This window comes from Apaloderma vittatum, unplaced genomic scaffold (genome assembly GCF_000703405.1).
Source record: "Apaloderma vittatum isolate BGI_N311 unplaced genomic scaffold, ASM70340v1 scaffold7791, whole genome shotgun sequence".
NCBI lineage: Eukaryota > Metazoa > Chordata > Aves > Trogoniformes > Trogonidae > Apaloderma > Apaloderma vittatum.
The window spans coordinates 614-62,891 of NW_009699535.1; the positions used below are offsets into that span (position 1 = coordinate 614).

The 62,278-nt window shown below is 38.2% G+C and overlaps 1 protein-coding gene across 1 annotated transcript; it reads right to left on the reverse strand.

The window, feature by feature from the left end:
* Window positions 1-6,283: 6,283 nt before the first annotated feature.
* Window positions 6,284-60,697, reverse strand: ATG10 (autophagy related 10; the record flags this gene model as incomplete). The annotated part of the gene is made up of 3 exons (XM_009878413.1): window positions 60,584-60,697; window positions 55,632-55,751; window positions 6,284-6,410 (listed from the first exon to the last, which is right to left on the reverse strand). Coding segments are annotated over exons 1-3 (361 nt in total), but the record flags the coding sequence as incomplete, so codon positions are not given.
* Between the last annotated feature and the right edge of the window lie 1,581 nt (window positions 60,698-62,278).

The following is a 62,278-nucleotide window of genomic DNA, read 5'->3' on the forward strand; positions in this document are numbered from 1 at the left end:
AGGAGTGGAATCACAGATAGTAAAACAATTCAACAGTTAATACAGAGTAATTGTAATGTTTCAAATAGGAATAAAAATGATCTGGACATTCTGATTATGCACTTAAATATTGAAATATGTTTAGATTTAAATTTCCCTCCATTTAAAATTTTCTGCACTATTTTAATATCTTTCACTTAGCTTTAAGCGAGCCCATGTCTTTTTAAAATGAGTAAGCTTTCAGACATGCTCCCAAGTATTGTGTTCCTGTAAATCCTTATTTAACTGACCAGTTCAGTTTTCTAGAAGATGGAAGGCCAAATGCATCGGGAAAGAATAAGTTATCAATATTTAACACAGATGTGAGGTTCAGCTACATAGCTGCGAACTGCAAGACCCTTGCAAAAGGAAATGAGGTGGATGGGCAGTTTCCCCTTAACCTTCTGTGAGATGAAGACCTGAAAGTCTATGTTTTTTTCTCTCAACAAACAAAAAAAAATCAACAAAATCCCACCAAACTACATTAAGATCGTAAAATGACTGACAGAAGGAATCATCTGGGGAAGAAGAAGAAGAGTCTGGAGTTTTAGCAGTATATTTTGGTTTTGCTCGCATTTCAGTGTCAGAAGTGTGGTTGACAAGACTCAGTTCAGGTAATCGGGCTGGAGGTGTGCTTCGTATTTTAAAACTCCTCTGTTTGTGCCAATGCGGTGACCTCCTGAGGACAATATATGTGAATCCATTTTACTCGCAAGCTCGCACAAAACACACATCTGTATTCTTCGGGCATTTTTAGACCCTTTTTTCACAGGCTGCCAGCATTCACGTTTAGCAGCCCTGTTAGACATTCTTGCAACCCACTGAGACCTCAAATATCCAGCTGGGCTGACAGAGCAGTCTGTAATTGTTGCTGCTAGCAACAAGGGGCCACAGTGGCACCTGCTGAGCCAAGAAGCCTCTCTGTTTCTTGCCTCATTCTTTCACATGATGGAACTGAACTCAAAAAGTTCAGCTAGAAAATGAAGGCAAGAGCAGTATCAAGCCAAGAGAAGTGGCAGGAGAGGAAGGTAGAGGCTTCAGATGTACCCAGCAATACATTTATTCATCATCCACCCACGATGACACAGCTGCTGAGGTGCTCGTCCCAAGTCTTATCCCACATCTAGCTGGGAGTGGGTGTGCAGACAGAAGTGCAAATTTGTGGTTATATGTACATTTTGTATAATTCAACTCATTAAATAATTACAGAGAGCGAAAGGAAACGCACACCACACAGCAATAGCTGCTTGTGGGTATTGTTGACTTACTGCACCGTTGTCTGAAGCTTCATGCTCGTAGTGACAAAAATCTGGCAGGCGGCACATCATCAACTCATCAGTACTAACCCAGGTCCTGTGAAATGCACTCTCTGATACAATAAATTTGGTATGTTCACAGCAGGGGAGCCTGGGAATTAACCAGCTAAGATTTTTTTTAGGAAAAAGGAAGTAAAGGATAGGAGTCAAGAAGTCCTAAGTATGGGTTCTGTCTCTGCCATTAATTAATTATGGGCTCAAATCAACCAGTTCACCTGCCTTAACAGTCACGCAAGAAAAACTACAGCTTTTCTATCATAAACTCCAATTTTTATTATTTAAAATGTCTAGATTGTAACAAACTTTTCTGAGAAGAGCTTTGTGATGGTTCACTAGGGGTTAATTTGATTATATCACCACAAATAAGAAATAGTTAAAAAGCAGATGGTTGAGTGTCCCCTCAGAGCAGCAACGTGTGGCATGAAGACTACATATGAGCTGCAGCTCCCTGCTGACTTGCCACCTTAATTTCTGCAGATATTCTTTACACATACAAATTTCATATACCTTTTTAGAGAAAATTTTCAGGCTTTCCAAATTGCTGTATTCTGTTTTCTTTATGTTTAGTGAGAGATTTTAAGAATTTATTTTATTTCCAATTAAAGGTTATTTAACGCTTTCAGTGAAATGGTGCACAAATTGTTTTGAGGCTTCGTTCTGGCATACTAACTACAGAAATACTCTTAAGAAACCACTTCCACAAAAGCAAACATCCTTACAGCTTAGGATAGTATCTGATTATACAATTTTTTTTAATTTTATGTCCAAAGCCACAATAGAATCATTTCATTTGGGACATGGTATTAAGAGGAGCTATCTCTGTTTTCTGAGAAAGGACAGTGGTTACATGCTTTTGAGTTCACTAAGTCTGTATTCTGGAAAATACATCCATCAGGCACAATATAGTTATGAATGCAGAAAGTCATGCCTCCAGGGTCAGAAGAAGTTACATTATCTTACAAGCTTCCTCTCTCTAACCACTGATTAGCATGTTTTTTATCGGCAGAGGTGTATCTATATGTCAGAGAGCGAGACCTATTTTGATCAGGTCAACTTGAAAATCACGTTCCTTTTCCTTCTCTCTTTGCTAGAGGAGCTAGGCTGCAGTCCTTACAGACTCCTATTAATTTAGCTCTTTCTTTTCAGTGCTTAGCCAGAACTTATATTCTTCCTCTACCTTTGTAGGAAAAAAAAAATGAGAAAAGTGTGAGATGAGGCATTATTTTCTTAACATGCAGGGTGATTCCTGAATGATGCCTGCACCCACCTCTGATGGTATTGCTGCTACCTCACTGCTGGTGCATGAGGTTTTTGAGGGCATGGCTTCAGATGATGATAGTTCAGGAAACGATTGGTTTCTTGACATCTTAAAGACTAAGAAAAAGGGGAAAAGACTCTGCTGATTAAAGAAAGCTTACTGGACCTAGCCCAGCCCATCTGGCTCATGCCAGCATTGAAGGGGAAGGCTAATTGCCTATACCATCTGTCTCTAAGAGGGCTAATTGCTGACATCAGATATCAGCAGGGGTTCATGCATTTCTTCAACTACCTATAAGCTCAGAAGCCAGGAAAAAAAAAAAAAAAAGAAAAAAAAGAAGGGCTCCCACTTCTGAAAGGTATGCCATGCATAAGATGATTTTGGAGAAATGACACCTAGTTTTCTGAGGTATTGAAGACCTTGAGCTTCTGACACAGGCTGCGTCTTCCGTAGGTCTGAATTCAGGAATATAGGCCACATGGGAAGGATCATGAGGTAGTGAGAAATATTTCATTATTATACATATATATATATACATACAGCCTTCTTGTATCCCATAATGTTTCCAAAGACCTTTCCAGAATCATCACACGTAATCATTATTTTCAGCTGAAGTATTTGTCCTTGCACAGAACAAGTGTAAATCCATCCCCAGAGACTACCAAAAAGTTTACATGTCTCTCAAAATGTTTTAGTTCCATTGTAATTTAAATTTCAAACGCTTATCTTGTGCTAACTTACATATCCAACTTCATCTCACAAAAAAAAGGGGTCTAAAGATGAATTACAGAATGTATGTTATTTTATCCAATGTAGACAGCAGCAAGTATAAGGATACAATGCAACTTTTGCAGTTCTACAGGAAAAACTGATCTATAACGTTTGAGCAGAGATGCTAGGAGAGGAGTGAAAACTGGGTGTCGTCACTAACACAAGCTTGTGAAGATGCTGACCATGCCGAAGATGACAGGAAAATCTCCCCAGCAACTCTTCTTCCTAGGAGGGGCTGCAAGAGACTAAGTCAGTGAAAACTGGACTCGCGCACAATGAGAGAAAGGCAGGATTTAATTGTTCTAAAAAAGCTTTTAAAGAGTCTGGAAGAGTGCAGATTTGGACAAGCTAGCACCAGTTGCTACTGTAACAAATAAAGTGGAGAACTGAACATTGCAAAACAAGCAAAACTACTTAGTCAGGTCTAACAGAATTATTAGTTCCTAGGCAGGCCTCAAGGTGTAATGCCACTTAACATACTGCCAGAAAGGCAGCAGAGTTTCAAATTCAAATTCTATGCCCTGCTGCTGAGGAAGGCAAGACCGGACAGGGCTGTGGAAACACTGGAAGGATTATAGCTCACCTTCACCTCCTGCAACAAGCTCTAATTAACATGAAGATCAGCATGGGCAGGATTCAAGGGAAATCATGAACATTTCACAAGAGACTTGTGAGAAACTGATTCTGTTACTTAATCTACAAATAATGGTAGGAATTTAGACTGGGAAATTGATGTAAATCTCAGAAGATTTTTCCCTGATTATTTCAGATGAGAAATGCAGTGAATATTTCTAGCTGTCTGAGAAACAAGGTGAGGAGCCTATCACATCAAGACTAATTATTACCTCAAAGGAAAAAACTCTCAAGGTATTAGCTAGAGTTTTCCTCATACCAGGTTCATAACAAGACAAAAGATATTTTGCTCAGATATCTCAAGTTACTGTAACTGACTGCACATACCTGAAAGCCTCATGTTGGGACCTTCAGACAGAGTGGCACAGGCAAGCAAATAATGTGCAGGGATGACAGAATTTTTCATTTTCAGAAGTAAGCTATCCGTAAGTTGAGAATACTAACTGAAAACATTATAGAAGTACTTATTCCCAGCATTTCTCTCTTCAAGAGCTGGGGAAAATTAAATGTCAAAAGAGAATATTCAACACTAAAGAGAACCCAGGTGACTTCAGGAATTACTTAAAAATAGTCCTTGTTTTCCATTGCTAAAGGTTCCCGTGTTTTAAAACACAATTGTACTTGTAGGAACAATTACAGTTTTGTACTGCAAGGGGAGCTGTTGGCACGTAATACTATGATTGTGCATTAGATCATCCACTGGCTTCTGTAATATCCACTTCCAGCTATAAGGAGTCATGTTTCAACACCTCCGATTCCCTGATGCTGACAAGCTAAACAACTTGTTTTGTCTCTGGGAGCTCTTCTCTGGTGATTAACTGCTTATGGTGAATACTAATTACATGGAAGTACAGTACAGTAGAAATAGTGTCCTATTTCCTCTACCTGCAGTGTCTCCATCCTCTTCTGTAGAGACAGTGCACTATTAATTCCGCTAAACCGAAGAAGATGACATTTTTCAGGACTACAAATAGGTTAATCTGTCTCTTACAGAAAACTTTATATGGCTGTCTGCACAGTAAGTTTAAAGGCAAAACACTGCACATTTGTAAATGCCTGTAATAATTCTGGAAATAAATTTGCAGCAGGATGTGTGCAAATGAGTTCTGTTAGTGGCAAAGGCAGAGCAATGTCCCCAATTCCCCATGTCCCAGTTTGAAAATTTTCCCCAAATTATCCATTCCTGAAACTGCACCTCAGACTAAGATCTTTCCACCAGGGAGTCTATGAGAATTTGTTCTTCAATTTTAAATCTAAAGTGCCTTTTAAAACGCTAACACTGCAAAATTAGAAACCATTAAACAATATAAGGCAGAGAGTGATTAAATCTACCAAACACATTTAAAGCAGCTTAAGCCACTTTTTAATTAAAAAGGAAAAGATATCACTGGCAATATTCAGACATCTTTATCTAGATAAAGTTAAGAGATTATTCAAAACACAAAAAGATGCTGATGCTACCATGCACGAGACTGAATGAAAAGAACTTGAAGATTTCAATCCCTCCGCCTTAGGTACACAGTCTTCGGGTAGAGAGGAACAGAGCACAGGCAGTGCTGCAGCCTGATCACTCTGTGGTTGCTGATTAAATAAGTGACACTAACAGCGGCCTTGGAGGGAGGCTCTGTGTTCCTCCTTCCTTCCGAACAGGATGGCAAGTGAAATCACAGTGGCTATAGCAATTGAGTAATCAGTAACAAGATGTACATATCAGGGAGGAAAGAAGACCGGTTAGTGTTTCAAGAGCCAGTTTTAATAGATAGAAAAAGGCAACACCTGACTGGCATGCCGTGGGGGTTTTTAAGCAGCAAATTTAAATGGAAAGCAGCATACACTTTTAAAGGCATATTCAGACTCCTAGCCCTGTGGCTCAAATTCAGGCTCCAAAGAAACAGACACAGTTCCACGGAAGCACTGTAATTATGTTCAGTTATTCTGTAATCAAATTCAAACCTGCAACTTTAAGGGGTTTTTGTTGTTTTTTTTTTCATTTAAAGAAAAGAACAAGAAAAATTACCAGCAGTTATAGTCAAACACAGGCAAGATGCCAGGAGCCAAAGATCAGCCTTCTTCAGGCTGAGATGATATCATCTACTCCAAGGTCCAGAAACTCTGTGTCGGGAGTGTTACAAAATTTACTGATGAAGAGCCTCGTCTCTTACTTTCTTATTACATACGATCATTACTCAGATCATTACTCAGCTTAATACAGAATCTGTGTTTTTAACATCTATTGCATCCAACATATTTTTCTTCTTCCCTTTGTGTGACAGAACACTGATCTTACCTAAAAAGCACGCCCTAAAATAAAGCACAGGTGCTTGGTAGCTGCTGGAGTACAAGACGTGATATTCATAGCGGATCACTTCTTCTGTTGCACAAACTCCAGCTACTTGAGAATCATCCAAAGGCTCCTAAAACAAACATAGCACAGTAATACATCAACTTCTGTATTTGTATCAGAGGAAGAGTAATTACTACTACTGTAATAAATTCAATAAATACACAAAACAGAAATAAAGGCAAACACCTCCTTCATGGCACTACCCATTTAAATTTCTGAAGGATTTTTTCAACTACCAAGAAAAACACAGAAGCGCCAAACCAACAAAGACATCTTACAGACTTACTTCCACAAACTGTGAACTATGTGTAAGCATTTGAGAAGTGAGGTCTTTCCAAGTGCAGGCTGCTTTTGTAAGCAAAAGACAAAAGCTCTTTAAAATCCTTACAGCACAATAACTGGTGCAACAAGGTGACTACGGCTGCATCTCTCCTCATTACCATTGGTACAGACCATTTTAAAAGTGTATCCTTATATAATTTGGTTTTTCTTGCCAAAAGACCAATCAAATGTATCCACCAAAAATTCTCTCTTCTACTTTCTTTAAAGGATTACTGCCAGAGGTTGCTTTTGTTAGTAGTACTTCTAAATCTGAGACAATTTTTTCCTGCTTACCTGTATTTCATGTGTGAAGTACGTAAAGTTTACTAAAGATTTGAAATAAATCAGAACGAACATACTGCACTGAGGTACATTCCAGTCGCAGCATAAATTTTCTAATATTTCAAACTAATATTGAAGCAATGCAAAGCACCCAGTTGACTTTTCTAAAAATTGTCAATACTCAACATCTCTGAAAATGGAACCACTAAATTAATGCCATTAAGATTAAAAGAACAAACTTTCCAAGAAGACACTATGGGTGTGGACTTGTTCTGTTTTCAAACCTCCAAATTTACATGCATGAACTAAGCAACCGTAATGCCCCACAGGTTGGGTGTAATTTCACAGCTTGACTACTGCCAAGCAACTGAATATTAGCTTACTCTCTCTATCCAAGGAAAATAATTAAAAATAAACATAGAGAAAAGAAGAGCCAGCCTCCTTTGAGCATTATGCTGGTTTACAACAAATTTTAAGCTACTTTGCATTTTCATCTCGCATATCTGACCCAGCAATGAATCAATCTATGAGGAGATATAAGAATCATAGAATCATAGAACGGTTAAGGTTGGAAGGGACCTTGAAGATCATATAGTTCCAACCCCCCTGCCATGGGCAGGGACACCTCTCTCCCACTAGCTCAGGCTGCTCAAAGCCTCATCCAACCTGGCCTTGAACACTTCCAGGGATGGAGCATCCAGAATTTACTTGGGCAACCTGCTCCAGTGCTTCCCCACTCTTATGGTGAAGAATTTCTTCCTAATATCTAAATCTATCCTCTTCCAGTTCCAGGTCATTGCCCCTTGTCCTATCACTACAGGCCCTTGTAAAAAGCCCTTCTCCAGCTTTCCTGTAGGCCCCCTTCAGATATTGAAAGGCCGCTAGTAGGTCACGCTGAACTGATAAACCTAACAGTAACGACATATAAAATACTTTCATTTTTTTCTTGACAGCCCACATAGAAGTGGTTTCCCCCAAACATACTGGATTAGACAGCCAGATGCTGCTGAGGCATATGGATAGAAGATCACAAATGGAAAGCCCAGACCTTGGGAAATTAAAGATCAAGTATGGTAAAATCATGTTTGGATGTTAAATGAGAAAATCATAGATGCACACAGAACAGAAGGTTTCTGAGAAATTCTGTACAGCTGCAGGAATGGTTGATTTCAGCTTATCAGGAAACAGTTACTTAAAACACTGAAAGGGAACAATACAGAAAGTGCTCCCTGTTAACCTAGTTTTAAAAAGAGTATGTTAAGGGATACTAAGGACAACATGCCAGAAGGGACAACAATGGTTACAGTACCTGACTTCACAGGCCAGGGAAAGTCAGGTATTCTGTGTCCTGTTCCCACGTCAATCTGTAACAGACTAAAAAGGCAAGTTCTTTTTCTCCATACACGTTGCACCCTCTGACCAGGTGTGAAATAGAAACTAATGAAAATCTGTCAAGGAACATGGAAATTTCTTCTCTATAGTAAGCTGAACTTTTTTCAAAATACTTTAGCTTTAGTAAAAGAAAGCCTGTGGGAAAAGAAAACAAGAAGCAACTACAGACTGGCTTTCAAGTCCATACAGGAGAGAAAGAGAAAGGGTCCATTTCAGAACTGAACCTGTATTAAAAAACATTTCAGATCAATCTCCTGGAATCCAAATGACACTGTTTACAGACGTTAATGTTTCATCAGATACTGGCCTTTCGTATTGCTTTGTCACTAGCTTATCTGACCCTAAAAATATACTTCTCCTGGAAATGGCAAGACTATCTGTTCATATATTAAATACTATTGTTTTAGAAAAAAGCTCACCGTACATACATACTTCTCTCTCCTGCTTTCTGCATATAAATATTATTGTACACCCTAACATAAATATTGATATTTAATTTGTGACTCTTTTAGACTAAATTATAAAAAAAAGCCATCTACTTTATTATTTCCAAATACTTAAGGAAAAAAAAAACCCAAGTTAATACTCACTCAAAAATTAAATACCCAAACTTGTATACCCTTAGGAAAAACACACTTTATGAAAATGCTTACTATCTCAGAAAGTCATAAATTAAGCTAGGAGCAACTTCATCATTAAGAATTCAGCTTCCTGGGTTAGCATAGATTTCAGCTGCTAACTTCTGTCTTCATTTGTGAGATTAGGAAAAGGAAAACAAAGAAGAGACTTTCTAACTTCATTGTTCCTTGAAATGGCCACTGAGAAATCTATAAGAATCCCTGACATTGCCAGATGAAAATTAGACAGCGAGGTACTTCCCAGAATATCCTGTAATTCCAGAGAAAGGTGATTTTATCCCGAAGTGGCCTTCCCAGAAGACGTATGGTCTGATGGCAGGAGAGGCAGCAGAGAAGGGAAGAAGGCAGCTTTACTGCTTTACTCTTTTGGAGAGTGGAATATGTGTGGACACATTTATTTTCCATTATCCTGTATTTTTTTACAGACAGTTTAGGTAGTTTCTCAAACCGAGCATTCCTTTCAGCACTTAAAGGGAACTTGTAAGGAAGATGGGGCAATCATTTCAGCAAGGCCTGCTGTAAGAGGACAAGGGGCAGTGATTTTAAACTAAGAGAGGGTAAATTTAGACGGGATATTAGGAAGAAGTTCTTTGCAATGAGAGTGGTGAGACAGTGGCACAGGTTGCCCAGAGAGGTGGTGGAGGCCCCATCCCTGGAGACATTCAAGGCCAGGCTGGATGGGGCTCTGAGCAACCTGATGTAGTTAAAGATGTCCCTGCTCATGGCAGGGGGTTGGGCTAGATGACATTTAAATGTCTCTTCCAATCCAATGCATTCTGTTATTCTACGCCTCTATGATTCTGCGATCCAGCTGAATTCAAAGCTAAAACAAGCTTTTAAGCTTTTTTTTTTAAGACCACTACTCCTCTGGTCTGTAAAACAACAGACTTCAGTGTACTACAAAGTTTCTAAACTTACTTAAAATAAGTTTCTCAGATCTCTTTTTCTGCTGTTTCTAGTGGGCACACTGTACTTGTGATCTGCATGCAAAGGCCGATTACTGAATCCTTCTTAGGGCTACCTCTAATCCCTTTACTTCCAACAAACAGTTTCAAGATTTCTTACATAAAAAGACATAGTGTTGATGTGTAATCCTGCACTTTACAGTCTCTCTAAGTATGACACACAGTATTTATGCAGACGAAGTACATTTTTGAGCCTGAGAGTTTTCATGGTATCTCTCTAGCTGATGACATGAACTTTGCTGATGAGATACATAAAAGAAATACGGTCATTTCAGGCAGTCTTTGGAAATCTAAATATCTACGCTCAACTGCATAAAGTCATGGAGCCTCAGTTTTATGTCAGCCTAAAAGAAGAGAATTATTTTTCACTCTTTAACCAAATACTGAAAAAGCCATAAATAAAAAATGTAGGTGTAACATAAAAAAAAAATAAGAAAAACATCGAGAATTTTATTTTTATATACATCATATAATAGCCTATTCCTCTTTTTTCTTCAGGTAATTGTTCTACTTTCCTTTTTTACATACGCTGTTGTTCTACCTCTTTTTGAGCTAATGTTTTAGTCACTGTAATAGACAATCTTGAAATCAATTTTAACTTCCAGAAGATCTTGTCACTGCTGCAAAACATTCATATACATACACACATTACAAAACAAATTCATAATTTCACTTAGTTATTGTAAAGATAAAACGAACATATCCGCATTCAAAAAACTTATATACTAACAAAAAAAGGGGGTGTGACCAAATTGCAGTCATTAAAAATGCTATGAAATAAACTGATTTCTCCATTTTTTTGTTTCTGCTTTACAAATTTCTTTGCACGCTTGCCATGCTTCAGGTTAATGTGAATCCAGGACTCACTGGCTGTTTCCTAAACAAATTGGGAAGCTGTCATCAGGAAGCATCTGCTCCTCTATTGCTCTCACGTAAAATCATTCACATGCTATCATAATGGACTATTGAGTAGATGTTTAAAAACAAAGTATGTATTAGAAAAAAGATAAGTAGCAACTACCTAATTAATCCTAATTACATCAGTTCCATCATAAAGGAATTATCACTAATTTTAATTGATATAAAATTGTTCTCAGCCTTTAAATATCCTCTAAACAAATTAAGTCAATTTGATCCTTTAGATTATTTAATCAATAGATAAGAATTGATGCCACGTGTAATTCTGAAGGTAAAACGACATTTGTACTACTTTCATTTCTCCTGATTAAGAGGGCAAATTTAAACCCTCTGGTAACAAGTTAATTTAACAGCAGGAGAGAGTTAATAGTGTGTTTTGATACTATCCAGTAGTAAGCATGCTCTGCAAACTGAGGAGTAACAGGAAGGTAAGGGTTAAGGCAGGTGACCTTTGGAGGGAGAGCTCCAAAGGAAAGGGAAGGGCCAGGGAAGTGACAGACAGGGTAAACTGGGAAGCAACAGAGTTACCTCAGAAACTGCGAAGCAAAAGAATTACCACCTCACCCGCAGAGCCTTCCTTGCTCAGCCCAGATTCCCTTTGAAATGCAGAAGCAGGCCCAAAATGCCATTTTGGAGGAAAAAGCTAAGAGAAGTAGTTTAAAGAACAGCAGGCACACTTATCCTGCATCTCAAGTCACTGCTGCCTTTCTCCCAATTTCCATGTTCCTCATCTCTTTCCTTGCTGTCTTGACCTCTATTTCCTCCTGCTGTAGGCCAGCCTCCTGGGAAATTCTCCAGCAGGACCACGGCAGGACTGGGCTGCAAGCAGGAAAGGGAGGAAGAGGTGACGCAGGCACGGTTACTGGTACTGCTAGTTTCATTGTGAGGGGCCATGAAAAAAGGACATGCAATCTTGATTAGCAAGCAAATCTGATTTCATTGCTTGGAATACATTTACACTTAATTTCATTTTAGCCTCTAAAGTTTAAAACAAATGTATTGCTGTTTCTCCAGTGTGCTACCGTGTGAAGCAGAAGAGCTTTCAAGGGAGCAGCTCCCCTCCCCATTCAACACTTTCCCTTTGGCAAGTAGGGAGATCTGAACACAAAAACTGAATGGTAGGAGAGCGTTCATCAGATTGAATTAAAACAGAGCTTAACGTGGAGGGTGCGGCAGTGTGGTGAGATTCTATCTGCACTCTTTATTCTTCCTCTTGGGTGTTCTCCATATTTATTAGGACCGTGTCTCACTTTTTTGCCTGCAGCCCCCACGGGTCTAGTCTCTGCAGGTCATTTTGCTGCCGGTTTTTGTCCCTCCTTCACTGCAGAGTCTCAAGTCACCCCCACCCTTACACAGATGTCGAATCTTTGGATCTAATCCTCCCTTTCCCTTCCACGTTGAAAACGCACCGTGGAGTCGCAGTAGTCAGCAAGGTAACCCTGGTCAAGGAAGAGTAAAGTCGGGCTTCTAGGCAGCAGGCTACCACGTGCCCTCGCGACCAGCTGGGATTGTCCGTGTAAACTGGAGGACTGCAGGAGACAGGAGCTTGGGTGTATGAGTGAAGGGTGAGCTGATAGTGTGCCCGGTGGTTTAAGTCTCAAAATTGAGTATTACTTCAAAATTGCAAGGAGGCCCAGAAAATGAAAAAAAAAAATCTTGCAAAACTAAACATGATGAGAAAAAAGAAAAAAAAAAAAGAAAACAAAACTTGCAAGCATCTCAGAACTGTCCTGGCACATTTCTTTTTAATTTTAATATCGTAGGAGAATTTCAGTTTTCATTAAGTGATTGTCAGTATTTCTGTTCACTATTAAATATTCATGTTATGCTAAAATTTATAGGCTTGAATCAAACTTCGCCCACTACATCATGGCCTGTAAAAATGCATAAAAATGTGGACATCTTCTTGAATAATTTAAGTCTAAGAAGAATGGTGTACAAATGCCTTTGCCACCAGTTGCAGTATTTTTATATACATTAATAAATTGCTCTTTTATGTGAATTATATATGGGGAAACCAACAATCTCTATGTGTTTTTCAGCACACCATCATTAATGACAGACAAGGCAATATGAGGATAACAAAAGAGTTCTAAAGAATAATAAAGCTACCTTACAGACTTGTTTTCTGTATGCAGCTACAAAATCCTCCCTGCTACCCTGAATTTCTTTAAGTTCAGTTACCAGCTGAAGAGCCTGCTTAAATACTGTCCCTCAACCAAGAAAGCAAGCAGCCCTTAAATTAGTCAATGTTAGTAAATGCTGTGTCCAAAGTGCCTTTTTCCTACCAGCACACGGATCCCTGGAATACTTCATATCCAAAAGGAAAATCTGACTGCAGGTCAGCACCCTGACACTCTTCAGATGTCCAGCCATTTTTAGAATGACAGATTTAATAGAATCATAGAATGTGTTGGGTTGGAAGGGTCTTTTAGAGGTTATCTTGTCCAACTCCCCGGTAGTGAGCAGGGGCATCTTTACCTACATCAGGTTGCTCAGAGCCCCATCCAGCCTGCCCTCAAAATCCCTCCAGGGATGGAGCCTCCACCACCTCTCTGGGTAACCTGTGCCACGGTTTCACCACTCACACTGTAAAGAACTTCTTTGTGATATCCAGTCTAAATCTCCCCACTCTTAGTTTAAAATCATTACTCTTTGTCCTCTTACAGCAGGCCTTGCTGAAATGATTGCCCCCATCCTCCTTATAGGTTCTCTTTAAGTACGGAAACACTGCAATAAGGTCTCCCTTGAGCCTTCTCTTCTCCAGGCTGAACAACCCCAACTCTCTCAGTTTGTCCTCGTAGCAGACGTGCTCCAGCCTTTTGATCATCTTTGTGGCCTTCTCTGGCCCTGCTCCAAAAGGTCCACATTATTCGTGTGCTGAGGGCTCCAGAACCAGACACAGACCTCACACTCCAGGTGAGGTCTCAGCAGAGCAGAGCAGAGAGGCAGAATCACCTCCCTTTGATCTGCCCATGATGCTGCTTTTGACACAGCCCAGGATGTGACTGGCCTTTTGGGCTGTGAGCACACATCGGTGGCTGATGTCCAGCTTTTCATCCACCAATACTCCCAATTTCTCCAGCTTATCCACCCCTCTGGCGTATCGACTTCAAAATACAGGTTACTAAGAAAAAAACCCCAGAGCCTTTTGTTATTCAAGGCATATCAAAAGGCTAAAACCAAGACTTCCACCCCAGAAAGACACAGCTCATAAAACTGCACAAGCCCCTCATGCATTAACAATTGCTTCTAATGGCTGGAAATTAGATTTGTCTTAAAATTGCTATCACAAGTGAAAGCAAAACGTATCCAAGCAAAAGAAGCAATGGACCATGAAAACAGAACAGTTGTGAATTTTTTCTTCACATAAAAGTGGGGAATTATTTCAAAATCATTCTTCACCCGTCCCAGGTTGTCATATATAAAATGCAGAATTTGGTGGCTCCTCTCCACCCCTAGAAGAAACTTCTCCCTTTTTATGTAGCAAGTACGAGAGACTCCATTCTGAACAGGTATGAAGCACTAAGACACAGCACATTAGGAAACCTCTTCCAGTGGAAACCACAATTAACATCCAGAGAAGCCAGGACATGTGGCAAAGTAATTAAAGGGAGAGACAGGCCCCACGTGCTTAGGAATGATGGACTAAACCTAGAGTATCTGAAATTGTTAAAAGAAGGATGCACACAAAGCTACAGACACACACCTCGCAGACAAACAGGGCAACTTCACCTGTAACCTGTAGAGATGCTCTTATTTCCACTACCTCCAACCAGTACTCTTTGACAATATTATTCCTCGGAATAAGGCATTTACAGCAGTCCTTCTTTCTAAGCATGGTGATACAAAAAGCAATTAGAGATCGTGGTGCCCATACTTCCTCTTTTTTGCCTTTAGCCTTTCTGTAAGAAGAGTCATGTAGAACAGGTAAGGTGCATAGACCATCCTGCACATGTTCCTCTGCAGGGACAGAAACTTCAGCCTCGTCTTCCTTCCTCTGTCTCACCCAACTTACACTTGATTATTCCATAAGACGGCAACAGCTTCCACAAACCTTAACATCCTGTGTGTCGGCTTCCAGCCTCTCTGCCAAAGGGGACAATGAAATCAATATCACCTGTAAGATCCCTCATACCACAGGGCAACCATCATCTCCTCTGACATCATTTGCATGGCACGTTTTGGCAACTGTGTTCTCAGAAGCCTTGCCACATCTGGTCCTAAGGGCGAGATGGGCCATGGACGTTCACAGCGCGACCAACCTGGGACTGATTCCCAGGGTCCTCAGGTACATCCCATGTTAAGGGATAGGTGAGATAGCTTTTTTCTGGATAACATTTTGGCCAGAGCTGCCAAGTGCATCCACATCCTTTACTAGACGTAACCGCTAGTGACTTAGATTTGTGAATTTTCCTGCTCTAGGATTACAACAAGAAAATTACACTAAATTGAAAGTTTTGGAATTTCACTCACAAGCCATCACTAAAAATTCCTGTAAAACATGCCAGTCTACTATAGTGCTACTGTATGGAACAAGCTGCACACATACTCAGGAGTGCACAGAGTTTCCAAAACTCAAGAAAGGTATAAATACACATTCTTGTAGTTAGCTTGCAACCACTAATAGAGAAAAGAAATTAAAATTCCCACATAAGCTTTTTATTATTGAGTTTTATCCAGATAAACATAAACCAAATTGAAGCATTTTTCCATTATTTTTGCCATTATCTTGCATTTGTACAAATTGGGAACAGTTACTACCTCAAGGTTAAGTACTACTTCACATGATTATTGTTTTTGTGAACCGAAGTTCTTCCAGGATTGGACTCTAGGCTTCATAATAACATGCTCTATACTAGGCAAAAAGAAAAAAAAATTGCTACACCAGAAGACAGAGGTAGCACTTCAGCTGTATTTTAGGTCAGTTGTTTTTTTTTAGAACAACGATTATTATTTCTGCTTTGAGAATCTCAGCAGCAAACCAGTTTTGGCCACGCTTAATTCAATGAGGAGACTGACAGCAAATGCCTACAAACCTTTACTTTATAGAAGACAAACTCAAACCCTCATTAATTTCTCAGATGGGAAACTGTATGAAAACGGTGCCAAGACTGACAGACAGTGTTTAGCAGTAATTCAAGTGAGAAAGTTACAGACAGAAACGCTCAAATTGTCACAAAAATCTGGCATCGTGAAAACAAGAAATGCGATGCTAAAGGTTAGCAATAAAAGCAGCTGAAGGGGAAGCAGGGATGCTGAGGTTCTGGGGTCCCTTGCTCTTCTGCAGGGTTTGGCCAACACAGTGGGGCCGGGCAAGTGCTTCAGGGAGGCTCCCCTGACCATATCCCACTCAGGACACTCTAAGAGAAAGGCCGTGTCACCGGGACAGTGACAAACTGCAGTACGCACACAAGTTGCATGCTACCTAGCTGAAAAAGGAAGTAGGAACTGATTAAGTCAGTATCTGTCAAAAAGATACACTTAGAAGTCACCGGAGATGCTAATCGATGCTCGGCTATAGCCCATGTTATATAAGCACAACAATTAGAAATAATGATCATAAACAACGTAGACGGATTACAACTGGCTTATTTGAATATGAGAGATCTCATTAAATTAACTATAAGTTAAGGCTAAAGCATATATATTATTCTCTTATTAAGGTAACAGGAAGAGAAAATTAAAAAATAATGATCTGTTTCAAATTCAAAATAATCTTAATTCAAAGATTTTAACTATCAGTCAAAATAATTACGTATTTCCTTGTAAATTCCAGAAAAATAAAAAATTATCTGCATTTTTTGCTACACTTATATAAAACTAGTAGCTTATTAGGATTCAATACTGTTTTCTTTTTGGAAACATATACATATAATAAATGTATTTTTTCTGCAAAAGGGCCAGAACCTACCAAGTCGAACAAATTCAGTTTTTGCTTCCTCTGAAAATTTGTTTCTTTAATTAATATATGATGTAATACAGATGTAATTGATTTCTGGTCTCTAATCACTGCTACATAGGAAATGCAAAGCTCTGAATTCAGATTTGGGCAGGTCAAAAACCCTACAGTTCATTTTCAAACAAAATATCCTGTAAAAATATTCTAAGTATTAATAAATATAATGTTATCAATTGTCACTGATCACAATCAGCCCAAATGTATTTTGGGGACATTCATAGTGGCTGAAAAGAAAATACTTACTAAATTACTTATTTTATTAATGTGATCTTGAAAACTGCCATGCTGTATTACACAATACTATTAATTTCCAGGAATACAGTACATAATAGACCTCCATGTAAATTTAACTACTAGCAAGCTTCACAAAAAAGTAATTGTAGTTTGACAAAATACAGCTAAAATTCACCAAATTCAAACGAGAAGACATAATGCAATACAGTCTTGAAATTAAAAATCGCTTGTTAAGGCATTATCTAACAATAAAGACAGTTATACTCTACTCCTATGGCTGAATAATATGGTTGGGAGGCTTCTATGGAAAAATAAAGAAAACACACAAGTGTAGAAAAGGATCTCAGCTATAGTAGGACACCACCAAGAGTTCTGTATGACTCAATACAAGCACACCTTGAAGCCATGTACACGTTAAAACTAAGAATTTGAAATTTGCTTTACAGTTCTTTAAAGACAATTTATATAAATAATTTCCAATGTGTCTGTCTGGACTGAATCTTCTAACAGCCTTCATGCAAAATCTGTTTTGTTTGACACAAAAGCCTGGTACAGAATTAAGAATACTCAAATATATCCACTGCAGTAGGTGGTGGAAAATACCTGTAATGGTCAGCAAGACTACACAAATACAATCACCAGACAACACTACTGTAGTAGAAGGTTTATGAAAATCAAGAAATGATGCACTGTATGTAGCTACACTTGGCCAAGCTCACATGTAGCAAGCACTACTACAGCAATTTTACACAGATGCAGTATCCACATAATGGGTGAGCTGTTGAATACATTAATTTATGTCATTTCAGGGAATTCTTGTAGTTGAATTGCTCAGTACTAGGTGGAAGGATCTGAAGACATTTTTCCGTATGCAACTGTTCAATAAGCATTTCTAAATCTTCCCTCAAACTTTATAAATAAGCTATATAAAATATTTGGAACTATTAGCAAATTGATCTGAAAAAAAAAAAGTTTCCTCTTTTCTGTTTTGGGAGCAGCAGAAAACTTGAGAAGGAAAAGGAGAGTTGGAGTCTTTGCCTCCTCCCCCTCAATCCTGCATTCAACTCGTTTTCCTCCTTCTGTGTGGGGAAACGAGGGACATTTCCCCTCCCTCAGAAAAGCACTTCAGACACCGAGCCAGAAGGCACTTGAGGTGACGGCTCTCCTGGCACACTTTGTGTGAGCCACTGAACGTCCGCTGGAGCGGGGAACAGAGCCCAGGTACCGCAGGGCCCCAGTTAACGATGCCTTGCCCTACCAGCCTCTGCAGAGATTTCTGTGTTCTGAGAGAGCAAAGTGTGAGAGTCTCCACAGCTTCAACTTCCCTGAGCATAGCAGAAAGTGATTTGGTCAGTACTCCACAGGATCCGAAATGCAGGATACAAGAAGCAATGCAGGAGCTACTAACTGTACACATGAGCAGAGAAAGAGCCAGAACGTTTCTCTGACTGTTGCTATGTTTCATCTGCTCTCGTTTCCCTCAAAAGCTACTCTAGGGCTACTGGAGTTAATTTATTCCTTCAATTTGATTGAGGTATCACAGGGATTCTTTCAAACACTTGTGTCCCTATTTACAACTAACTGAAATCATAGCTAAGACGATGAAGTATTTAATTGGTTAAATTGCTCTTGCTTTTCAAAACTGAGATATTCCAAGTGTCCCGAAGGCATTTAATTCCAAAACAGGAAGCTGAAGAGGAGAGCACTCAGTAATTCTAATCGTGTGCACATCTCTTGGAAATTATTTTCCTAAACATTTGCTGAAAGAACCCTTTATCATACTGCATGCTGCTGCATGTACCCCATATAGGGTCCCACAGAAATGGCAAGATATTTACTACTAAAATTATTTCTGGTTATGTAAAGGAATTAATCTAAAATCACCTAAGAGCATGCTTTCCTAAATATTAAACTCCAGTCATGTGCTGAAACAAAGGAAGTAGGGGAAGAAGAAGCAACTAAAAATACATTGAACGTGTTTTTTACATCCTATACAATAACTTTGCTCATAAGGCAGAGGCTACGGATGGCAGTGCTGCACCAATATCAAAGACACAACTTAATTGATTTTTTCTTAACTTCTGTTTATAGGTCTCTGCAACTCAACTGCAATCCCTGAAGGAATAATTTTAGAAAAGAGGCCTGGTGCCCATACAATATTTCAAACAGTAGTGCTGAGGTCCCTGTTCTGTAATGTTTCAGGTAAAAGAGGACTTCTGTAGTTCTGACTTGCTGAGTCTGGAAGTAATATGTGAGCAGATCCAGAATTTATGGCTGTAGGAATCAGTTCCCCAGTACTTCTTTCATATGCTGAATTTTACAGGACTGCATGCAGTTTAGAGAAAAAAGGCAGATTTTGGCCTTTTATATCAATGCGTAGGTCCACAAGTGCTAGTATACCTATGCACAACCTGAGTGTAAATATGTGGAGTTTGTTTTTTATACCAGACAGTTATTCTTTCCCAAAAGACTCCCCACCTCGTTCAGCACACAGGACAGAGAGTCAGCAGCAGTACCACACTTTTTTTTTTGTCACTCAATATGTCACTTCCAAGCCCGAAATGGAGACGAATCATGGGAAACTCCACTGCGTGTCCCTCATACTGACACAAACCATAAATAAGCATTTCTACATAAATGACTCACAGACCACTATACCAGGCAGAGGAAAACGTTCCAAGAAATGAAGGTTCCTTGGAACTTCTCATGGAAATTTTGTGATCCGCTGGGATTTGCCTTTTCAAGGGAAGGAAGACAGAGACATAAGATCATAGTGTTGATCAACAGACAACTCAGTGATTAACTTGGTAACGCTAGGGAATGTTTCATTGTTGGTATGCATTTACCCAAAATTGACTTCTCTCAACAAAAAGGCATCATTTCAGCATGTTTTACAGCCATCTCCAGTACAGTTAGTGTTTTAAACAGAAAACTGGGGTAAAAGCACTGTGAAAGACTTGTCTGTCATCCAAACAGAGTAAACTGTAAGTCAAAAAATAGTAAAATATAAATAAAAAAATAAAAAACAAAGGCAAAGTGCTGGAAACATCATTAGCAGACAGGAATTACGATCCCCGAAACTGGTGGTCAGAGCTGGTGAAAGGGCTGTATTTGAGTTACATAGCAGAGAGGAAGAGGTCAAAAGGAAGCACCGACAGTGTCAGAATACTGATTCAAGAACTGTGGCAACAAGGGAAGAGCCAGAGATGTCTAGTGGATGGCTGGTGCGAGATATCACATTAGGATCTCCCTTTCAGAGAAAGTGCTTTCATATATTGCAGCTGTGAATGTAGCAGTGAAATATCAGCAATGTGGATGAAGACACCAGCTCGGGTCAAAAATCATCTGTGAGAAGAATTATAAAAAAAGGACATATAAGAGTACAAATAGGACTGACAGGATTTGACTTGGTTAGAAATCTCTCAGATACTGTTAGAGAGATTAGTCCAACCAGGAACTGAGGGAGAAAATGTTTCTAATACTGACAACAGTCGCTTTTTCTTAGATGCAATTTTTGAATTATTTCTTCACCAAAAAAATATATGAATTAACAAAAAAGAATGACTTTTCCATTCCATCTATTCATGTCATCACCATGCTCACACAAGGCATCTTGTGATATGTTTCATTCGTCTTTAGCTGGTCTTCTCCTGAGGGCATCAACACAGCTCCATTCAGGCCTAATCTCCCTCCTGGAAATTTATCAAACAGTTGTTTGATAAACCAGGACAATATGGATTAACAAAGTTTTGAGATGACTGCAGGATGGCTGCTTATGTAGAATAAACCTGACTAAACAGATTTCAGCTACATTTAAGTACAATTACAGAAAGACCGCTGTGTACATGATACTAAGCTAGTTGACTGTCGTGCCTTGCTCAAACTCTCAAAATCAACCAATTGCAAAACTGTAAATCAGGTGCAAATCTCTCCACTGTCAGACTAGCAGAGATCACTTAAATTTTAATGCCTTGGACAGAAGATCAGAGCATGATCAGCTTTCTAGGATCAGTTAGGAATTTTACAAATTAAAGAAGCGGCTGTTGGTATTTTACAACAGATCTCCACTCCGTATAATGAATTAAGAAATGTGGTTTGGCCTGAAATATGCAGATGATGACAGAACAGGTATTTTACGGTTCCTCGTGTACTGAGTATCTGTTGAAATACACTGCCCATGAAAAGCTCTTCTAAATCTGTAAAGTATTTTAAAATATTTGTGAATTAAGGGAGATAATGAGTTAAAGCGGCCAATTTAAAAAGGTGAAGGACTGAAAGTTGGAAAAGGCTTAGATTTATTTAAAACAGAGATAAAGTGCCTAAAATTTACACCCTGAACAGCTGAAAAATACCCACATAAAGCTGCAGGCTTAACTGATTGAATAATCACCTCAGAAAGGATAACAAGAAGATACAGAAAGACCCTACAGATAGTAGAAAAGAAGAATGGTAAGCAAAAAAAGCTTAAATTAAATTTTGGCAGTTCTTAATTTCTTGAAGTCTCAGTTAGAAGAAGAAATTAAGAACTGTCAAAATTCAAGCTGCATTTACACTTACAAACAGCAAAACACTCAATAGACATCAGTAGAGGAAAAACAAGGAAGAAACTGGTGCATAAATGTAGTAAGACTGAGGCTTAAATTAAAAATAACAAAGGAAGAGTCCCACAACTAATTTCAGATTTTGTTTCAGCACCCAGCATGCACATCCAGAGCACTATGGTAGAAGACAGGAGCACGATACAGTGGTTAATGAAGGTACATTTATACTATGACAGATAGCCAACACATACCTTGGTCGATGGAATGAGAATAAAGGAGGGGGTCGGGAATGAGCCCCAGTCTAAAAGTCTAAAAGAATGGACACATGAAGGTACAGATCCAGCAGCAACTTTTTTTTATTACTAGGTCATGCTGGAGTGCTAATATCTGAACGAAAAATAACAATTGACATATTTGCATTTCAGAAAGGGGAAAAAAAAACCTACTTAGGCAACCATTGTCTGATTTCAGCGCATACAGGAGTTAGAAGCACTTTTGAAGGAAAAAGTAATTAAACATACAGAGTTATATAGAAACAGCACTGGTTCACCAAAGAAAGAGCTTGCCAAGCTGATGTGATAACTTCCTCTGATAAGATGACTAAATTAGCGGACAAGGAAATACAGGAGATTCAGTCTGTATGGATTCAGCAAAACATTTGATACTGTGCCAAGTGGGAAACAAGTATTTAAACTGGAGAATATGGGGATTATGTTAAAAATTTAATACACAAGAAAATGAAAAAAAAAGGGGAGATAATAATGGGATATGCTAAATGAAGAATTATTGACCAGGAGACAGTCAACTAACTGCTGAAAATGGTCTGTGAAGTAACCTTAGTTAAAATATTCCTTAATAATCTGAGCACAAAAGCAAGAACTTGTTGACAAATTTTGCTGATGATACAAAGCTGGAAGCACAGACAATAGAGCAGGAGAGAGAAACTGTTACAGGAAATAGAGTTTATAACACAAGTGTTACCACATCAAGATTACCCACAAGCTGATCTCAGCTCCACTTACCCTCTTTTGTCAAAAAAGTATTGACAGTATCAACAAATCAAAGGACAAATGCCTCTCATTCTCCTATTACCACTATGGATGCCCTACACACTTCACAGATCTCATTTGTTCAACCATGTTTTACACAAACAAAATAGAACTCAAAATACTGAGTTCTGACCAAATACCACAATTTCCATTCCACAGGAAATTTCATCGTTTTAACATGTTTCTTCTTTAATTGACACAAAAGTTAACACAAACATTTTTTCATGTGACAAAAACTTTAGAGATGGTAAATATTAAAAAAGAGAATGTAGTATTCCCAAATTACAGTCTGACATACGGATCTGCTGAATCAATTCACTTAGAATCAGCTGGATATTCAGTCTGATTATCCTGGCAGTCTGTATTACCTAATGCACATCCAATTCTTACCCATAAAACAAGAGTTTCTAGCCAGCCTATCTCTGCTTTGAGGCATTCAAAGGCACTTCAATACTCCACTGCCCATAAAGACCAAAAGCAGTATAATGCCATTTTCTTCAACAGTGCATGCAAGGAAAGATCTAAAAAAACAAACAACAAAAAAGCTGTGCTGGGCAACGCAGCATATATACACAACTGTTGCTAGAAAAAAAAATCAGAAAAGTTTTATACAGGTTCACACAGTATGGTTAAACTGCTCCTATGTAAGCTTCTTCATTTCCATTTGTCTAATTAGAAAAAATAATTCCTGAAAAAAAATTGAGTTTCTAGAAAATTAATTTTCCATTAAAAAAATCTCTAACACCTTCACGTCTGCCACAGTATCTCTACAGCACTAAGGAAGACAGAACTGCATGCTTATAAACCTGATTTCAATTATAACTTACTAGTCAAAGAAAATTCATTTATTTCATATTGATACTGAGGACACTGCAAAACCTTTTATTAGGCTTTTACTACGCAAACATACCGAGCACACTGGGAAAGTACTTCAAGAGCCAAAGTATGCATTTACATGACAGAATGTAAAACCAAAATCAAATTACTGCCACTCACCACACAGAAGGCAATGGCTACATCAGTTTTATTCTTTGCCTCTGAAAATAACTGACAATACACAAATCTAAATTAAAATAAAATCAAAGGACTAACTTCAAAACAGACCAGTCCCCAAGATCTAGAGTCCAAGCATCTACCGTCTCTACAGATCTGCCTCATGTATCACCTAAAACATCTAAGCTGCTCAGTAACATGAAGAACTGAGATAGCAGCAGCCTCGAATACAGTGCAGGAGGTGCAATCAATACAGACCTATCAGCGGTTTTATCAGCCAAGCTTGACTCATTTGGGGCCGGGGATGCTCTGGCAGTGGAAACCGTTAATGGTGGCTATGCCCACACCAGCAGCACTTTGCTGGTCTGGCCTGATGGTAGAGAATGCTTGGTGTAGACTTGCCATATCACTGAGACACTTCCAAAAGTTTCTTATATTTTTCTCATAGAGCTTTTTCAAATGTCTGTATTTCAATGGAATTAGAAACAATCTTCTGGGTTTTCCCTTTGAGTATAAACATTTATGCAACCTGTTCCCCTCTTCTAAGGACTTAGAACACACCCAGCAAGAAAAAAAACATCATATTTTCTGCCCACTCTCCCTAGAGATGCAGACCTCCAAAAGGAAGTTGTATTTCAAACTAAATTTGGGGTTGGAGAGGGTTAAGCTAGTCCTCTAGTCCTTCTCTAATGTCACTTCTTTTTTCTTCATTTTAAATTGGTCTCCAACAGTTCAGAGATATGGGTCACCAGAGAAATGTGTAACTATGTACAATACAGTATGTTAGTATTCCAATAGAAAACATAGTTGCTACTCAAGCCGAATAAACAACCTGCAGCAGGGGAATCCATAATGATAAACATGCTCCCATTACTACAGAACACACGGTAAGGATTCCTCACATCATACAACGTGTTTCATTTGGGCAACATAATGTTTCCCCCTCTCCTCCAGTCAGGGAAAACTGTAAAATTAAAATTGGATGACAATAAAAACCAAGAAAAATGGGGTCGAATTTATCCCTTTTTTAATGCTACATGTTCTAATCTGTCACACAGAAGAATGTAGACCACCGCACTAACACTGGATATATACAGTTCTACTGTGAAACACAGTTTGCTATAACTTCAAAGTATAGGTTGATTATCCATAACATAAATATCAAATAGCTCACTCTTGAGATTTTTATCCTCACAGTCTTTACCTATATGATTATTTTCTTACGTTGAAACATATTTGCTTGTTCCACAGCTCCAACTTTTTTTCAAAATAGGCAAAAATTTTCAGTAATAAGCCAACATATAGCAGGAAAGGGCAAGATCCTAAATATATCTATTCTTGTTTAAGATAGGAATAGCTGAAAGGAAAGGAAACATTAAAATGCAATGATGGATTAATTCGAGGTAAAGCTCTTGCTTCAATAGTTTTATTGAATACTATAAGGTGGTTTTCAATACAAAGTAGCACTATAAAGTTCACTGCATATTCTGTATCAAGACTACTCTTTTACCAAGTTACTTTGTTTTCTTAACTTCTACTGCCTCCAAACACAAGCTACTCTGCGAAATCTGAGATAAAAAGGTGAAGTGCTTTGATCGAGCTTACGCGGTAAATTCGTAACAGAACTGAGAGTTTAATTTAATTATTCTGATTCCTAGTGCCAAAATGCTGTGTACTTCCAAACACTCAGACAATAATTAGCTACTTTACAACTCACTATTTTAGCAAAATAACTTCAAAACCAGTTCTGAAGTTTCTGTAGGCAAACTGTTTACAAACATCAGCAATCCTTAGAACAGTAAAATACGCAAGACATATTAATGATGTTTTCACTTTCAAAAGCAAACATTCCAAAATGAAAATCCAAGTGTTATCAAGCTGTAATCATCCAACAGTAAAATATGAACATGTTTAGCAAGTCCTTTTCATAACAATTTAATATTAAAATTGAAATCAGTACAAACTCTGCTTAACGGTTTATCAAAGGTAAGCGCCACCTTTAATCACAGAACAACATTAACACAACCATGTTTCAGGTGACTGTACAACACAGCCTAGGACCTTCACAGCTTTCACCACTGTCAAAACTGTGCTTTGAAACAATCTAACAAATAATTTAAAGGAGAATAATAAGACTCTGTACTAAATACCTAAGCTTAAGAATAAAAATGCTGACAAATCGTTCTGTGAACTATTAGACAATGTGCTTTTGAAAGCTGGATGCCGCCATGTCAGCAAAACCAAAATTTAGTTTTCAGCAACCTTGCAGAACAAAATGCAATAATACTTGAACCTGGTAACACCAAGATTTATTAATTTCCTCAGCTCATGCAAGACTATGATTAGATATAACCAAGGAAAACCCTATGACTATGCCTGTAAGACTAGTATTAACATGCTAGTAAGTAACTTCCAGTGCAAACCAAAGCACAAAACTTGATGCCAGAGAAACAAGAGTAGGTGAAATATGTGTTTATATCTTTAGCTCAGAAGTAAAATTTAAATGCTGAGGCCATTAACTCACAAATTTGCCTTCAACTAAGAATTAATCTCAGAAATAGGTGCTGAAAGCATACTTAAAACAGAGTTTAACATATTCTGACTAAAAATTCTCTTCCCGTGTTTTCCTTTGTTACTACTCCTGTTAGCTGTTCAATCATACAGGTTCTCACAGTAAAGTATCTTATTTTTTTACATGAAATAGTAGTAGAAAATCTCAATTCTTAGCATACTCTTTGGAGGAAAAATGAAAATGGGAAAGAAAAAAGAAACATTAATTTTATAACACTAAACATACTTGTATTTCCTTACAATTATGAAGGATGATGTGTGTGTAAAATAGAGCTGGTTATCAGCTTTCCAAAGTAGACTGACCAGCCACAGTGTATCTACTTACTTCCATTTTGCCATGGCTCATGGTGGTTGTCCACGAGTAACCACCTTGATATATGACAAAGTTTTATATAATTCCATTTGATGTGAAATAAAAAGAAAAAAATGTACCAATAAATACAGAACACCTGCATCATGTTAGCCTGGCAGCTTGTATAATGGGAGTTATTGACATTTAGGTTTCCCAAAACGCACAAATATTATGCAAAACTCCTGTCCAAACATTAACTGAAATACCACTAAGGCTCCCTGCCCCATTCCTCCTCCTGACAGTCTTGAAATTTCCTAGTGAGAAACAATCTAACTTTCAACAGGATTTCTGTAGCCTTCCTCCCTTTGATATCTAGTGCTCTCAAAACAACTAACTTTCTCTGGCTCATCTCCGAATCACACTGGTATTGAAGGAACTGTTGATGTTGCAGATATTAAGTAACAGACACATAACAGAACCAAAAGATACAAATCATTTGGAACACACAAAAGAATAATCAGAGGCTAGGAAGAAATACATAACTTTGCTAACTAAAAATAGAAAAAAAATAGTGATATTTAACGCCTTACAAAGATAAGACTGCAGAAAACAAGAAAAATCATATTCCATGTTGGGAAGGTAAAAAAATTATTAGAGATTTTATTTTGGATTTAAGATTAGACATTGCTAAGAAATAGCAGGTACGCAAGTTTCATTACTGGCATAAACTCTAAAATCCTTGTTTCTCTTCCTAAAAGACCATGTATGTATGCACCTAACATTGTTTTACTTTCACATTAACAAGCATCTCTGAGAGGCCACGGAGAAGTTCCACTCTGTTTCAAATTTCTTAAAAGGTATTTAAAAATATCTGCCATTAGGTACTGCTGCAAATGTTTAGCATAACTTTTTAATTGCCTATTCTGTTTTATATTTACATCTCCCTATTTTTACACAAGTCTTTGTCTCAGGTACTATACACCTGAATTTCTTCAGCCCCCATGAACTCATTCTTTAGAAAAAAGCACAGCAATCATGTCTCTATCTGTGCAGAAAAGCAAACAATTATACTGTCTGCTCTGGGGCTTGTCATTTTGATGAAGAAACATGACTTAGTGCTCATATTATTGCTATTGATTGCCAATCACAATTGGGAACTGTCTGAGTCACTCAGACTAAATTAACCTAAAAAGAACACATTAATATTAGATTTTCTCATATAAAACTATAATTCTATAACAAAAGTTAGCTTGCTTTGTTGCCTTTTGAGTTCTTTTTGTAGTACCAACCTCTACTAAGACATTGACTATACAGATGGTCAATCCTCTTTTCTGCTTGTGACTGCATGGACACACATGAACAGGCACACCTCACCAATGGATAAGCTTCCATAAGCTCGTATGGGACATATACAAACCTCATATGTGCCACAGCTTTGTCTCTTTGGGATCCTCCCAAAGCTTCGAGGCACATTATGGGGAGAACACCAATATGGGCCAAAAGAATAGTGCCCACACAAACCCAGAACAACCAGCTTTAGTCCTAACAGGGAGATAAAGGCTGCTGAGCAGTTGGGTATAAAAAAATGTAACACAAGCGAAGACAACATTTCGGGCGGGGGGGAAGAAAGAAAAAAAAAAAAAAGCAGAATGGTCTTGTGCACTAAGGAAAAGGAAATGAAAATTCAACACTTCTGTAGATGACTTACACACAGTCTTCATTTTATCGTCATCAAAAAAGTATTCACCTCAAACTCTTTACTATGTATTGGCTCATTTTTCTAACATGAAAGTAAAATAATAAGCTTGAACCAAGCTCATGGAGATGTGTAGGGTTGAGAACAAGGGCAAGGGAAGTTAAGAACTAAGTTAATATTCAAAACTCATCGATTTCACTAGGGCAAGCTTTCAGCACAGATATGTAAAATGGCACTTTCAAAAACATTTGTTCTTTTTCCAAACGACTGCACTTTGAACCACTAGAAGGTAAGTAATATGGACCATTTAACAGCACATATGCTTCAACTCATAGCATGGTTGCCGAATACTAGTCATTTGTAAAGATTGGATAAAAAGTGCTTTTCTGAAGCTGGAAGCATGTAACAATCTGGGGGCTTGCCCAGGGCTCTGCCTTGCTCCACCTGTACCTTGCCTTCCAGGACATTTTCCTACCAGTCGGCAGCTGGTACCAGGTGCATATGGACCCCTTCAGTCGACAGGACTCACGCACAACTCCAGAAAATCCCAGCCTTCCCTCAGGTTGTAGATCCCTGCTGCTTGGCAGCTTTGTATGCTGCTGTCTTCTTAGGATACATCTTCTCGGAAGAAGCCTGTCAAGTCTGTTCATTTTTAACACCAGATGACTTACAAATTAAAACAAATTTCACCTAGGAAAGCAAAAGATTATGTTCATGGTAACAAAGCTGGAAACAAAATTACCAAAACACAGGTCAAAATGTAAAGCTATGGAAAATCTAAAATTGTGTTTCATTACAAATAGCAGTTCTAACCAACAGTGTTTCTCTGCTTCAAGGCAAAGCTCAGCTCCAAAGGTGAAATAAATCACTAACCTTGCAGCATCCTCCCTCTTTAATCCATCAGAGCTCAACTCTACAGATAAGTTGCAAGAGCAGGGACCAAGTTTTCACCCTCTGAGACTTCTCAGAGCTGTGCTCTCTCCACCCTGTTTCTCTGCTTTGTGTTCAAGATAGGACCTCTCACTCCCTCTGTTCCCTGGCTTAATAATCACTTCCTGCTTCTTTTTATTGGAATGTAGGTTTTAGACTGATACACTATACATCGCTACAGCAACTCCTATTTCCAGTCCCAAGAGATAAAGAAATCAAAAGTAACCAAAGGGATTTAATCATTTGGTGGTCTCATTGCATCACAATTCCTAAATGTCTAATGTTGAAAAAGTGGACACAAGCTACCTGAAGCCCATGGGCACTGCTTGGCTTTCCTCATAATAATACTTCCTAGCAGGATCAGGTCTGAAACACAGAAGCACAGAAGTTCCCCATTCAGCCTCCAGGGAAAAAAAAAATGCAACACGTAACATTGTTAAGCAAGTTCTAGCAAGGAACAACCTTAGTCTGTATCAATGGTTGTCTGCTTATTCCAGATTTTCTCTGTTTTCTTCTTTGCAGTCCAACGACAGCAAACACCTTTGCCCTCTTTCTCACACATATGAAGAGTGACCACACGTGCAACTTCATTTGCAAATTCTAAGCAGACGTGCTCTAACCAAACCAAATTATTTTCTCATTTTCTTTTGAAAGCTTATCCTAAAACAGGCATTCCCCATTGTACACTGGAGTCCCAGTGATGAAGCAGGACTCCAAACAATAATGGGAAAATCATAATATCACAGAATCACAGAGTGGTTTGGGCTGGAAGGGACCTTAAAGCTCATCTAGTTCCGGCCCCTGTGCCATGGGCAGGGACACCTCCCACCACACCAGGTTGCTCAGAGCCCTGTCCAGCCTGGCCTTGAGCACTGCCAGGGAGGGGACATCTACAGCCTCTCTGGGCAGCCTGTTCCAGTGCCTCTCCACCCTCACTGTAAGAATTTCCTCCTAATATCTAATCGAAATGCTAGTTAGCACTGTGATTTGTTAGCCTAACTCTTGATAAACTTCCTGTATTGTCTTCTTGGTGTTTCCTCTGCTGTGAAGGTAAGGTATCTCTGATGTTTTTCGGGAAGGATGTAAAAGAAGGATAAATTCGCAGCTAAACTTCATGTGAAAACAAAATTTGAGAGACAGGTTTTGAAGGAATAAAATCTGAGGGATTTTGAGGATCACGTTTTCTCAAAATCTGATTCCAAGCTTTTAGGACCCTTTATCTAGGGCAAAAACACCTCTTTCACACAGATAATGTAAAGATGGGAGCCCTGTTTTACAAGAGAAGATACAAATTCTTGAGCAATCTCTGCTCTAACTTTCCAACCTTTCAAGCAGCCTAGCAAAATCTGAGATACATAGATATATACATATATATCAACAATGGCATTAATTTTAATTTCCCCTTTCTCACCACAGTCACAGACAACACAAAATTAATAATTATGTATGGAACAGGAGGGGAAGGAGCCTTCTTGGTCATGAAGTTCAGTAACTCATTATCACAGGTATCAAACATCATATAATGCCTTTTACTAAATTTATATAGTTTTATATGAAAACTAACTGGCTTCAGGATAATGTAATTTCTTTCGGAAAACCATTTCAGCACCTCACTTCCCCTCTGGTTCTAGTGCAAGTTTATCTGAGTTCAGTTTATAACTCTTAATTCCTGTGCCAGCATTTTAGTTTAGTTTAAATAGCTTTTTCATTTTCTGGCATTTCAAACCTTTTTTCCTCATGTATTAACAGAGATAAATTATGTTTCCTTTCAGGCTTTCGTTTTTTCCTAGGCTAAACAACATGAATTCTTCTGGTCTCTTCTCATAAGATAGGCTTTTCCCAATCACCATAACAATTCTACTATTTTTTTTTAATTCCCTTTTTTTTCTGAGTGGGCGTACCTGAAACTAAACACACAGCATGACAGATGAGTCCTCAAAAACCTTGTATAATACCAACTTCAGCTGAGAGCACCACTCAGATAGAACCTAAAATTGCCTTTATTTCATTCATGACCATTAACAGTTCACAGTAATCCAATGACCAACTAAAACATCCATGTGTTTCTCCTCCTCAATCATTTCCAACTAATGAGCCACAAGCTTCTGAAACAAAATTATTTCATCCTTACTCCCCAAGTAAATGATCCTGTATTTTGCATCACTAAATTTAATCCTGTTTCTGTTATGCCATTCCTCAAGGTCCTCTGGTTATCAGCACAAGAATTTTTTGTGTACTCCTGTACTGACAATGCCTCCAGATATTTCACCATGGGCAAATATAATTAACCTTCTCCTACTTCCTGTACTACAATTACTACTTATATGATCTGTCCAAGCATGAATTTCTGTGGTATTATCACTCAGCATTGTTTTCCTGTGTGCTATTAATAAGAAAACTCCTACTAATAAAATTGTAAATGGATTAGAAGCACTGAATTTTCTTTCTCAAAAACCCAATTATTCTCCCAAATAACAGACAGTGGTTCAACATATCCACTGTCTTTCATAACCCCATCTTGCATTTCATCCTGTTTCCATTTTTATCTTTTACTTATTTCTTTTATGTATTACTTTTAAGAATTTATTAAAAAACTTGAATATCACTAACTCTAGGCTAATAAGCCTATAGCTTTTTGTCCTTTTAACAGGAAAAAAACAGATTTCTTTCTTTGCATTCCAACACTATCATCAACATAATGGAGATCTGACAGGAACTCTACGATAGAAGTTATCTCTAACCTAATTCATGATGTCCTCTAAAATTTTGCTCCCCCCTTGATCGAAGTAATTTCTGTCTACATACACTCCATTCTCATCAGCCACTCTGCCTTTTCTGAAATTGTCTTTACTGAAAATTATCTTTTTCCTGGCGGAGAGAAGAAAATACAAATTTGGCTCAAATTTTTTTGCCTGGGCTTGCTTCTCTTCCTTTAATCTTTCTATGTGCAGGATTAAAGAACCTTTCAACATTTCTCTTAGCATCTTTTCAGACCTATTTTCAAGATATAATGCACATTCTCTTTTGGGGAACTCTTATTTTATATCTAAAATGTCTAAGCTACACCTCCGCTCCATCCCTTAAGGTTGCTTTGTTTTCCTGATGACCTTCTACAATAGTTAAGTTTAAGTCTATTCTGCACTTTCAGTTGAAAATACGTCAAAGCATACTTCAGCCAAAATCATTAAATGTCTTTAAGAAATTACAATTTATCATTTGGAAATTAAGAAACTTAAGTACTTAAATTGTCCACCTATTTATACTAATCAGAATCAATTCATGATGCATCCATTCAAGCTTTTTTCCTAAGGCCTGCTATTCTTTAATTCTTACACTAAATCTGAAAAAGTATCAGGTTATGCTCATTAAGAAACTCAACTCTTGAAAAAAAGCCACCAGCTTCCTATATAGAGAAGGCTCTTACCATATTTAGAAATAATACCAGAATAGTAATTAAATTTATAATGTCATAGTTATCAAAAAACCACCTGCAATATAGCCTAGTAGGGAAAAAAAATTCTACAGGTTTGCCTTCAAATGCTGTTACTGATATGGTAAAAAATTTTTGGCTCAGCTGTTCATTGAACCTAAACAGTTGTAAATCCTCCAGAACTGATTTCTAGTTCCATAGTAATTTTTTTTTTTCTAACCTATTTTTGGAGAGATCTGTTGAGGAAGCTTTCTGTATTCTTCCAAATACAACGGATGTGATCGCTATTTATGTACCATTACTAAATATACTCAAGAAAAACACTATAAAGTTCAGCAAAAGGCAAGACGGAAAAGAAGAGGAGAAAGGATTACACGTATTCCTGTTATTCCTGTTTACATTACAGTAAGGTTCAGGGAATACACTACTGAACACAAATATGGAAGGTATGGACAGATGGAAACTATTCAGTGTATGCAGTTATTTAATCACATTGTTTGGTTTCCTGATGTTATTAGAATTAACTATTCGTTTCACCAAAGGCATGTTCACAAATTCTGAAGAGATGACTCAGGTACCAGAAAGGATGTGGCCACATTAGTGTGATACTCCACTTGGGTTAATGTAACATCTTACTTCTTTACGAGGTTAATTATGCCTAACAAGGCAATGCATGAATAATAACTACTCTGCCTCCAGAAGTAAGCACTTAAAACTCCTTCAAAAAGAGAATAAATAGAGGGTCCCTGAAACACAGGTTACAACCTGTTATTTCCTTGTTATAGTCATGTTTGAAACATCTGACAAAAAATGGTTTTTTATCTCGTCTGCTATTTCCAACATACAAGACATAAGTGCAACCTGTGTGAGTGTAGCGGGGGAACCCATTTGCAAGGGTTCTCCGCACTCTAAGTGGCATCCGCTATTTGCTAATTCAATACATTTCATAAAATTTAATCAAGGTTTTGAATTTTTAGCATTTTACTAAACTACTATTCAACAAAAGCCATCCTCTTTCAGAAATAGCTGAATACAACTGTTTATTCTACAGTTAGAGATATGTTCAAGCACCTGGTTTTTGATATGGCTAGGGGAAAATTAAAGAGATCAAAAGATGGGGAAAAAAAAAAAAGGATTAAATTCTGCCCTCCTGATCCTGAAAATGAAATTATTTGTAATCTAACTTCTGGCATTCTGTAAGTGCTCTAAAAGTAGTCTCTAGCTGACTAGAATAGGCTTATCTCTTTAAAAAAAATTCCCTACCCAAGTATTTAATTACCTACTTTCCTCCTGGAAGTGAAGATCAGGTTTGTGACCACCTTAGGAACCTGAACATACATAAGACTATGGGACCTCATGAGATGCATCCCAGAGTCCTGAGAGAATGGGCTGATGGAGTTGCCAAGCCACTCTCCATGATATTTGGAAAGTGCTGACTGGTGATGTTCCTGGTAGCTGGACAAATGGAAACACTGCACTCATTTTTAAAGAGGAGGAGCCTGGGAACTACTGATCTGTCAGCCTCACCTCTGTGCCTGGGAAGATCATGGAACAGATCCTCCCAGAAGCTCTGCTAAGGCACAGGGAGGTGATTCAAGACAGCCAACATGGCTTCACGAAAGGCAAGTCCTGTCTGACCAATGTAGTGACTTTCTGTGATGGAGGGACTGCATCAGTGGACACGGGAAAAGCTATAGATGTCATCTGTCTGGACTTCTGCACGGCCTTTGACATAGTCCCCCACATCCTTCTCTCTGAGTTAAGAGATGTATGGATTTGATGGGTGGGCTCTTTGGTGGATAAGGAATTGGATGGTCGCAGCCAGAGGGTGGTGGTCAATGGCTCGATGTCCCGATGGACAAGTGATGTCCCTCAGGGTACGTGTTGTGACCAGTGCTCTTCAGTATCAATGACACAGGCAGTGGGATCAAGTGCTCACTCAATGAGTTTGCAGATGACACCAGGCTGAGTGGTGCAGCCAGCATGCTAGAGGGAAGGGATGTCCTTCAGAAGGATGGAGAAGTGGGCCTGTGTGAACCTCATGGGGTTCAATAAGGCCAAGCGCAAGGTCCTGCACCTGGGTTGGAGCAATCCCTGTTATCAATACAGGCTGGGGATGATGTGCTGGAGAGCAGCCCAGTGCAAAAAGACTTGGGGGTGTTCATGGACATGAGCTGGACATGAGCCACCGATGCGTGCTCACAGCCCAAAAGTCCAGTCACATCCTGGGCTGTGTCAAAAGCAGCGTCACCAGCAGATCAAGGGAGGTGATTCAGCCCCTCTGCTCTGCTCTGGTGAGGCTTCGTCTGCGTCCAGCTCTGGAGCCCCCAACGCAAGAAAGATACTGACTTGCTGGAGCTGGTGCAGAGAAGTCCACAAAAATGATTAAAGAGCTGGAGCACCTCTCCTATGAGGACAGGCTGAGAGAGTCGGGGTTGTTTAGCCTGGAGAGGAGAAGGCTCTGCAGAGACCTTCCAGTGCCTGAAAGAGGCTACAGGAAAGCTGGGGAGGGACTGTTCACATGGGCATGTAGCAATAAGCGGCACTGGTTTTAAACTAGAGCAGGGCAGATTTAGATTAGGCACTAGGAAGAAGTTCTTTACAGTGTGAGTGGTGAGACAGTGGCACAGGTTGCCCAGAGAGGTGGTGGAGGCCCCATCCCTGGAGATACTCAACGTCAGGCTGGATGGGGCTCTGAGCAACCTGATCTAGTTAAACATGCCCCTGCTCACTGCAGCGGGGTTAGACTAGATGGCCTTTGATAGGATCATAGAATCATAGAACAGTTTCAGTTGGAAGAGACCTTCAAGATCATCGAGTCCAACCTTCATCCTAGCCCTAAGACACCACTGAGCCATGTCCCTCAGCACAACACCCACCCGTCTCTTAAACACCTCCAGGGATGGTGACTCAACCGCCTCCCTGGGCAGCCTGTTCCAGTGCCTGACAATCCTGTCCAGCCCAACACATTCTATGATTCTTCTACTCTTAATACTTGTTTCTACTCATCCATTCCCTCCTTGTACGTCTACATAGGTTCAGTTCAAAGTGTTAAGTGTTCAGTTCTTTCTTAATTACTATTTTAATTTGAGACACTTGATTTTGATTTGATTCGCTTAAGCACTTTGTTGTATTACTAATATGTGGTTATTAAATGTTCTTCAATCACTAAAGAAAACTGATTATGCTTTTTAATTACATATTATCTACATTTTTGAAGAATTCTGTCCTTTATGAAGGACTTCACACATATAAGGGAATGACTCCTCACAGTAAGATTCCTAGACTTGTCTGAAAAGAGTTATACCATTTTTAGAATCACAGAATCGTTAAGGTTGGAAGAAACCTCTAAGATCATCAAGTGAAATCACCAATACAATACCACCATGACCCCTAAACTGTGTCTCAAAGTGCCACATCTACGTGTTTTTTGAATACCTCCAGAATGGTGACTCCATTACTTCCCTGGGCAGCCTGTTCCAGTGTCTCACCACTTTTTCAGTAAAGAATTTTTTTCTTAATATCCTATCTAAATATCCCCTGGTGCAACTTGAGGCCATTTCCTCTTGTTCTATCACTTGTTACTTGGGAGAAGAGACCTCACAACCACCTCCTTTCAGGTAGCTGTAGAGAGTGAGAAGGTCTCCCCTCAGCCTCTGCAGACTAAACAATCCCACCTCACTCAGCCACTCCTCATAATCAGATTCGTTGCCCTTCTCTGGGCATGTTCTAGCACCTCAACGTCCTTCTTGTAGTGAGAGGCCCAAAATTGAACACAGGATTTGAGGTGCAGCCTCATCAGTGCTGAGTACAGGCAGACAATCACCTCCCTACTCCTGCTGACACCATTTCTGATCGAGGCCAGGACGCTGTTGGCCTTCTTGGTCAACTGGGTACACTGCTGGCTCACGTTCAGTCACTGTTGACCAACAGCCCCTGATCCTTTTCTGCTGGGCAGCTTTCCAGCCACCCACCCCCAAGCCTGTAGCATTGCCAGGTGTTATTGTGACCCTCGGGAGCACTCCATCCCTTCAACATTGATAAATCATCTGGAATATTCACTGATTCATTCATTGCTCATTCACTGGAACACCTGTGATACTACCAGCTACGAGTACAGTAGACTCATAAAACCGGAGATCATAGAATAGTTTGGGCTGGAAGGGACCTCTAAAGATCATCTAGTCCAACCTCCCCGACAGGGGCAGGGACATCTTTAACTAGGCTCAGAGTCTCATCCAATCCGACCTTGAATGTTTCCAGGGATATGGCTTCTACCACCTCCCTAGGCGTCCTGCTTCAGTGTCTTACCACCCTCATTGTAAAAAAATCCTTCCTTATATCCAGTCTAAATCTACTCTTTTAGTTTAAAAACATTACCCTTTGCCCTACTGCAACAGGCCCTACTAAAAAGACTGTCCTCATCTTTCTTTAAGCACTGGAAGGCCAAAATAAGGTCTCCCCCGAGCCTTCTCCAGGCCAAATAACTCCAACTCTCTCAGCCTTTCTTCACAGGAGCAATGTTCCAGTCATCTGACCATTTTTGTAGTCCTCCTCTGCATCCATTCCAGCAGGTCCCTGTGCTTCCTATGCTAAGGACTTCAGAAGTGGACATGGTAGTACAGGTGGAGCCTCACGAGAGCAGAGTAGAGGGGCATGACGAAGTGACTAGATCAGTGAAAAAGAGAAGAGCAATGTATGCCATCTATCTGTCCTCAGAGGGTAGCGGTCAACAACTTGATGTCCAGATGGAGATGAGTGACAGCCAGTGTCCTTCCGGGGTCCATATTCAGACCAGTGCTGTTCATCAGTAGCACAGACAATGGGATTTAGTGACGCTGCAGCAAGCTTGACAACAACACCAAGCTGACGGATGCAGCCGACACACCTGAGGAAAAGGATACCATCCAGACGGACCTGGACAGGCTGGAGAGGTGGGCCTGTGCAAACGTCTTGAGGTGCAAAAAGGCCAAGTGCAAGGTCCTGCAGCTGAGTCAGAGCAATCTCCAACATCAATAGAGGCTGGAAGGTGACAGGACTGAGAGTAGCCCTACAGAGAAAGGCTTGTGAATGTTAGTGGGTGAAAACCTAGCTGGTCATGACCTGGTAATGTGCACTCACAGTGCTGAAGGCCAAACAGATCCTGGGGTGCATCGAGTCTGTGATAAAGGGCTGCCTTTGCACAACAACCACTAGAAGTGAATTCTCAGATATACTTTAAAATAGCAATGTACAAAATCTGAAAGTACCAGTTAAATAAAGTACTGTGAGGACACCTTACAAGAAAATAAGTGTCTCAGATTACAGTAGGGATTTCAGTTGAATATAATGAAGTGCATTAACTGAAAGACATCACTAACAACCCCACTCACGTTATTTTTCTACTTCTTTTTAACCCATATTTCCATTACAGTACTATCTGGGCAGTTTTAAGACAGTAGTCTTTAAAAAAAGGACATTAAAGTCTAACTGTTCTTAGAGGTATTTCTAGAGATGGGTTTGAAACAAAATTCTGTAATAAGACTCTAAGGTGGCAGCAAAATGCTTTTTTCATGAAGACACGAAAAATAAGTAGTATTAGTAGAAGAGGTGGAAAACCTGGAAAACTACATGGAGTAGTATATAAATTCTCATACAAGAAACCTCATTAGCAGTGTCTAGAACACAGTTGGCCAGATTACTTTGAGTGACCAAGGAGCTCTACATAAAAGAAGTTCAGACTAACTCCACTGTTTGAAAACATAGTTTAAAAATACTTTTACTTCATCAGTAAGGTATGATTCCCTTTGATTCAAAAACATGTATAATAAAGAGCTTTGTTTGTTTACGTACTAAGACTGTTACTTTTAAAGCAGAAACAGATATAGTTACAGTAAGTCCTTACATTAACTTCTGTGAAAGTTGGATGGAATTTTAATATATCCTTGATATGATATCTTGATACCTTGATATCTGCTGCAGCAACCACTGTCTATGCAATACTGTAGCTATAAAATTATGAAAGCAACTGGAAAAAAATATCCTCAATTATGCAAAAAGACAGGGAAAGAAAGTATTTCTCACACTGAATTTTAAAAGAGCATTTCCTTTATACCCTGCTCTCAAAGACAGCAATCCACCATATATACGAAAGATGCCTAGCACTATACAGTGCATGAACAGTAAGTCCAGTGTCTTCCCTGGAAGTGCTAAGAATTTTTCCATACATTAAGAACAGGGTGATAAACGTTCATGGAATCACTGGTCCTGCTGTATACATTATAGATTTACTTCAGTACCACACAGACACACAGAGTACCTTTGGATAGGACCATATACATCCAGAATTTCAGGACAGACTTAGCAAGTCCTGAATATCTACATAATGTAGGATCAAAAAAAATCTACCAGAGAGGTTTGGCAATTTTTACTACTCACAGACACTGAAATCTTCCATTCAGAGGGATAGATGTCATATCTATCTGGGTTTCACCAAGGAATGCAATATTTTAACATCCATATACCCAGCACACTCTGACAGGGCTACAAGGCTGCCCACCAGGAGACTTCACTTACAGTTAGTCAAAGCACAGGTACTTGAGGAAAGAGAGGGGGAAAATCCGTAACAAAAAATTATTTACATAAGCATAATTCTTCAATCAACTCATGTTTGTTTTTTTCATATTGCGTCAAATCCACATACCAAAACACTTTCAAATTGCTCCTCAAGTTGCTTGTTAAATACTGCACACTTAGATTTACCTTGAATTATTTCGAAATGTTTTTGTCCAACTGATTCTTCTTTCCTTCAGATTTGTATCTTGCGGTCAACTGAGTTTTAGGTCCAAGGAAGGTCAGGGCTTTTCCTCCAGTGAGGACATCTATACAGTCTTTCTCATGTGGATTCTCTGGCACATAGTAAGTAAACAGCACATGCTGCAAGTTTCCCTTTAGGCAGAGAACTTTTATGGTCTCGGTCCTCCACACAACCATTTAATTTCATAAAAATTACAGAAGCTTAATTATCTTTAAAAACCTCTACCTTGCTCAAATGAGGTTAACATCATTCCATTGATGGAAGAATTTTTGAGTAAAGGCAAGGGTAGAGACAGAAACACCCATCACAGAAAGTCATATTGAAAACATTTTTTTTTAATACTATACAGAGGAGAGTATACATTGCAAACTCTTAGTATAACACATCTTTTGCATTCTCATCGTTCTAATATTTCATCTTTTTCTTAGAATTCAAATTTGTGCAGCTATGGTTTATACAAAAACTACGTCTATGATGTTAAATGGCAAATATGTTTCTACTCCTTCAAAATGTGGGGAAAAAAACAGGAAACACAAAATAAGTGTCTAACTGACGGCAAATAAAAATGTTTTTAAAATTAGAAACTCATGAGAGTTTCTGCTATTTACATTTGTATTTAAATGGCTGCAGTTGTAATATTTATTTTTGAAAGCTAAGTAATTCTAGCTAATACTTGACCACAGGATCAAAATTTTCATTTCATACTCTCTTCTGTTGCTCTTTAACTGCATTTCTACATCTTAATCATTAGACTAGTTACACATACATTCATTAGATACACATTAAAACACATGAAGCACAAGGATCCTACAAAGGAGATATTTAAATATATTCCATGCCTCCTATGTGGGATTTAGGATTTCACACAGGTAGCTTTTTCCTGTTCTTGTGTTCATTCTTGCAAACTCACATAACTACTCAAGACAATTAAGCTTGCTTTAGCTTCTAAATCTTGACCAAAACTCTCAAAATCAGAAACAGCTTACATTTAGACTAGCAAGTTCTATTTAATGCCTGTGTGGCCTGATTTTCCAAAGCACCATGTACTCAGAAGCTTTCACTAAAGATAGCTAAAGGACTCACCACCGCTACGTATCGGGTCAGTTGAGAATCCTACACTTAGCTTCTAGAGATTGCCAACAATCATATGGCCCAGATGCCAAAAATGGGATGATCTTCAGTCATGTTCATCCCAAAAGTGTGGCTTTAACCGTGCACTGCATAAAGGAGGGAACAAAATTTCACAAACTGAAGAACTAACAAAGCTGGAAGATGGAATTCACTTTGCTTAAGCTTGACAGTTAATTCAGATTCATTAATTCAGATTGAGGGCTTAAGTTTCAACTTAGTTGGTGAAGAAATAACAGGCTTTGATAATCTCCAAAAGCAGACCATTTCTGCCTAACTGCTGCCTAAACTCAAGCAGGTAAGATCTTTATTTAGAGACAGTTAAAAGCACATACTGGTCTCCACTGACTACACAGGAACTTAGGTACTTATTTTAGGAAGACTACTCCACAAAGCACAAGTGCTGGTACTCTGAGGTACTTAGGTCTATGTCTGCATCAGCAATTAATACAGCACTACAGAAATAGATCAAGGGCACCAATACTTAGTACAGAGACCCCAAAACCTAAATCGTACGTATGCAGCTCCAAGATTTTATGGTAGCTTAGTCTGTTCTCCAAACTGAAAGATGTAGTTCAAAGCTGCACATAAAAATCAGTCAGTGGTCTGGACCCTTACACCTTCACTACAAGATGGTGCCCACGCAGTACATATCTTGAACAGATCTCCCAGTTTAGTTTCCTTCAAAAGTTAACTTAGTTCACATACACCAAATCCATCATCTCATGGATATGTGGAAACAGTTGTGGCCTTTGCTCCAAAACTGCCACACTATTGCTCTGAAACACAGTATTAACATAGATGCAGGCTCCAACAAATCTCAGGACCTCACTACGGTTTCCATCCCTGGATGGAAATCAGTCATTGGAGTTATTACCAGTGTGCTTCTCCATCACACCAACTGGAACTGCAAAGCTTGTTAGGAACTTAGCATCTTTAGAATATGAAAAACCCCTGCCAGATCTGACTAATCCTGCAACTTCAAAAGTACATTGTGCTGGAGTGACAGACAGACAGTACGACCTCTTAAGATCAATTCCAAAGGAAAACAGTTACTCACAACCACATTGGTTTTCCCATATTACTGCCTAGAGGAGTTACGCTTTCATCGTAGTGCCCTTGATATTAAATCCCTTAAAAAGAATTCAGCATAAACAGCAATTTACACAAAGGTTCACATTTATTTTGATATCTTGCAACACAATAGCAGACTGCTTGAAATAGAAAGGTGTGTGTCATCAGGTTATTAAAAGAAGGAATTGTAAAAAGTGTCCAGGATGTAAACATTTAAAACTGTGTAGGAGCAACACACAATGCAATTTTAAAGAAATTTTCATAAGCACATTCACTACTACACATCTGTACATCATTGATACCTTCTTCCTTTTTTTTTTTCTGCAGTACTGCCATCCAACCAATTACACCTTATTTCTTCAAATTTCTCTCATTAACTATAAGACCCAAAGGGTTTTGCTTAATTGAGCCTTTTCCTTTCTGTGAAATGCTGACTTTTTTCCTCCCACAAGTAACATATCCATTGTAGACGAACATGAGTGATGTTCTAACTGCTATACACTGCTCCTTCTTCATAAGAGTTCTCCAGTCCACTAACTGGCAGTTAGTCACTGCACCTGTAGCACAGGTATACAAACACAGAGTGACGAATTCAATAAACTGTCATAGTTACATTGATGGAGAGAACACCAAAACGTTCAAGAAAAAGTTGAGAAAGATAAAAGGTACAGAGTACCCAGAAAGTTTCCATATGCCAAAATGAATGTTTCCAATGTAGTCTCAATTCACCCCCTTGCTGCTCACACTTCTTCAAAGCAAGACAAGATTTACATAAACGTATATGATTACATGACATTTAATTAATACGGGCAGAAGGCTAGGAAATCGTATAAAATTTTCAGGAAAACCATTAGTAAGTTCATTTACCTGCTCACTGCTGTGGTAGTGTAGAGATTAATTCACATTCTGGGAGAACATAAGTGTCAAATGGCAAGACTGCCTTGTTATGAACACATGACCAAAAACTCTTGCCATATGAACATGGTTATTTCAGATGTTCAAGGAGGATGAAGAGCTGGACATTTTTAACTGGTTTGCGCTCAGAAATCACACAGCAACTCCTTTATCTCCTAGTCTGGCAATAAGAACTAAGTGTCCCACGTCTGTCCTCACTCAGCGTTCCTCCAAATAGAACTCTGTAGCTTTTCTTATGAAAGCTGTCAATACTAACCCTGCTAGCAGGCTGAGGCCCATTTTTCCTCCACATATTCCTCACAAGGACCTGAGATGGTCCTTGCTCTGCAGTAAAGTGACAAAACTGGCAACCCCGGTATCGCCTTAACTGGCAAGCAATATAAGGAAATGAGGAGGCATGTTCCAAGGGAGGAGGCATGTTCCAAAATAAAGCTGTCTCCTTTTGCTAGTGGGAGTGAAAAGCACCAGCTCCAGCTCTTCCCCATCCTTTAGTTCACAGAACCATTCTTCCCTCTCAGAGTGACACCTTCCAGTAAGTAACTCTCTCACAGTCCTGAAAATTAACCATCCCAGATGTAACAAAGAAAATAACTATGGAGATTCTAAGAAAAGAAGGAAATTTAAGGCTGGGATGTTAGCTAACATAAGTCAGGAAATTTAAAATGGGAATTGAAATTTCACTCTAAGACAGACATTTTGGCACAGATATTGCATGATTTTCCTTTGAGTATTGTCAGTCAAGATCCTCACTCCTGGGACTACACCTTCACAGTACATTCCAAATATATACAACATGTGGAGATGCTCTGAAATTTGATGGTATTTGCATTTGAACTGACATCTTCTTGTAATATGTTTGACACTGAGCACTTTTGTAACAAAGAACTGTGCTGATTTCAACCTATCTTTTCCAAAGAATAACAGGCAACTACACATGAATCAATAAGTGAACAGTCTGCTACAGCAACGAATGCCTCTGAAAACAGCAAGTTTGCAGGCACCAGATGGAAGAAGAACATTATTGCAATTCCTGCATCCCATTGTGTAACAGCCAACAGAGACGTTAACACTTTCTGGTGATTTCTAAGCTTTTTAATGTACTTTCCTTTGAAGGTGTTTTTTTGTGCCCTGTCAGTCGGCAAGCTAGGTTCAGCTGCCTGGGAAATAAATTTTATTGGCAAGCTATCAGATAGAGGAAAACACAAAATAGAGATGGAAATCAATACTAATGATTGTATCGCAAAAATCACTACATGGACACAAAGCTTACATTATAAAGTATGACCTATTACCTACAGCACAAGTCTTTTGCCTCTCACACGCCACAGCTTTCTCTCTTCTTTACTAGAGCTGCCTGCCTTTCTGTGTCCTCATTTACCACCTATCCCACAGAAATGTCCATCTCATGATCCCAAGGAGTGTTTACACTTTATTACCTTCTTTTCCAGAAAGCAAACTTAAATCTTATTCAGCGTATGACATTACGCCTTTTCCAGATTCAAGAGCAAACTGGTAAAAGACATGTCAGTCAATTCAAATTACTTATTTTCATTAGTACCACCAGAGATCATCATGAGAAAGCTACCCACTGAATGAAATACTCCTGATTACAGACACTCATTTATGCTAGGCAGTGTATTTTCCTGCCCCCAAATATATATATGAACATTTAAACAATGATCCCTTTGCTTAGAATGTGCTTTCAGTATCTTCTACGCAGTAGAAGTGAGAGCGCATTATTTAAATTGTCAACAGGCATGTCCAAGAGATGTCTGAACTAGTCTCCGGTAAACCTGGGCAGAAAGATCACACAATACTAACAAGCTCAATTCAAGTGAAAAATACCTACTATGTATTAAAGATAAATTTTCTTGTTCATTCAGGAAAACATCTGTGTCTCACTTAAATTCACACCACCAATTCCATTTCTGCTGTAAACTAGAGAAGTAATTTTGAAATTGGGGCATTCATAACCACATTAGTACCAAGTTTTAGCACTCTGCTTTTGTAGTATCATGTTGAGTACCAGTACAGTATGAAAAGAATCTTATTTTCATAGCTACATTTTTAAAGGATATACACTAAAACTTGACTCCTAAAAGGTAAGAAAGTAGTGTTTCTTTACTGCATGTTTGCCAGTGTGAGGAAAGGCAAGTTATTATTATTGAAAACAAAATATTTTGTGACTCTAGGACATATTTTCCTGCAGCAGCAGTTCCTAAATCTCGACCAACTTCAATGCTATTTAGTCCTATCTACGAAGGACTAGAGGACAAAATTACACATGGTTAAAGTGGTCTTTTCCCAGAGCAGGTAATAATAACTTTTCTTTGTAACAAAGGGGAGAAAATGACTATTTCATATATCTTCAGCGTGACCCGTGCGATTAGTTCTGAGACAATACCATTGAGCAGCTGCTAGGTAGGAAACAAAACTCAGCTATATCTCACAGGTAAAAGAACAGTAACAGTGCATTTTTCTACAATGCAACAACATGTGCAAGTTTGGCCATTTTGTCTGGCTCCCAAGAAGCCACTGCTCACTCTAACATCCTAAATCTGCAGTATTCACTCCAAGCCAACATAACCTATGTGTTGCAGGCAAATCAACCAAACACACTGAAAAATGAACCATATAACACTGCTACAAAATACAGACAGTGGGCCAAAATAAAAGTATTGGTCCAATACAGATGAGCAATGTCCCTAAAGAATTAGGGCATAATACTGTACCAGTACAATTTAATTTAAAGGAAACAAAGGAAGGCACGTATACAAGACCGGCAACAAGAAGTATTTTGAGGTTCACCATAAAAGGCAAAAATGCTAACAGCTGACTAGATTGTGATTTTGTTTCCTTTGTGGTAAAAGACTACGGACAAATACTACAATGTCATGCTTTTGTCTGTGACATGAAGTCATAAATATTTGAAAAATTCAGTATGGACAAAAAAGACAGTGCTCTGCCCAGAGTTAGGACAGCGCATCATCAGACAGCCCCTGGAGCAGCCAAATGCTGAAATTATTATAAGGGTGTTCCCATCTTCCTTGGGACTCCCTCATCACTCTGGGAGAGAGCAAACTAAGCTACACCTGGCACAGCATACACTGCCCAACGTGCTGGTGCCACAAAGCCAGCCACATGCTGGCAGCAAGGATCGTTCTTCTTCACTCCATCCATCCCTATTTGTGACCATCACAGACTTACGACTTACACATAGGCATAAAACAGAAGCGCATTTTAAAATGTAGGCTTCTAAAATGCTACTCATGATTTGGGCAGCTGTCTTACAACTCCATATCCCACACTGGTGAAACTGAAGTATAACTCCCTATCAATTAATTTCAAAAGTATTTCTATTGCTCCAAAATGCCTTCCCTTTACCTTCTAAAGGCCAGATTATTCCAAACACATGTGAAAAACCGGTTTTAGGAATGCAAGAATTTCAACACTCACCTTCTTCCTATTTTAACATCACTGTCAGTTTCAACATACATGCTTGGAGCATAATCCCTTTGCATTTTGCCTAACTCAGTGATTAATCAATTCTGAACAACTGCCACCAACATGTATCATGCATTCTACTGAATCCTTAACTGTATAGCCTTAATGCACACTGTTTAGAGAGAAAGTAAACTATGAGAGTAAAATTCAGAGTAACACAGGCAGGTCTTTTGAGCATTCTAGTGATCTTTTAACCACATGCCTGTCCCATTTATCAGTTGTACTGGGTAAAAGCACAGTAGCATAGGACCTTTAAACTCCTGAATGGTTAGTTTTGCAGGTTTAACTGAAGAAGTGTTTGCTACCTACTTGCTCGTACGTGATGAAGAATCATTGCATCCTACTGATACGCTCCCCCTAAGCCACTCAATCCCATTATCCCCAAGTACAGCACTGCTTAGGAAATGCCACAGCAGTACTATGTTACATCACATGTTAGTTTTGATGTAATAAATAATACAACAGGATGCCATGATGCAGCCATATGTGCCACCATAAGCATAGCTGATATGACCATTGCTTCAGCATCTCTTCCACTCATGGTAGCCTGTTTTGAACATTTTTGAGGGAAATAAAAAAGGGGTGAGGGGAAATACCATAGCAACAAAACACTGTATTGTCAACATATTTTTTTAAATACTAACACAACAAACAAGAAATGTCTATTTCCATAACACTTTTTCTTATTCATACTACTACAGTATTTTTTGTCTTGAAACCAAAAAAATATTTTAATTTCTCACAAGCTCTTCCACTGATAAAACTGTCAAAGTTGGAACCTCTGGATGTTTTGCCCAGGCATGTTAAGCATGAGGTTATCAAAATATTTCACGCAAAAGTCACTAAGCCTTGTCAAAACAGATATTAACCCAGCAAACAGGCAGGTAACTATCTGCATAGTCTATGTATCTTTGACACTCCTGCTGTATATGCAATTACACACAGTTTTAAGGTAATTTAGTCAGCATAACATACAGGGCAAAGACAAATGCTGTTGAAACCCACTCTGTCACCATCTTTAAAAAATGTTTTTTACAGTCTCATAATAATTACTTAATTTACTAAAAAGGCACATATAAAAAACCTGAATATTTATGAAATTAAATCACACTTTAAAATTATTTAATTATATTTTAACTTCCAGAACTAGAAATGCAGGCTTCAATCTGGGCCTTTTTTTCTAGATTCACTGATACGATATATATAAAATTCTCAAAACCATTTTCTAGATGTCATGAAAAAAGGCACTAACTGGAAACAAAGTAACGGCACTTTGTACTATCTATAATACAGGATCACTAGGACAAAAGAGGGATCTTATAAATAATTTTGTCTGAGGTATTACTATACTTTCTAAGTTCAGATTTTGGGAAAAAACATCTTCACTTGCTGCAGTTTCTGTGCAGGAAATAGAGGTTTGTCTACCGCAGAAAGATGATGTTCTCCCTGTAATACATTATGCCATTGATCATGATAACTCTAAGTAACTGTCACATTCAGTTACCAAATCTGAACTAGAACATCTTTTTCTGAGTTTGATGTAGAATTTGTTTGTTAATACTAAGTGACAACTCTGAATACTAAGATAGCAGCTAAAATGTTGAAATCACCCTACACTAACATCTAAACTAAAAACACATCTCTTTTTGGAGGTCACACTATGTGCTTCTTCAGTTCTTCCAAAAGCTTCTGAATTAGTTTATATATTTGCTTTGATAAATTCCTAATATTTGTGAAAACTTATTAAGCATATCCTACTCAGTAAAACAGAACAGCAATCAAAGAATGCCTAAGAGAGAGAATTAAGATCAGAGTCCCACCACCCACAATGATAGTCAAGCCAACAGCATGTCATCAAAGCTGTTGAAAACTACATATAACTACTGTTAACAAGATTTGTCAGGATACCAGAGTGACACACAGAAAATCATCTACAAAGGTCTGTGCGTGGGAGACAAAAACTTCCCATGTCTCCAGAAATTTGCAGGAGCAGAAGCATTTAGCCTCTTCTGCGAAGACTGAGACATCCCATCAATGAAGGAGTCCAGAAGCAAGACATATCTGGGATTCAAACTACTTCTGTCACCACAGCACTCTGCCTTTATTGAGGTTACTCCAGCTCAAGGAAGGGGTGTAATGTCTACACTAAAGTTCTTCCAGCTTTGATAGTTCTCAACAATGTCATTCTTTTGCCAAGCCTTTTCATGTACAACACAGTTAATAAAATCTAAACCAGAATATTTTCTTGTGGTTTAATAAAGGCTAATTCCATGTTCAGATTAATGCATTTTTAAGCAAAATCACGAGCCTCTTCACTGCATTTTGCAACACACTTTAAATCTCCTTAGAATAAGTGGTTTCATAACTTATCTTTTACAAGTTTCCACCAAAAATTTTGGTTGCCTTTCTGCAACACAGCATTTCAAAAGGTTGCTAGTACATATTCTAGACAATGAAGCATTAAGGAGTTTGGAAGACGAGGCCAAACAGTGGCCTGGCTTAAACAGAATTATGGGGCATGACTATGTAATGTAGCCCAGCTAAGGCTGACTAGAAACACTTTGGGCAGCATCACCAAAAGACATGCTCACTCCCAGGAGACCTAATGGAATAGAACTAACAAAGTGTGATTAAAAGGATCTGAGTAGATCCAAGACAAAACTCAAATCAGAATACTTCCTTCCTATCAAAGCTACCAAAACTTCCTACATCTGTTTTTCAAGGGATGACTACAGATGCGATATGATTTACCTCCCCTTCCCAGAGCAACAGGGAAACTATCAAAAAGATGTAGGATAAATCCACCCACCTGTTTTTGGGCAACCATACCCATCTTAAGTTCAGATCATTCATTACAAACTGATGTTTTAGGTGAGTATGTAATACTTGATTTTCTCCCTCTTTACTAAGTTCATTATTTTCTGCAGTGAGTGGTGGATTGGATTAAACGTATTTACATTTTTCTCCTTAAGTACTGTTTGCTGGGTTTTCACTTCACATGTTTTAACCATCCAACAAATACTGTGGTTATGCAAATGTTTACACTGAGTTCATCTTATTTACTTTTGCACAAAAAACCCCGAGTTGTTCTTAATTCTAAAAATACTAGACTTGTTTGAAGAAAGAAAATGATTAATAATTACTAAGAACTGTAATTCTGTAGTTGTTATAAACCAAACAGCAAATCACAAGGCATTATAAAGCGCAAGAAAGATGTCAGACTCGTTCCCACATCCTCCATCAGGCAGACCTTCACTAATGAATATCTGCCAGCAAAGATGGAGGCCATGTAAAAGTAAATATATAACTTAATCAACATGTTTGTGAAGCTCAGTGCTCATTTTCCAAAGGCAACCTCAGCTATTAACAGACCTTCAACATTCCCAGTCTACCCACTCCTTCACAAAGTAGCAATGGCTCTAGCGTCAGAAATGGTTCCATGCTGACTCACTTCTGCTGCAATACCCAGAGGAGCTGAGACAAACCACACACAGAGAACTGTTACTCCAAGTTATTGCTTCCCTTGAGCTATTTGAATAACAAACGAAAAGAATGCATAAAGTGAATCCAGATTTTCCTGTTTTACTCTTTTAGAATATAAGCTCTCAGAGGCAAGAGTACTATCTTCATTTTGAATTTTGAACAGGATTTTTCACCTTATCAACAATTCACGTAATAAGGTATGTAATTGTTCTGTGCCTTCTTAAAAGGTACCTATATAGCACTTACAAAAGCTGCAGCTGAATGATGGTAAATACTAAAGCGGAGAATGAAAGGCATCATTTCAGTGCAGGTGGCTACCTGGGCTCATAATAAAGGGAAATATGACTTTGTGGCATTTGAATAGTTTCAATCTCAGGGAGGAAAAACCATTCCATTCCATTCACTGTGATTTACTTAGATGGAAAAAAAAGAAGGATGATTGAAAAGCAAAAAAAAAACAACTCATAAATATAGAAGGAGAAGATTCCAGTTTCAGCGGAAGCAGAAGCTACTTTGTCACATAGTCAAGATATCAGTGCCACAGCACCCCTCACCACCAAACCCAGGTTAACTTCATCACATTTATTACCTCTTGTAGCCAGTCATCATTGCATTTAGTCTCAGTAAAGAGCCTGTATGAACAATTTACATAATCTCTATAAATTTAGGTAATATAAGATTGTCAGTATAGAAATATTTGCCACATATAAATTAAGTTAAACAAAAGAAGACACAATTTCACGTTCATTGATACAGACCCTGACAGATCTCTTGGCAGGAGAGATTTGATTTGGATCAAAAAAGAATATACACTGAAGTTTTTTGTTGAATTAGCCAGAACACAGTATGGTGGTTACACAAGATTTATGCTGTCTGTGGGAAAGTATAGATGACACTCATCTGGCATAAAGCCAGGACAGCACAGAAAGACAACAACTGATTCAATAAAAATTTAACCAGAACAAAACTGTAACTTAAAAACTTTAAAATGGCACCGTGTGTTTGTATCCATTCCTTGCTTTGCATCTCACACTATTTTTCATTCTATCAGAAGACACTCCAAAAGATTTATGAACTCTTTAGCTCATACCCTAGGAATTGAATCCGATCTCACTGGTTAGAAGGGTGACCTCCACAAACTTGGTCAAGATTTCGTTTATGGTTAGTCATAATGTCATTAGTAGTTTCTGTTTACCAATATGGACATTAAAACAAACACCGCAATTAAACTAAATCCACAGAAATCAGAGAATGACATTCGAGAGGAACATTCTCAATCCTTTTCTATTAAGATAGCAAATGGGAAGATAGGGTCTGCGGAAAACAGGATCCCCAGACATCTGGTTAAAGACATGGCTTGACAACTCAGCTGCTGTCAAGTATAAAGAGCAAAACTTTCTTGAATTGCTTTAAGCAGGTATTAGCATTTAAGCATACCTGTTTCCAGACAACCTTGCTTTACAGCATCAGTGCATTTATGTGGAAAAAGATCCTTTTTTATATTTACCTTAATCTAAACTTGTGTAAGGGTCATTTCAATATAAAGAGTAAAATCCAACTCATGACACTTATACTGTACACACTTAAAGCTGTGGGCATTCTCACAGCTCCCAATATCCTTACACAGTCCTCAGATGAGTTCATTAGGCAATTCCTCTGCTTTCTAGCTGAGGAATTAGCAAGAGTGTGCCTGGAAACCAAAGGTTCACTGGCACATGAGAGGACAAGGACACAGTCAGAATTTTGCAGGCTTGCCAGAGAGCTGAAGAACCCATCAATTAACTATTATGTGTGAGGCAGAAGCCTTCAAGTTCCAGTAAATGCAAAACCTGCTTCATACTAGGTAACATGCCAACTTGCTGCAGTACAGTGCAGAGTTCCCAAACCTGTTCTTTGCTTCTGCTGTGTTCCTGCTCATCCTAAGGAGCAGGCTGCCTCCTATTACAGCAACTTACTGCTCATCAGCTGATCCTTAGTATCTCACAACACCTGCAATAGAGGAACCCCCTCTGCAAGCAAGAAGTTTGAGCAAGAGCTGGTATATAGCAACTGACACCACCACCCAAAAAAATGTGTAGTAGTTTGTCACACTAGCTAGCATCTGCAGATCCATTACATGTACGGACTGTGACTGCCTGTTCTGACCCCCAGTCACAGAGGTCACAGCGTCCCACTGCACAAGCACGTCAGTCTCAGTGTAAAGATTTCAATGAAAGCTTAGGCAGGCCAGCATCGTTGCTCCAACAGTTTACCCTTAAATCCCTTTTTTTTTCCCAAGCTTCTACTTCACAAAACACAGTCCTCAACTAAGTATAAGCTTTACTGTCAAAGTGAAATCTTGGCCTGAGTGAAGACACCAGCAAAAAATCCTACTGCATTTAATGAGCTCATTTCTGTATTTTGTTGTATGACATTCACATGACAAAATACAGGCATCTACATCCAGGTTAACCATCCAGTTTCCCTTAATCATCAGTGAAGAAAAACAGGCACTTCTAAATTCATCTTCTCCTAGAGAAGACATCTCACATAGGTTGACTGATATACACCGAAAACAGTTTTTTACTTCCTCAGGCTGAAACAAAGATTCAAGTGACAAGCTCTATATTGCAGATATCTAAAATAAGCAGAAAGAAACCCACACAAAATTTTATTCTTGGTTTTCAGATGAAAACAGAATTTGTATAAACGGAACCAAGCATATCACATAATACAGACTGCTCTGTAGAAAAGACCAGAATACATAGTTATTCAACACTGCTTCTCCAGAAAGGCTCCAAATATTTACATACCAGACAATGAGATGAAAACATAAAAGTTGACTGACTGTATGACCAATGAGCTGAAATAAACTTTTAAAATAATTTGATCAGGTTCCCTGGAGATGCCAAAAGATTAGCATGTTTTTGATACTGTGATAATTGATAATTGATTTTCTATACGAATAAAGTTACTTCAGCTATTCTGTATATTTTCTGTACTGTAGCATTGCACTTTAGTATCTCCTAACAGATTAAAAATTAACACAGTAATAATTTTAATTCTCTGTAGTTTCAACTTCCTAACTGTACTCTTTTCTACAACAGGATATACTCACCGATTTATACAACATCACCTCTTCCTTGCTTCAATTACTTAAACAAGAGTTATATATGGTAACCTTCCTGCATTTCCATCCAGCTTCAAAAATCTTTCCTCTAACTGTTCCAATTTTCACCTTGCCTACCAAAACTAACATTCCATTTGTAATCTCTGAACAGAATTACCAGGAATGGGAGAGGAAAATCTTGTGCCCTCTTACAGAACCTTGTCATACATCACAGAATACTTTTTTCCTTGTCTTTTTGTCAACATTGCTTGTTCCTAACAATGGAACTTATTTTCCTTATTTTTCCTTTCTTACCATTCCTAGTTACTTATCTTACATAAAACTATGCATCATACCTCCTACTATGCCCTCAAGGAGAAGATCAGACTACTAACGGATAGAAATATCTCAGTAAGACACAAATAGTAGAGATACAATATAGAAAAATCTAGACCATAACACTAATTCTGAAACCGAAAATTGTGAAATACACAACTACTGGACAATGGCCAGTTTTTCCAAAATAAATCAAAATTCTTAACTACAGCTCCTGTAGACCTCAAATGTTTAAAAACAAAATTTAAAAATTTTCTAATCAAAAAAAATGTTAAATATTGGATGTATATAGCCAACGGAAACTATTCCAGATTCTATCAAGACTACAACTTTTGCTGAACTCTATTCAGCAAAGTGTATTTCAAGAATTTATTCAAATAGGTTGCAGTAACTCCAACTCCACTATGTGATTTATGGATCTAACACGTATTTCTACAAGAACAAAATATATTTAAATCACAGACTGTTAGAACAGTGCAACAGGACTCTCACATTCAACATCTGTGAAAAAGAACATGCATCTTACACATGCACTGCTGTGCTTGAGCAAACTTATCCCCTCTACAGCCACCATTTCCATCTTTTCTTTTAATGCTAAATATATAGTTTTACTTTATATAGCCATAGGAAATTTCATTTTCCAACTTACTGGTTTGCTTTTTCCATTTACTAGATTAAATAACTTTAACAGCCTAGTTACCCTGCAGTTCAATGGAGGATATATTTTCAACATAATCTGTACTATGCAGCAAACATTTTGGAGAGGAAACTCGTTTTTTTTCTTGTGCATATCCTCATGTCTTATAACCTAAATAATTTTCCACGACTTTTCTCTTGCTTCACCTTTCAGCTTTACTGCTACTACACTACATGAACAAGGGCTCCTTCTCAAAAAGGACCAGCCAATGTTCAAGGTCGCTTCCAACCTAGAGATTTCTACGATTCAAAACACAGAAATCTGTCACAACATTTCAAGAGGCAATTATTAATTAGTATCTTGACAAACCATAGAGTTTGGCCTGGAATTATACTTCAATATTTTAAAGACTGTTTATTATTATTATATGTCAGCATACTAAAGCCTCTGTTTCAGTATCACAGGCTCTAAAGTCTTTCCTCTGTTGTGAAACTTTATAGTTGATACTTCTTTCCAAAATTCACACAATATTCTTTTAAAACACACTGTAATGAAGACTCAATTCATTATTAAAAAAAAGTCACAATGGCCAAAAGCAATTCTGAATATAAACAGTAATCTGTTCTTTAAAGTAAGGACTAAAGTATACGACATTGTTGCAGTGATAATTAACTACCTCTGAAGCATTGATACTGGCATTCATTTTAAGAAATACTAGAACTTAAAGGAGAACTTAAAGTGCTTCAGCTATCCTTCAGATGACAAATACTATGCTTATAATAGGTACTTATCAAACACATGCAAGGCAATGATTCTAAAGACTGTATGGATTCCAATTTGCATCAAAGCTGGTATGTCAGCAATGAGGTTGTAGTATTTTGTCTTTTTCTTTTTTTTTTTAGTGGACTGAACAAGTTTTCTTACTGGTAGCAGAACTATGTCTTGTGTCCAGCTTACGTGTGTCATATGAACCCTAGCTGATCCTGATGGCAATCTGAAGGACCAAACTGCTGCTTTAATCCAGTCCTGTACTAGCAGTGACAATTCAAACAGAACATAAAGATCAGACTTCTACCTGCCAGTACAAGTCATTTTCATGCAGCCAGCCATCTGCTTTCACAAAAGTTTTAAGAATCAAATACTTTTTGAGATCTATTCCTCCTAAAAATACAACTGAAAACCATGACCAAGCTCAAATATCAGCAGAAACTACTACATCTGAAACTAAGCACGATTGTTTTAAGTGTCGTTTCCTTCAGAAACCAGGCCAAAAGAAATTTCAGACCCTGTATCAGAGCCTCTCTGGAAAGAAAAAAAAAAAGAAATGAGCATGATGATGAAAAAAGACAAAGAACTGCCGCAGAAATAGGTATCTGGAAAATACACAATGTTTATCTACTCAACAGTTTATTGTATAACACATTGTTTTCAGACAATTATAATCCAAGACTTCTTTTCGTATTTAACAAGGGAGTGAATTTCTACTATTTATATCCTGATTAGTCAATATTCTGGAGATCTAATGCAGAATCAAACAAGCAAATAATTATTCAGATCAGTTCATGCCGAGTTTTGTTTTCTGGAACAAATAAGTTTATTCTCCTTCAGGAACACCAGATCTATTTAACTTCTAACCACCAGCTTCAAAATATTGCTCAGTATTTTAAGTTACTTCAACAACAGAAAAGTATACACCAAGTATAAAACTCTTATACACAACTTATTCAGAAAACATCACTTCAAATTAATACTAACCTCAAACTTTTATTAATTTTTAATTAGTATTTAAGAAAAATAAATCTTAAGGCTTAATACTTTTTCACATACAGACCAAAAAGTGTTTCCTTAATGATAGCAAATCAATCAGAATATTATCCTTCCATGAGGAAAATACATACATGAAAGGAGCTGCAGCCTTTCCATTTCCTTCCAATTTTTATCACCAATAGAGCCGTACACTTGAATGAGAACAATTGTTAGAAGAAAAATTGAAAGACACCAGTAACGTAAGACCTGAAAACTTTTTGGGATGACTTAATTTAATAGTATATAGCATCTTAAAAAATCTTCTTCATGATTTGTTTTATAAACACAGAAGCCTAAAATCTGTACTTACTTCAACATGCACAAACAATGTTTGTTCAATATTATCGTTGTTTTTCTCCTTGAGATCTGGTGGAATGTTTCTATTTCTTACTTGGAAGTGTGTTTTACTAAGATAACCATCACCAAGGTCCTGTGTTCAGAAACAAGAAAAAAAATTCTGTAAGCAAAATGCTAAATGCCATCACTGTCCTAGAAAATAAACAGCATGTTATTTAAGAATAAGCTTCAAGTTTTTCTACAGGCACTGATAACTGCATTGCTTTTGAGCATCTTCTCACAGGTATTTCTGGCTGGTAAAGGAAGTCATAGACATGAACAGTAAAAATAAAATTTAACATAGCTATTAACTGAATAAGGCAGTTGCTACGTGTGGATCAGGACGAGTGCCAAAGAACTGGGAAGGAGTACACTAAGATCATGGAGAGACGAGCAGCTGCAACGATTTTGACCTATCTGTTTCAAGCAATGCATTTTCATCAGCATAAACTTTCCAATTTTTGGTAAATTGGTTTATTTTTGTTCTGTTCCCTCAACTCCCCCTGCAAAAAAAAAAAACACAACAAACAAAAAAAAACTTAAGAACTTATGTGTGCAAAGTCACAATTTGTTTCCTTGATCACCTCTGAAGGTCAAATGTAAGAGAAAACAGACAAAGCTGTAACTTCTCTCAGTTGCTTTTTCATCATTCTGCTTCCCAGGCCACAAGTCTAGCGTTATAAAAGGCCCTTGAGAAATTTCAGAGTGGCAGGAAAGGGTTTTAGGAGCTTTCCACCCTTGCTGACCTGACTATCTGCACACTTACATAAATGCTTGAGGTTTTTTTAATTAGAAGTAAGAGGATAGAGTAAGCTTAATAATAGATCACTGGCAAGATTTACACTCTGAAAGGGATAAAGAGTGTGCAGAACACAAAGAACAGCAGTTGGATATCAAGAACTTATTTCATGAAGGAAACAAATAAAATGTAATGTAACAGCTAATAAAACCCCAATTTATTTTAGACAAACACAGAAAGCATATGTGCAACATCTGATGAAAAGGATTCTATTCAGAAACAATCTCTCTACAAAATTCATTAATGTAGCATTAAATTGCCTGACAAAGCTGCAAATTTAACTATAATTTAACTCTTTGGTTAATCTGCCATTGCTGGCATGTATTCTGATCTTTAAATCAACGGTTTTATTCTGACACACTAGTTCTCTCTTTTCAAGGACACCGTAGAATATATGTACCTCCAAAATCTGCCACTGGCCGTTTGTTTACTTTGTTCTTAAGTTTCACACAGAAAAAACGATAATGCTCTCTACACGATTTTTTGTCCATGAATTTTTAAGCATGAATCATATTATGTGCAATTATCTTGCTCGGAACTTCTACTGCGTACCTTATTTTCTCACTAGACCTCATTAAGAGTTTGAATCCACCAAAACTTGCCAGATGTCCTGGCTGCAGAGGCAAATGCATCTTGTGCACTGAAGAAGCATGCGGAAGACAACAGTGACAGAAAAAATAAGGCTAAGTCGGTGATACAAAAGCTATTTTTCTCACTCACAGCACTCTTTCTAGTCTCTCCTTGTGGGGCTTTGTGTAAGTGTCAGCAGGAGTAAAGCTACCTGCATTGGTATTTATCCCCGCAAGAGCAGCAAAGAAAGTACTACAGCCACCCACAGAGGTAAAATGCCCCAAGGCACAATGAGCTTTGCCAGAGAAGGGCTGAACACAGCGCTCACCTCCCTGAACCAGTTCTTCCTCTCAGAAGGGGAGCCAAGCTCCACGGCCTTTGCATTCTGTGGTATTTGAGTGCCATGAAAAAATATCTATGGATAGCTGGAAACATGGAGTTAGCAGTCTCTGTATTTGATAGCCGTATGTTAGAGGCTAGAGTAGAGGCAGCAGGGAAGAGAAGCATCCATCCTGTTTAACTCTCCATAGTGCTATCTATTTTGTACACATATATTTTGTACACTTATAAATAAATGCTTTAGGAAGGAATTTGATCCCATTACTGTGACAAGGGACTCTCTTTCTACTCCAGCTGTCTTGTGAGTATCGTAAGCAAAACTGATCTGATACAGCCTTTGATATGATTAGGTAGATTAACCTAACTAAATATGAAACAAACATAAAGGAGAAATTAAACACAGGCACAGCCTTCACAGGCAAGATTTAACTATCCACCCCTAATATCAGCACTGAAGTATAGCTCTGACAGGTCCTACAGAATTGCTCTTGGCTTTTTTACAGCTTTTTTCTGGGGAAAACAAAAACAAAACAAACAAACAAAAATATTACAAAAATAACATAGTTTAGAACATTTCACTTACAGCTATTAACACAGCATTCTGCTTAGGCCATGTGATCTTACGCCACAAGAGCCAGCACCACAAAAACAATGAGTATTTCATCATCTAAATGTAATCTCTTCAGAAAATACAGGAACACAAGAACGCAGTTGCACAAAGCCTGATTTACTTGTGTGGTCTTACTGCTATCAATGGGTCTATTCACGTGAGTATGGAATGAGGAGTGGGATCCAAGTGCATTACATCAGCAAAATTAAAGAGTACCCACAAAACATGTATTAGTAAAAAAAGCAAAATAACAATGAGACATCTTGTTAATGAAAAGCCTCCTTTACAGACTACGTACTATAAATGGATGGTCTCAACGGCCAGGTTTTTATCACACAGGGAAATCACAGTCACTAACTTGGCCCACGAAAAGAAAACACAAACTCTTACAATTTTTTTATACGTGAGAACAAAACTCTATCTCACTCTGTTATTTCCAGCAAAGCTTCTTATTTCACATAAAGTTCAAACTTTGACCCATTTATTAAGTTCCCAACAGAAGCTCAGAACATCTTTCTTTGTTGAATAAATCCTCACAAATATAGCCTTGGAATGAAATCTGAAGTTTCAAATAGTTGCCTGTAAGAAAGAGCGCATTGTAACACTTGGATAATATTTGCACTCTTTTAAAAACTTCTAAGCAGAAAGCATCTAAGGCCAAGATACTAGTTCTCACTAAAATTTTGTTTTCTCTGTGATGAAAGGGTTACAAATGCTGGTACACAATCACTTATGTAGAAATGAGAACATACATTTATACCGTGACTTCTTGCATTTGAAAATAGTACAAGGACGATTTTTTGCCCCAAAATTCATGAAAGAATGGGAAATCACTAAAGCCCTTAAAGTGAACGAAAACAAACAAACAAAAAGCTAGAGCAATAAATTTTCTACATGTTCCAAATGATCCATTACTGCTGTTACTGAAATCTGGTGAGAGAAGCAAGAGAACATACGAAAACCTACATTGTCCACCCATTAAAAAAAGTGTGGCAGAAAGAACTCCTAAAATATTGTAATTTTATTATTAGTTGGAAAATAACAGAAGCATTCCAAGCAGAAAAAGCAAGTACTCAAAATATTTCTGTTGTTGTTCTAGAACACAAACTATGCAGCAATATGCCATATCTATCACAAAGTTTTCATTTCAGCAGTGGTTAAGTACAACACTAGCATGCAGTGACTTTCATAGGTATTTTTAAATCAAAATACAAGAATTTCTGTGAAAGTTTCAGAGAATCTTAGGAAAAGATAGCATGTATTGATACATCTTTATATACTAGCTAATTTGTGTAACTATACACATAATAGCTGAAGACATTATACAGAATTAAGGAAACAAATATATATATAGTAAATATAGTTATTTTTTAAGGAAAACTGATTTTGTCAGGGTAACTTAAAAAGACATGATTGGTTGATAAACATATAAGTGTAACAATATATACTCAGACTTCTGTAAAATAACTGTAGATTCCACAAGCAGAAATTAAAAATTAAAATAATCCCACACTAATCCAATACACACTAAAGGATGAAAAAATGATTAATTCAGACTTCTCAATTGTAACTTAAAAAATGAGGAATCATCATAAAACAAGTGATTCTAATGGGGTCCTGTGGGACTAGTCTTGGCCCCGCGCTATTTAAAATTTTGATTAATGACCTAGAAACAATATGTAATTATTATTGGTGAGGTTTGAAAGTTATGAGGAAGCAGCAAATAATGAGGATGGATCATTAATATAGACAGATTCTTCTGCTTGCTGTATGCAACTAAAATATTATTTTAATACAAAATATTAAGTCGTGCATCTAGAACAAAGACCGTATGCTATTTCAGCCTAAGAGGTTAAAGTGATCCTTGGATATATAACCACAAGCACTTGCCCTGAGTAAGAAGATTTGAAATTCACAGTGATACTACATTCATTGTATAGTTCTACCCCCAGTTAAAAAAAGGATTTTTATCTACAAGACTGATTAAAACACTGGAAAACATGACAAATAATTGAGGAGTTCAACATGTTTTGCTTTTACACTGACACGGATCAGGGATGAAGTGACCTGAATCTAAAGTACCAAAACACAAGACAGTTTTCTGATAAAAGGGTCCTCAGCTTAGTAGACAAGGTATGGCTACCAATGGCTGGAAGATGAAACTGAGCAGTTAAGATTAAAGTAACAGCTCGCTTTCTTTTTTTTTTTTTTAAATTCAATAGCCAACCATTCAAAAGGCTTGTTGAGAGTTGTCACTGTTTCCCCCTCACTGGGAATTCTGAAAATGAAGACTGCATAATGTCTTAAAAAATATTTTCAGATCAAAACAGAAATCATCCCAGGCAACCCTACCCCTTTACTGCACAAGTTGCACTAGGCCACCTCAGCATTTGTTTCTGGATTCACGAACCCTATTCAATACATGTACTGGCCTAAATCCTCATTTAAACCACCTACACACTGTTTTCTTCTTGGACCAGCTGTGCACAATGACATTTATTTCATGTGTTGTAAACTCCCCTTAGAAGTTGTTCCAGCCTGTAGAGATTGTCAACAGCTCAGAAAGACCAGTAGGAGTATCTAAAAATTAACACTATGATTATTTTACCTTGCTAGTTCTCCACTCCCAATCATCTCCTATCTGCCGTGAATGTTTAATAAATTCTTCACAGTATTGCTTGAATCTTTTTTCTTCCAAAAAGAAGTCCTCTTCACCTGCCATGCTACAGGACGTCTGCAGAGCAAACTTAACGTTAGTACTGACAGATTAAATGAACACTAAAAACTTCCACTGATTCCTACCAACTGAATAGTAAAATAACAAAGCATTCTGGGAAAAAAATATTTAAGTAGGAAAAAAAGGCATGATTCTTCAAGTACATTAGAGAATCAAAGATACACAGAATGGCTGAGGTTGCAAGGGACCTCTGGAGGTTGTATAGTCCAATCCCCTCACTCACAGTAGCAACAACTACAGCAAGTTGCTCAGGATTATTTCCAGCTGTGTTTTCATTATGTCCAAGGATGAAGAAGCCATAACCTCTCTAAAGAACCGGTTTCAGTATTCAACTATCATAGCACTAAACACTTCAAAATAAATGAAAAAATTATCAGCTTGTGCTCATTGACTCTTGGGATTTCACTGCATACTACTGAAAATGGTCTAGACCCATTTTCTCTATTCCCATCAGGCATTTATACAGATTTATAAGATTCCACTGACCTTTCTATTCTACAGGCTGAAGAGCCTCAGCTCTCTCAGCCTTTCCTCATATGTCATATCCCTTAAGCACCTTTGTAGCCCTTCCCTGGCCTTACTCCAATATGGCAGTGCCTCTCCTGCACTGTGGAACTGAGGTGGACACAGTACTGTTGTTCTGACATGCTTCCTTAGCAGTACAGGAAACTTGCGGCCATAAACCTGTACACGCTTGTGGGCTCCTTACATTAGCCTATCACCTTTTCCTTGGGGAAAATGTTTAACAACTTTAGTGTTTGTGGTCCCAGAGTCTACACAATAACCATCAAGAGTCCAGCTGAACTAACTGTTCCCGTTCCTGACAACAGGACAGCTCCCAATGGCCAACAAGCTGGTTACAAGGTGTGCTTCAACTAAACACCTTTCTGACCCCTGGAATGCCTCCCTTCTAGGGTCTAAAAAACAAACAAAAAAACCACACCAAAAATAACAAAAAAATTAAAAACCCACCAAAAGGCACAGAAGAAAAACTCCCTTAGAGAATCTGGCTAGTTTTACTTTTTCCCCCCCTTTCAAAGAGTCTGTATCGTAAACACGCCATTCCAAACTGTTTATAGTCATCAGGCATCCCTGTGGCACCACATACAAATCCTCAGTAACCATTACAACTAGATCACACCTGTTCTTAACAAGAAATACAAACAGCATAGTACCTCATGCAACGTTCAGTATTTTTCAGGATCTGGCCCTAAATCACTCTCCTGCCTACCCACCACATAAATTATTCACCGAGCACTTAAAGACACATTTTCACTGGCAGTTAACCCGAGCCCTCATTACACGGTTTGCTCTACCTGGACGTCAAGAAAGAAACGTGGGAAACAAGACACTGTAAATGTTTCCACAATTCGCAAACTTTCCAGCCCAGGCGATGGACTGTGAAAGCCTGCTAAGCGCAGGCAGTTACACCTTAGGTTCTCACAACTGTCTCGAGCGGAGCTCCGCGCTTCAGGCAATTACCAAGTCTAAAGAGACACTGGCTGCGGCAGCAGCGCAGCACGCCCACCTTTCCTTCTTAAAAACACTCCGAAAAAGAGTGACGAG